General features: G+C 50.0%; 1 protein-coding gene across 1 annotated transcript; it reads right to left on the bottom strand.

Annotated features, from left to right (window-relative positions):
- Positions 1–320: 320 nt before the first annotated feature.
- On the bottom strand, positions 321–45,032 carry LOC122380405. The gene is made up of 4 exons (XM_043363557.1): positions 44,910–45,032; positions 14,824–15,077; positions 3,174–4,821; positions 321–1,586 (listed from the first exon to the last, which is right to left on the bottom strand). Exons 2-4 carry the CDS (start codon positions 14,952–14,954, stop codon positions 1,392–1,394), a joined length of 1,974 nt encoding a protein of 657 aa, XP_043219492.1. The 5' UTR covers positions 14,955–15,077; positions 44,910–45,032; the 3' UTR covers positions 321–1,391.
- Between the last annotated feature and the right edge of the window lie 27,057 nt (positions 45,033–72,089).

Genomic DNA, 72,089 nt, shown 5'->3' on the forward strand with positions numbered 1-72,089 from the left:
AATGAGCTTTGATACTGGACACACTTGCATGGGGAACTCGCGCCCATTTGCCTGTCTATTATGTTCTGTGTAAACTTTGGGACATTATGGCGGCCCATAGAGTAACAAATTACTGCGATTCTAGTATAGACTCAGCTATGATGCCACTGTATCTGTGTTGCCACGCCATTGGCGCAAAGGTCTCTCCACTCTCTCCTGTTTGCCATGTGTGATTGTGGCTCTATTTTGTCGCCTTAGGTATCCCGAAACCACTATGGGATGGATGTTCCACTCTCATTTCAAACACCAAAACTAATCCAGATACCAGTAGACAGAGTGCATCAGCTTTCGTTGTTTATTATCAACATATGCAATACAAATAAATATCATACAAAACTACGCTCACATGGGCGTAGCATGAGACGGCACGATGGTCCCGGCAGACCGTACAGAGACATCTGTCGGTCATTACACGAACCAACTGGGCCGCACCTCGCGCGGCCGGGCCTCGGCACACACCGGCTCAAAACAGCTAAGCTACCGCTAAGCTAGCGACGTCCGCGACCGGTTTTGGGGGAAGAGAAGCGAGAAATACGATATATGCAGTACCAAACGTATTGTTGGCAGCTGTGGAAGACTACAATACAGACGCAAGACGGAGAAGCATCCTTCTTAAAATAAAAAAAAAATCGTGAGGCGTTTATGTTCTCTAGCGTTCTAGCAAGTCCGGCTGCTTCTAGACTGTCTGTGATATCGTCAAGAGTTTAAAAAGCTTTTCTTTAGCAAAACGGTGTTATCTAATGCGAGATTTAGCACACGTACAAACACAGAGCAATACACTTTTAAACTCCTCAAGGAAGTCGTGGAGTACACTAGCGATTATGGTTATTATGGACTGAAGTGCGGCGTCACATTCAGGATTCAATGACGTCATGATGAAAGAACAATGTACAAGGCGGATAACAGCGAGTAAAGCATATTTACCAAAGCATTCGCTCGCGTGGGAGGAGAAAACAGAATAACTACAGAAAAGTACGAGTGAATGACTGGGGGTTTCCAAATTCGAGATTCCGACCTAACGAAGATGACTGAAGCTTAATCCTTTCAAGTAAGACGAGACGCAATACTTTATACACGATAAAATGCTGAGATGTACACGTTTACGAATACAATTCGTGCCAGGTCGCCTAACCGAGTCTAATACCTTCAGGCATTGGCGCTCGGAAACATCGCATTGGCACACAAGTACAAAAATATGTCGACACTGTGACGAATGCAGCACACTCAGCAGAGCCGCTCAAAAGTCGAGCCGGCTCCTGACGCAGCCGGACTCGCTAAGGCGGCGGCCGACATTGTGCCAGCCACGGAGGCGACTGGCTCGTTCACCACGATCCGTGCGCGGGTCCGGACGGCTAGAGGGCGCCGAACAGGTGCCTGCCCTTGGTGCAGTACCAGCTGATGAGCATGATGCTGCCAACCAGGGCGGCCAGCACGAGTACCACGACGGCAGTCCGCCACAGACGCCGGGTGCGCCGGCTCGCCTCGGCCCGCTCCTTGAGGGCGGAGGCACCTCGCACGTCCAGCGTGAACTCGCTCACCTTGCGGTCCTGCGAGTCGGGGCGGCGCGGGGTTAGTAAGAGAGGCAAGCGCGACAGAGAGGCGAGAGCTGTTAGCAGACACATGGAAGCTGGGTTACAGACACGCACAGTAGCTAGGCGGGTTAAACAGGTTACCTAGGTCGGCAGTGAAAGGAGAGCAGTCGGAAGTTAACACTTAGCAGTTAGCAGTACCTACCTAATTGACAAATTTCACCCAGTAGGTACACATCTGTTTTTTATGACTTGGAAATTGTTGTATAGGCACCGACCGAGTTTTCGGCGAAGAAGTATAGCCAGACACTCCAAGGACATCACCAGGGCCAATATGTTAATTTTCTCTCGTTTCTTTGAATTGGATCAGCATGCAGCTTCGAAGTTTTTTCATAAACTAGACAAGTCATGTTTGGCCCATCGGCGCATTAGAAAATGTTTGTCAGGCACGCAACAAGTCGTCATGCTGATAGTCGTTTACACGTGCGCCGACGTCTAACACTCGCAAACGGATGCATAAAGCCGGTTCAACAGTCGATGAGATGTCACGTCAATGTTGGTCCAATAAGTCGAAAGCAGTCGCTCGTCGAATGAAACCCAGCCAGAGAAAGCATGCACATGGAGTTTTCGTATGTTAAGTTTCAAGAAACGTTCAGTCTCAAAGGTAATGTAATTGGGCGCATGCATGCTGCCAAACTGAGTTGATAGAGCGCGACATGGATGGCTTTTGTACAACTATTGGTGTGGAATGCTGCCCTAAACATTAACTTTCTGTGTCCGTAAAAGATGGGAGTGGCTGCATTCACCCTCCGATATAGGTGGATGAGTTAACGACATGATACGTAGAGTTCAGACCTTGTTTTGCTACAGTTCCAGTACGCTTCGCGTCAGCTAACTGCTAGTAACAACAGCTTTATTTTGATGAATGCTTATTATTATTGGTCATCCACACAAAACATGCTCGAAATATGTAATCACGGCGAATACCGTATAACTGACATAGTATGTCCCATTGGCGAAACTATCCCGCTCTTAAGACGTCTACTCAAGAAAGGTAAAGCTGACAATAAGGAGACGGAAAAAGCACCACTTAACGTTCAACATCAACATTAACAACGTGAGTTTTATGTACAAATGAGCAAGGGTCGAAAGGTAGCAGCATGCTCTTTCCTCGCACTGGACATCACACTATTGTCCTCGTTTGTTTGAAGTCTGTTCGGCGATATGCTATACAAAAGCCCCGAACAGGGTTTACAGCTACATCAAACACTATAAGAAAAAGGCGGGTAAACAATAACCACACAACGGCAGTGACATGTCGGCAGAGCTTGGCATCCGTACCACCTGTCACCCTCCGCATGCAGCCCATCCCAACGGGGCTCCGGATCGGTCGTCACGCGTCATTTATGTCTCACGTCACGTCACCTAAACGGTCACTATGTGACGTCATCAGTTCAGTCGCCCCCATTGGCCCAAAGTGATCCACACAAACAGTCATTTCCGTATTTCCCGAGACATTCCAGCTACACATCGCCACATCAACACACAAACATACAGAGACTGGCAGCTCTAGGCTCGCCGTCGGGCGGCCGGGCGCGCACTCACATGAAGACCAGCGGCTCTCTTCACCTCCTGCAGATGGAGCGGCGCCGGCTGCAGCGCGCCGTAGCCGCTGCCGGAGCCGGCGCCGTAGTAGGTGTTCCACAGGCGCTGCTGCTCGGGGGCGCCCAGAGACGGCGGACCCAGTCGGAAGTCACCGTCGGCGCCAGCAAACTTGACGTGCCGCCCCAAGGGGACACTGGCCGGGCCCGAGGGCGCCGTGGCTACAGCCGGCTCGACCACAACAGCCGTGAGGGCGTTCGGGTCGAGAGGTTCGGCAGCGCGCACGGTGGGCGTCGGCCGCAGGCCGGGCAGCTCGGCCAGCCGCTGGAGCCAGCCGTGGCTGATGGGCAGCCGTGGAGGAACAGGCGGCGACGGCGTGCGACCATCGCTGGGTCGCCTGCTGCCAGCATCCGGCCACGACTCGTCCTCGCCCTCCTCGTTCACCAGCAGCTTGCGGCCGTTGGTGCGCAGCCCGGAGCGCTGCCAGAGGTCGGTGACGAAGGCCACCGGCGCGGCGGCCAGGGCCGGGTCGGGTCGGCCCGAGCCGCGCGACGCCTGCGACGAGGCCACCGAGCCTGTCGACGAGCCCGCCGAAGATCGCGCGTCGCTGCCGGCACGGCGGACCAGCGACACAGAGCGACTGTTGGCAATGACCTGACTGAACTGAGCCAGGACATGGTCAGGGGTTAGCTGGTCACCAAACGAAAGGGCGGGAGTCAGGGGGCGCGGATGCAGCGTGGCCGCCGGGGAAAGTTCGGGAGAAGTCAGTACGAGGAGAGAGTCTGTGACGATGGAATCTGGGCCTGTGTCCAGCGGTGGCGCAGATGAACGGAGGGCAGGAACTTCGTTCCTGGGAGATGAGATGAAGAAGGATGGGGCCTGCGAAGGAGAACCGATGACGAATGATGGCGCAGGAAGACTTTTGGTCCAATCTCGATGAGATGGAGCGTCCTGCAAATGACGACAGTTCGGAGAGATTCTTTTGACGAAGACAGGGTTCAGCTCAACGGTGATGTTGGGACAAGCGTTGCTGGATGATGGCGGCGCAACCGACTTCGTGTGGCGACACCTGACTCCAATGAACACCACATACTCTGAATTTTTCGTGATGGTTGTTTTCGGACACTCTGCCGGTTGCGCGCTAATCGTCGTCACCACGACGCTCTTGACGAACTCGGGGTTTGCCACGAGCGTCGGGCGGGATGGCGGCCTTCGTCTGACTGCCGCCTTCCTTGCCGTCCTCTGCCGTGACGACGTCGTCCTGCGCTCCTCTCCGGGCTTGGGCCTCAGTCTCGCCAGGTTTACAGACATCCCACTCACGAACTCGCTATCCATCTTGAGCACATCCAGGCCGGCCCAGCCATGGCTCTGCCGCAGCTGGAGCGCCCTGCGTGGCGGCGGCGCTGGCGGCGGTGGCGGGGTCCTCGCTGGTCGCCGGGCGGGACCCGCGGAGGTCACGCTCAACCGCTCCGTATCCAGGTCTCCACCCGGGGCGCTATCGCCGGCGGAGATGGGCCGGGCGTACTCCGGCGAGCCGGGTGGCTCGTACGCCGGCGAGTACGGCAGGATGTAGTCGCCACTGAGCTCGGCGTCTCCACGGCCGTCGGGGGCTGTCAGCACTGTCGGTCCCTCTCTGTACAGCGGGTTCACCCTGCCGAGGAAGGAAGGACACCGGTCAATCAAGGCGGCCACAGACGCGCGCAGCGCTGCACGCTGTTCGCCCGTGTGCAGGGAGCGCGGCTGATCGTATATGCGGGGTCACGTTCGTTGTCAGAAAGGATGGCGACTCAGCGGGGGTCGGCGGCTGGGTGCAGGGGAGGCGGTGCCCAGTAGCTGCCAGCACCAGGCGCCGGCCGATTGCGCTGCTAATTGGCCGATAAGGCGGGCCGTTTCACGGGCCATCACCGTCGGACAAAGGCGCAGGGTCAGCCCTGACGGCCTAGTCTGGCGGGCCGCAGCGGAGGGAGGTGCTGGCAGTGGTGCTGCCGCACTCGAGACTTACTCAGCCGTGCAACCCCATGGGCTGTTAAATTAATCTTTTCAGGGTAATAACCAATGACCATCCAGCCTTAACATATCAAGCAGGCCTCCATTAACAACCGAGGAGCCTCAGGCATAGTGTTCCTCTTTCATACAGCAAATCGAACAGTTAATCGTAATGATAAACCTAAGGACAACAGTTTGACGATAAGAACGCCTAATTGCATTCCTCCCAACGTCTCGTACTCACGTTCACAAGTGATTCGTGTCCGCAACTGTCTAGTCCGCAGCACCTAATTTCTCTGCTAATGCGACAGCCGACAGCTATTCACTCACGCACCCTTTGATTCACGCAATAACTGACCACGTCACACTGAGGAACAGGCGAGGCTCGTAAGGCGGGCGAGTGTTCACCCACGCGCGACGCTGCGACTGGGAGGAGCCGTCATGCGGAAGGTCATTTCCGCGAGAAATTTCGCACCGCGTGCGCGTTCAACTGGAACACGACCACGATGCAGTGACTCATGTCGTGGCAGTGACCACGCCCTGTGGTCGGCCCGGCCGTGTCCGGCACAGGGGCTATTGCGGTCTTCAGGAGCGCCCCTGGAGCGGCTGTGCTCCACAGACAGTGCTTGACGTGCGGTTAACGGGTCGAGGGGATCGGCCGAGAAAGGCGTGACGCCGCTCGGCGTCAGAGAGGGCTCCAGGGAGTGTCGTGACGCTCGAGAGCGGTCTCTCGAGGGGTTGGTGGTCAAACGGACCAGACACACAGCTCGTGGGCCTTGAACGATGCTGGTCGCGTGTAGTGTGGGTAATGAAGTATCAACATTCCCAGACGGTAAACCATTTTATCTGGGCTATTATTCGGTATTTGGGCAAAGTTCATAAGAACCGAGATGCTTCCAACGCGAGATAACAGTTCAGCTTTGGCGGGGATTGGTGGTATTTTTAAGTAAGTTCTAATCGCAAGCGTCTTCCATTGCGTTTTGGGATTCCTTCTTTCCAGTGTCAGAGCATCAGCATGTGTAACAGCGAAGTGGCATATGGAAACGTTCACAATTAAAGGATTTTAAGCGATTCTGAAGTTACGCCAGGGCAATGTATTTCATTTTGTGAACCGGCGACAGTAGATCTTCGTTGAGTATCCTGCAGAGCGCAGACAATGTCTATTTAAAGCTGAAAACTGGACGGCTGAGCAGATCGGCGTTCAGATGAAATCCCTCTTCAGAGAATCCACTTTACTGTGAGACTGGATATTGCGCTGACATGGCATGCATGGCTGCCAGGACTACTCCGAGGGTAAAAGAGCAGCACCGAAATCGCAAATCACTGTGCAGTCTTGTCGACCACAGAGTGAGGCCGCACATATTAATACCGGGACTTTCTTCCAAGCTGTCACGATAGACATGATCCGACGCATCATGGCGGCGACTGAGGAGTGGCCGTCTTGGAGAGCTTAGCCAGCAGTTTCAGCGCGGCAGAAGCCGCACGGAGGCAGCAGGTGCAGTGCAAGACGGCTTTGCCTGACATCCGAGACGGTGGGATGGAGTCCGCCGGCTATTGTGTTTGGCGGACAATACCGGGCGCTAGGAAGCCTTTTGATGGTGATGTGTGGGTGGCGGGTGCCGAACCGTGAACGTGTAGCAAGCATGCAAGCCCGTGAATGCGTCAAAGATGACAGGAAGCGCCCAGCGATGGCTAACATTTGCATGAACTAGCGACAGCAAGGAAAAATGCACTCTCGTATTCAAATGTGGGTGACCTCAACACTGTAATATGGGTAAGCAACTGATTTGTTTTTAAGCTTACAAATGAGATGGGAGATATGGCCAGTGGCCACTGCACTCCGGCCTCTGCCTCTCGGCGTGCAGTGTTGACAAGGGCTGAAGTAACTTTGTGGTACACATCACAGACGTCCCCAGGGGCGTAGGCAGGGGGGGGGGGCCACTGGGCCATGGCCCCCCCCCCCTTGGGCGCCGAAGGCGCCCTTTGCGATTGGAGGGCGCCGAAGGCGCCCTCCAATCGCAAATGCAATTGTGATATAATCGAATCGAAAAACAATCGCGACTGGAGGGCGCCCTCCAATCGCGAATGTGTTTACAGGGAAAATACGGATGGAGGGCGCCCTCGGAGGACGCCCATTCCAAATACGCCCTCCAAATACGGTTGGAGGGCTCCCTCGGGCGCCCTCCAACCACATTTGTAGGCTGTAGCTCTCTAAGCGTAACGGTGGTCGCCTATGTAAGCCGCTGTCCTGTAAATAAGCGCCCTCTCACCCGAAGGCGCCCTCCTGTAGGTCGCCACCCTGCTACACATTGCCGCCCTTCTGCTGATCGGCGTCCTCATAATTATTGGCGCTCTCCTACCTATTGAGCCCTCATGTGAAATTTTGAAGGCCGCCTTTCTCCCTTTTGGCACCCTCTTGTTCAGTGCCGCCCTCCTACCTATTGGTTCCCTAGTCCTTCCTGTTGAATGTTAATCGGGGCCCTTCTCCTATTGGCGCCCTCGTGTAGATCGCCGCCCTCCTAACCACTGGCACCCTCCTGTTGATCACCGCCCTCCTATCCACTGGCACCTTCCTGTTGACCAGCGCCCTCCGCACAGACGCCCTCCTGTTCGTGTCATCCTCTTGAGCAAAGGCGCCCTCCTCACCATTGCCACCCCCATTTTAATCGTCACCCTTCCGCTCATTGGCGACTTCCAGTTGATGACCGCCCTCCCACCTATTGGCGACCTCTTGTTGATCGCCACCCTCCTATTGGTGCTGTCCTGTTCCTCGCCACCCTCTTACCTGGTGGCGCCCTCCTGTTGATTGTTGATCGGCGCCCTCCTACCTATTGGTGCCCTCCTGTTGATCGCTGCCCTTCTACCTATTGGCAACATCCGTTGATCGCTGCCCTCCTATCATTTATTTACTCCTTTGGCATGTTTTTCAACTTAGTCGTTCTATTGCACATAGTTGATGTCTTGCCTGTGAAAACTGCCACAAATGAACGTGCATTCAGCACAAGGAATGAAGTATCTATACCTACCAAAACTATCTACGCTCTACGATGCATAAAACACGTCTTTGGTCTTAACGGATTGATCCTACTTTACGTGCATCATGGCATCTATATGGATTACGATTAAGTATTGTCAACAGGTTCGGGCGCAACAGCAGGCATCTGAAGTTTCGGTGATTGAAACTGGTTATGTGGGTACACTGTATGAATCTGTGAGAAGGCTATGAAGGCTGGTCTGAGGTAATTTGGATGATGTTTACGCATCTCGCGCTCCGGTATCAATCCGATACGGTGATCTGGTGCGTAGATATGCCACCGCCAATAAACTTTTATACATCGACACCCATGAGCCAAGCTTTCTGTACAGTTTGTGTGGCAGCGGCCCGACCAAACCTTAGGTATTTTTTACACCTTCAAATTTGGTAAAAGAGCGAGAGGAGCTTTGAACAGTGATCGTATAAAAGGCGTGCCTAAAAAGCGGAGGAAAAGGTTGTTTTCAAAAATTTCGCGCGCCTTCGGCGCAGCATTTCAAGAACACTTGACCTTTTGTGACCTGGAGTATAATGAATACACACGATGCAAAATCAATGCAGCACGACCTATACGAGGTTACGCAAAAAAAAAACTGGTGGCATGGTAAAAAACGCCTCCCAACCCCCCAACCCCCACTGAGCGATTTTTTATCTCGCGACCGTATGGCGCCCTCCTTGGGTGAGGTGGCGCCCTCCAAACCCTTGGCCCCCCCCTTCGCGATTTTCTAAATACGCCGCTGGACGTCCCTTTCTTCAAGAGGAGTGGTTGGGGCGTCACCCCAGCACTCAACGTTGCATGCCATTGTCCTGCTAAAGGGCAGAAGGCTACATCTGGAAGTTATCGTCGACATCTCACGAACCACCTGGGTCCATAAATAAACAAAAAGCGTCGGAACGTGTCTCTGAACAGCGTCAGATCACCAGTGTCGCAGCTACACAGCAGGGTGCAGCCTCGTAATCCATGGAAATGACGTCAGACTGCACGACCATATGAAGAAAGCGTGGCACTGTCCTCGCCGCCAGCCATAAAGTCGTATCTTAACATTCAGGAAGCGCGCCTTAAAGGTAGTGTGCCAGCTTTCCTGGACCGTATGGAGTTAATGGCCCAGATAAGGAGAACCGGATTTTTAGAACTTATCCATACCTTCAAAACTCATGGAAACGTCTTAAATTCTTCAAATTTTGAGTACCCCAGTGCGAAATTCGCCCCGACGGGTTGTCGGTCGTACCCCAACCACATTTCACACCACTATGAACAATAAATGCACACACTGAAATCGCTATTACCGATATGCTCATCCAATCAAGTTTCGATAAACCCGTTCATCATCAGCTCCTGCGGTTTCGAACACGCCTGTTAGGTGGTGCGGTAGACCGCGCCCAAAGCCAGGGCCCCGGTAACGTGAGTTAGCCGAGTCAGGGCAGCGTGCGCTGATCCAAGCCGGAGCCGCGCGTCCTCCCGGTGTCATGTGATAGCCCGGGGCCGCCCGCGGGGATGCGGTAGACCGCGCCCAAAGCTGCGGCCCCGGCTTGGGTCAGCGCACGCTGCCCCGACTCGGCTACCTCACGTTACCGGGGCCCTGGCTTTGGGCGCGGCTTCTGCTCATACTTTGTGGTGCGGTGGTGGTGCGTCGGGCTGCGCGCTCTGACTTCGGCCAAGAAAAATGTGTCAGCTGATCATTGTCATTTCTGCCACTTGCGTGTGGTGAAATGGGGTCATAACGTAGGGGAGAGTGGGGTAATTTGGCCGGTAGTAGTAGTTTGGCGGCCGCCCCCACCTGTACGATGTCTAATAAAAGTGAGTGAAATAACTCTAGTCTCTATTCATTTGTCATGGGTAGAAATAACTGGAGGACAAATGTCAAAACTTTGCCCCTCGTAATTCTATTCAAAATTAATAAAACGTTAATTTCATTAGAAAATGGTAACTTTTACTTCTGTTTACAAAGTTGTATAACATGTAGTATTTGGGATAAAAACGAATTCAGACATTATAGCGCCATTCTTGGGGGTGTTCAGCGGTTCCAAGAGCAATTTCATTTAATTCCGTATAGCCGTGATGACTTTATACACAAAAATTTTCAGAATGGCAATATGGGGTAATTTGGCCGGGACTAGCGGGGCAACCTGGCCGGTGCGCTCATGGTCACTATGATGGGACGGTTGAGTTTTCATGGTCAATTGTACCATAAATGACATGATTCATGACCAAATTTGACTACTTTGATGCCTTGCTTCCGATTGGTCAACTGTAAGAGCATGTGACGTCATCAAAGGTTACCAAACGTTTTTTTTGCTAATAAATCCTTACATAAAAATGGTACAGCCGCACAAATGGTCTCATTCTGTTCAGCTCGCCAAGGCGCATCGAATGATATGCATGATGACCTTGAACTCACGTAACCTTGAGGTCAAGCGACCTGAGGTAACGTGACCTGAAGCCAAACTTGACCTTGACCTTGACCTTGACCTCTCGAGGTCAACACATACATGTTTCGATGCGGAATGACGAGAGAATTACGATGGTGTTTTTAGTTTTGGCCTAGCTTGATTACTTCAAAAGTTATTCGTTAAAAACTGTCTTTGCATCTAGAGCCGCTAATTTGGCTATTTTGACCCCTGTGACCCCATGAGTCAACCTCCAAAATGTGGTAAATGCGTCATAGGACACACGTCATTGCTGAATCTGAAGCTGACTCGCAATATAACAGAAAATCCCGACCGCAAACTAACACCGGCCAAATTACCCCACATCCCCGGCCAAATAACCCTGCTAGTGGGGCAATTTGGCCGCCTTGCAGACCTTTGTAATACGTCACAATTTCAATATAAGTAATTACTCTATCATTTCAAGTTCACTGTCCAGTAAAGTAAAATGAATGCGACACCTGCCAGCGTTGAGAAAATGCAGAAATGTGTCGTCAATTTTAAGTTACATCGTTTTCTAAAAAAAAACGGCCAAATTACCCCACTCTCCCCTATGAGACGGCTTTTTCATATCAATTATTTTACATAAAATCATATTTCAAACCATACACTGTAAACTCATTTTGACAAGGGGTTGTCGTACAACGACGAGCGTTTGTCAAAAATACTAATAAAGGTTATGTCGAACGACGAATATCTTGTCATAGTTGGTTGAATCAACAGGGCAAATATAAGTATCAGCCCCAGCACCTAGTCGACCATTCATAAAATTGACGAGGATTATGGAGGCTATTGTGGAAACTACCAGGGTCCTATTCGTAATATGGAACATAGATTTGCTTATGATTTGTAATTTATATCCTTGTCGAAAGAACCAGCTACACCATTGCAACAATACTGATACATACTTATGTAATCTATGTCCTTGTCGAAGGTATCAGCTACACCTTTGCAACACGGACTTAGTTACGCTAGTTAGACGTGTGAGTAGTAACATACACAAAGCTGTTACTTGTTATATAGGTGGCGCCAAAAACGTTTCCGGCCGTTTGATTTTGAAAGTTTCAGTTGCGCACCAACCGCCGTGCAGTGATGTGGCCTCCTGCGCACTTCCGTGAAAATGGTAGGTGATAACAGTGTTCGGTCGTTTTTGTCATTTTTTAATGAAATGTATGTCTTTCAACTGATAGTAATGCAGATTGAATCAGAGAAATTTGCTGAATAAGTGCGTGATGTATGAAAGTAAGCACAATGTGTTCTGCTGCAGGCCATATTGTTCTGCATATGCTATAATATAGCGATGCTTTCTTTCAGGCTTTCATCAGGAGCGAAAGCTCCAGCTTGCAAACGAGGGTCGCTACACTGCAAAGACAGCAAACTGCAGAAACTCAAGAAGTCTAAAAATGAAAAAGCACCTGAATTCCAAGGGGCTAATGAATTTGAATGCCCCTTAGATTCGAATGGGTTTGCCCCGTAAAATTTGTGTTCCGCAGACTTAGAAATAACATATTTCCAAATCAAGGCATTCCTCGATGTTGCGAGTCCCAAAACCAGTTATTGCGAGGCCTTTTCGCATGCGTTATTGCCCTTGCCCCTTGGGTCATCAGTGTCATCACCATTGTGTGTAATGTGTATGTACCATTTTAAATACATGACCTACTTTCAGTAATGTTGTTTTGCTGTAATAATAAGACTGCAGAGCGGCGACCTGCGATTTGTGGAAAAAACTGACGAATATAAGGGAGGTCTTTGTAAAACGTTACAAGCCTGAGACTAGTAGATTGCTTATAAGTACAGGTTTGCTGCACGTAGATATTACTATGCTAACTAAGATTTGCATTGATTTGACTTCACAAGTACACGGCTCAGCCCTGTTAAATGCAAACATGCGCAGGTCTTTACCTAGTAGCGGCATGATTATAACTAGGAACACAGTCGTTCACACAACAATGACAAAGCAAACTTTGGTAGCTAGACTAACGAACTACATGTGAGTGGGTTGTAAGAACAGCTACCATGACAAACAATAGGGTCGTTCGATGACATGGTAAAGGGTGCGGGGATTTGCGCTAAATAATTTTCCTTGTAAAAGTAACAAACGTTTGTTGAAATGAGTTTACAGTGTAAATAATGTTCGACAGCCAAATAAAAGAAACAATACCAATACAGGCTAACAGTTTAAGGCTCGACATTGTGTTGTCTACGATTAGACAGCTGATAAGTCATTCCCGTACGTCGTATGGTCGTAACACTATAATGACCTTTGCTTATTGTCACATGTGCGCCGCATTCGCGATTGTTGCCGACGCTTGGCCGACGCCTGTTTGCAGGTGAGCCCACTACAGTTGTTATATATATCGAAAAATCGATAAACTTTTAGGCGAAAAAGGCACTATTCCAGGCCCATTTTTGATTTTTTTTGCGATATTAGGTAAAAACAGAAGCTTCTTATCCTAGGAAAAATAAAATGGGAAATCTTTCAAAGGTGGCACACTACCTTTAAACACATCCAGCGTTGGCATCAAACAGGGATTTCAGCCCTAACTCTTCAAGAGTAGCTGAGAGACGGGATTATATAATCGGCGAGTTACACGGGAGAGTCCTTTCGACATGAGATCAGCCGGGATTAAATTAATTATCAAAGTGGCAGAGACAGCCCTTCAAGGCAGAAGTTCTTCAATAATTACTGAAAACGTATACATAGTGTTAGCCCCGTCTGGCAGCATCACTAGGTTTTCATAGGTTTTTTTTTAGAATTATTATTTGTGATCCTTATTGGCATGCACAGAGCGGAATGTATGAAGATTGAAGGTAGAATATGTTATATGGACAGTCTACATATGCCTCAAATTAAACAAACATCAAACAAAAGTGAGGCAATGCAATCATATCCCTCTTTTCTACGTGAAAAGAACTTTGGGAAAAAATTAGCAGCGGAGGAGGCATGCAGTGACATTATCCTACACTGTGTATACTGTATCCTATATAGGGCGATTTTCGTCGTCAAGTTGTCATTCATTCATCGTGAAAAGACGGGTGTGTGCTGGAGCGTCGGAGACGGAACAAGAAAAAGTGACATGCTTGGATATATTGCTGAAGAGTGCAGGCCGAAGGATAACAGTGAAAGCGCGTGTCCTATTCACCGAGTTGTCGGCATTCATTCATCGATCTGAGTTAAAGCGGGTACTGCCTGTCCATTGACGGCTGATAAGACGCTTCTTTCAGAGCAGCAGTGCCGCAACTAGACGTGGACCTTCTTCGCGAACAGGGTAGTTGCGAACGTGCTTCCTCGGCGTGTAGACATTGCGGTTCCAGACCGCTTCCTAGGAAGGCGCTTCGACAGTTTTGAATGCATTTGCAGTAAAAATGGAGCTGCTTACTTTCATATTGCATGTATGGCTCCGAAATGTGGTTAGTTTTGGTGAGCAGGTTGTGGTTCAAGGACGGTCAAAGGCAGGACTTTTCATGAAATGCCGGGTACTAGGAAATCAGATACAGTTCCTACAATTTACCAGGACTACTTAGCCCAATTATCTATACGTACATGACACCAAAAAGCAGGCTTGTGTAAGTAATAACGCTGTTTTTAGACTCAGAAAATATGCCAGATGTAGCTGATTTCGATGCAACAGAGGGCGCCTCTTCTGGCCAGATCAGATGGTGATGTAACCAGTCTAAATGGTTGTGTATCTAACCAAAACGGTTCAGGAAGCGCCGGCCGTTTGAGGAGGCCCAGGAAGGGGCAGCATCACGCGCATCGTGCCGGCGCTGCTCGTGCATGTGAAGCATGCCAATCTACTGTTCAAACACGGGCCGAAACAGCCACCACTTCGGCGAGATTAGGTAAATGCAGCAAAAATCAGGTCAGTTTCTGGCCCCAGGGTGGCGTCTGGCACACAAACCCGCTTTGGCCGGCGCCGCGGTCAGGTGCCGCCACAAACCCGTCGAGAGTCGGGTTATCACCTGGTAACCCTTGAAGGTGAACAAAAATACCTAACCGACAGGGCGCTATCGCCGGCAGGCAGACTTCCCACGCTACAGACCCAAACCCATATTTCCCACAGTCCAAAGTCAAGAGCGCGCTTAGTGTGCGCTTTATACGAACGAAACGTTTTTAGCTCTTCAAGCGGTACAACGCTTCCGGCGGCCTTCCACCTTCGGCAGCTCGTTCTGACTGCGACCCAGCCCCGAGTCCCGCCCCGTGCTCACCGTGTTACGCTGTAGACAGGCTGGGGACGTCGACGGTGCTGTCCCCGTCCGGCTATGGTCGCCAGCGGGTCGTCGGTGAGCAGCGGCTCGTCTGAGCCGACGCGCCGCTCGCCCTGCAGCCACTTGAGCATGGCGAGACGACGGCGGGTGGCGGGCTGCGCTCAGCGGCCCGGGCCGGGGCGCGGCCGGCCGGGGCGGGTCCAGTACGGCGGACGGACCGGGCGGTAGATCTCAGCCATTCTGTACGGCGGGCACTGCAACAACAAGAGATAACACGTGAGAGCACTGCAGGGTGGCGATGAGAAAGGCAGCCAACATAGGCCTGTTAACATCACTGTGCACAGTTCAGCAGCTTGACTAAAGAAGATACTCATCCTTTCAGTTTGAACCCACCTAAAGCAAACGAGTTAACAGGTTCGACCGTGATGGTATTTTTACAATCACGATTCATACCCACTATCGGAAACTCATAATGTTACCGGCATGGACAGGTGCCCGAAGGCCCGACTAATTTTCCCGGATCTGGCGATGATGGCAATTTAGACACCGTCGGAAGCTGCTGTCATTCGGGCCCGGGAAGTAGTTCCAAACAGGCCCGTTCTGCTTTAATTTGACAGCTCGGGGATCGGCGACAAAAATCGGTCGTCAGTTTGGAGCCGCTGAAGCTCCAGCGCAGGACAAGCTACAACGCCGTAGCAAAAAGCACCGCCGTAGCGCTTCCGCTAGCGATCGGCCCAGCACGCCACCGATGCGATGGTAAATACGCTCGGCATTCCGCACTGTCAGACTCCAAGCCGGAACATGAATCTACCATCGACAACTGTCAGCCCCCGACGGCGCCTGTCAAGGCCCACAGGTCCTGCTAGCCCTCTGCGGGCGCTGCTGCAGCTCCCTGCAATCACCGGGACACCTGGACCGCTCCCTGTCGAGACCGGCACTGAAACCTCGAGCTGCTGAATGCCGCCGAGCGTCCTCGTAATGACGACTTACGTGTGGCGGCCGTGTGCGGACGGGCACTAGTACAAAAACGGCTTGGAGAGCTCGTCACGCCGTGCCTGTGGCCCACCGCAGCCGCGCCGACGCGACGGACTACATGGAAAAAGCGCCTCGGACAGGCACAGGAAGCCGTCCAGCGGCCACCAAGGCCAGCAGCCGCGGCCAGCACGCTGACATGTTTGTCAAGTCGGCCGAACGTGTTGAGGTCGCGTCTCCCGGGGCTTATCCGCGCGGCCATGGCGAGATCATGTCCTCCCCAATGTCGTCGCAGACAGACGCCAAAAACGCAAACAATGTGCAACTAATCAGGAGAGCGGCAATAAAAAGGCAGTTACCAGACCCGTACCGGTTGGTGACATGAACGGGCGCGGATAATTGCATATTTTCGGGTTTGATTTCGGTCAGCCGACATAGAGAAAAGCTGTCCGGTGGCAGAGAACCTGTGTTGTCGGTTGCGAAAGGCCGCGGGAACAGCGACACATCCGGTCGATAAGAATGCCGGTTTCCCGGCACCATTCATACAGAGTGGCAGGACAGGATTAGTCGTAAATGCCGACGGCGAAGACATGACTTCTTAGATGACTTCAAGTGAATGATTGACAGGTAAAGGCATCATCAGAGGAGCTTTTTCGACATCGCGAAACCACATCATCCCAAGAGACACGTGTAACGCGTTAATACAAAACTCTTATCTCAGAAATTGCGCGGATGAAACCAGTTTCAGCTGGATTCCTTGAATGGGCTGGCGACGGGCCACCTGAACGGCTAATTATATCACAGTGCTTGGTGGCACGAAACGACACTTTCAACTACGACGCATTCGACAGTCGCAAAACTGGTTTCACAAAGACTGCAGCAGTGTGTGTGTGACTGAAACACGCATTACACATCTCCGGCAGCAATGTAATTTTGCCGCTATTCTTTGAAATCAGCGGCGCTACACACATTGTGTGGATGTGGGGCGGTGGGGTTGGAAGGTAAGGGGGCGCTAGCGGCGTCACGGTGCCTGACCTCGGTGCCGGAGCTAGTCACGGTGTATCACCTGGGTCACCCCTGCCCCCGCACCGACACGGTGCGTGGGGCGACCTCAGCGCTCACTGGACTGTGCCACCGCGGTCGCGACGAGTGCCGCTGCACGCCTCACGCGCCACAAACACCGCCGAACACCGACAACCAGCAGGTGTCCTGAGGGCCACTCTCTGAACAGCACCGCTTCGGCTGTCCTCCGGGGCGCGCTGCGCTCATGGACGGTGTATTTTCGGCGGACAAGGCCGCCGATAAGCGGCTTTACGGTGTCCCTGGCCGACAGACAGTGACGTGCCTCTCTGCCGATTGATAGGGCCGGCGCGACAGCTGCTCGGGCTCGTCTCCAGTCGCCCCACGTATCGATTTGCATAGCTTAACGCCCAACAAACACAGCAGCGGTATGGCTCGTCAGGTTCGAGACAGTTCGCAGAAGCTCCGCCGCGCCATCCCGAGCGTCAGACTAAATAAACTTCGCGCCCAAATGGCTCGCACCCTTTCCCAGCCATATAACTTTCGAGTCAATCATGCCACGTCCCTGACGGCTGCTGGTTTGGCAAGAAGTGTGGGAATGCTCTCTTTTCGGCCGAGTTAGTGTCCAATTTCGTGTTTATCTCGGCTGTCTCAGCAGTGGCGGTGCGGTCTTATTGTTTTCCCGAAATGAAATGGCGCTGTTTCGGTTGAACCTCGTCGATTCACTGAAGTTATAGCTGTCGGCTCATGTCATTCGGCGCAGCGCAGCGTGGGTATTACACTCGTCAGCGGATTCTGTTAGTCGCTTCTTGGCACGATTCTGCATATTCAGCACGGGCGTGCCAACCAGAGGCCCATTTAATTTAGTTTAACGCCCCCTTCCCACGAGCGAGCGTGCCGTGCCGGGGGGTACCTGCCGCCGGCGCCGGCAGGGCCAAACAGACAACAGAGCAGAGCTCCGCTATTTCCGCAGTTCACTGGAAACTGAGAGACCGGCTGCAGCTGCGAGCACGAGGAGGGTGGCTGCTCGCCCCAGGCCGCGGCCACACAGCTCTAACAGAGCTGTCTCTGCCTGCACGTTCAGCTGCTCCTCTGGCGGCCCGGGCTCTGAGATGTTGCGCCATCGTCAGCGAAGTACTATAAACTCACAGCAGCAGAGCTCCGGGTAGTGACATGGCTAAGAGGCGCCTCGTGCGCTGTGCAATCTGCAGCACATCGGCTACTGTTCAGCGACAGGCCTGTCCGTCGCAACAATAAACGGTCGACAAATTAACTGGCTGCCGAACCGCTAACTGACGCCCTTGCCACCATCAGTCACGCCCTCCTCGGCTAATGTTACACTCGAGTGGAGCGCTCACAGTCACATTTTATCATCACAACGTAAGTTAACTGGACATATCAAACGGGGGCAAGGCCACTTCCCTGGTGTACACCATAACTCCATTGGAAGCAGCCGGGTCACGTGTCACGGGTGACAGTCAGCGAACAAAGCCAGCAACGCCAGACGGCGTCGGTTTCCAGTCACGCGCGCCAGAGCTTGTCACAATTAGTGACAACGATGTGATAAAGCAGCTCCTGCTGTCCACCAGAGGCCCTCTGAGAGTCACTGTAAGAGAAGGATCACTGGAATGCCGCGTCGGGAGCGTTCCTTTCGTGTCCCTCAGCCGGATCAGGTCTTGGAAGGGGCACAGGGTGGGCGAGTGCTATGATGACATTTACTCCCAAGTCGTGATGTTGCACTCGATCAATGGAGGGCGGAGAAGCTTAACATAAGTAAAAAAAACTAATCAGTGCAATAGCTTCAAGTCGTGTCAAGTGTCTTACGCTTAAAGTTCATGGAAATGAAGACATTACGTTCAAACTCCGTCACGATAATGCGCTTATTTTCGTCACGAAGCTACCGATTGCACTCGTTTTGCGCTTTGTTGACGTTTAGTGATGTGCCGTTAGTTACACGCTCAGGCTTATATAGCCCAGCCGCCTCTGGTCACCTCATAGATCCGCCGGGCCGGACACGAGCGCGACATGAGAAGCCAATGCGCGCCGACCGACTTTCCCCATTTGGCAGGTCTTGGCATGTGCCAGATTGCAATCAGTGGCCACAACATGGCCGGGACAGTTGCGGCCCACGCGATCCATCAGGTAACTGGCTCTGTCGTGCAGTCCACTGTCGAATTTTTACTGATCAGGAGGGCGGAGGCAACTTCCGGAATAAATCAACCGGACCGGTTCACCGCTAGACATCCGGTCTCGGCTCTCTGTCATTGGTCGGCCAGCACACGACAAACGATGCGACGGAAACTGGACGCACGCCTGTGAAAACAAGGTAATTCACGCCTGAAATTACGATCGAATCGTTTTGCATTTAACATGATCCTAAGACCATCAGTGGCTTTTCAGGTAAAAAGTATAGATTTTTCATGCAAAAATCAAAGCTTCTTGATGACATTTTTAAAAAGTATTCGTCATTGCTCGGCAGCGCTGGCATCTCCGGCTTCCACTATCGGAAACCAACCAGGAAAAAGAGATCAAAATTCAGATCCAATCAGTTGTACCACGAACATCTATGATATCATCCCTGGGAAGCGCCCTGCCTTGCCCATCGCAGTCAGATTAGCGAGCGCCAATCCCTTCAACACCCTGATAAGGTGCCCGCCTCCGGAGCGAGAAACTGACGGCTGGGCATGTGCGGAGGGCACGCACCAAGAGCCACGGCCTATGGGGTCAGACGACGTGTAGCAGCGCAGGAAAGGTGCCGTGTGGTGCGTAATACGTGTGAGCCACGCATCAATGGTAGTCGAGACTCATTAGACAATGCGAGGGATATTTCTCACTTATTCAAAAGTCCCTCTAAGGTGTCCCTGCAATCATGCCTAGCGGGGGTCAAATCGGGTCACTAAGGGTCACGAGGTGTCGCGCAGAGCCGGCCACTGCGTGTGAGGTCAAGCCCTGGAGGCGAGGTCAGGGGTCGGGACAGGGGTGCCTCGGCACGAGCGGCACAGTTTCCGCCCGAGTGCGGCCCGGTGCGGGACCTTCACGGCACGTGACCGCCAGCCTTGTGGGCAGCCACCGCAGTTGACGATAATGACGCCAATGGTGAGCCGGGATCGACAATCCCCGCATCGGATCATCAATGGCTCGTGCCAACCGTGAATGTAGGCATTAGGCCGGAGAGCTGGGAGAGGAAATGAAAGGCGTGTGGGGGAAGCACTCGACAAGGGCATCAGATTTCGCCGGGATACTGATAAGTTTACAGTCGATCGAATGCTGGACTTTGAATGAAATCAATCAACCATTCCCACAGCAGAAAATTGTCCGGTTCAGCTAAGTATTGCCTCGTCTAGTGAAAACAATGAGGTGACTAAGGTCACGCCGCGCCACAGTGACTTTATAGGTCTGCGAAACGACAAAGCTTTGTAATCACGGCTAGCGCGGCGTGCCGCATTCATGTCGTAAACGCTAGCATAATGATACAATTGTCTATTTGACCAACATCAAATGGCAGCTGTGTTCCACTTATATGCAGCATGTGCACATATGCGTAGGAATCAAATCAGAAGCTGCAACATGCAGAGAGTTCGCATTATGATCGTCATGTTGAACGGCTGTGGATGACAGTAACATCAATGGGTCCGCGGCATCCCAGGCATCCTAAAGTAATTGTAATGAATCCATGACAGATGTAAAAAGACGATAATAACTCAATACAGTACAATATATAAGTAAATATAATAGTACAATCATACTTGAGTTATTATCGTCATTTTACATCCCAGAGTAAAATGTAAGGACTCCTGCAACTTTAATCCACATGGGAGCAACTCCGGATGAGGATGGAGGGATACCACTTATGCCTGACTTGTTTGCCCCGTAACAAAACGGTCAGCTCATGCATGGCATATTAACTATTCATGAGTCAATGTAAATCTACTGCTTCTTTGAAGATAACGGGAAGCAGCTGATAAAAAAATGAATTAAGTGTAACAGTCTGGTGGAGCTGTCCTGGAATCAGGGAGAACCGAGGGAAAATGGATTCAGATTTATGGGCTTTCATTGTCAATGAGAACTAAAGAATGGCCAGCACCACCGCATCGGGTCGATGAGCGAATTGGCTTTAGCGCTCGGACCTCGTTGAGTGAGCATGGTCAACACGGCTTAGTGCTTACTATCTGAAACTTCATTGGCTTAAGTGCTACTGAGAAGGACTGAAGTACATAAACATCCCCATGCTCAGCAGAGCGCCAGCGATATTATCCCAAAGCCGGTTGAGGTTCAGTAAAATGCGCAGTAGACGCCACATGGGCTGGGTGGCGATCCTGTCTGGCCCAAAGCTGGGTACAATGATCGGGTGTGACGCCAACTAACCGTGGATGATCCACGTACCCGTCAATATCTGTGACTCGAGTGACTCGGAAAGAACTGGGAGCCCACAAGCTGGGCGAATCGGCCAAACGCATTTGGTGACCACACAAGACACAGCAAGGTAGCTCGGTAACTTCAACTATCAACAGAAACGTATCACTCGGAACTTGCTGGGCGAAGCTGGCCATACCTACGCATGTTCACGATTTACGACATATCGGGGACGATTGCTTAAAAGTCAGCTCGGCTCAATGTCTGGTGCTTAAATCGCTTTCAAGGACTCCCTAATTAACGCACAAGAGCGGCTCCAGGCTTTGCTCAGTTCGAGTTTTGCTGTTATCGGCATTGCCAAACCGCGTACACCGTACCTACACCCTTCAGACTACGGGCTGCTGAGACAAGGCGTATCGCAAAAATCTCATACTCTGCAAGCTTGTTAAAACAATGCGCGTTGCGTAAGTAGATTGTTGACCACAAATGCAAAAACGGGACTGCCTGTGGATATGTCGCTTTGCTTACTTGTCACGAACACAACCGACTAATTGGAATGTCACACGAATAGAGTACGGTTTAGTACTTTTGTACATACTTTTGTATGTTGAAATACCGCGGCCAAGGAGATATGTGGTTGAAGTTCTCTTGAATTTTGCACAGTTTAGTTAAGTCTTCTGTGAAAACAGTTGTATGGCATGCCAAAATATAATTTACTATGTCTGGCAGACAGCTCGGAGCCTGCGCCGCTCGAAATGCGCATTTCACAGCCAGGTGATGCCTTGAATTTGACCCTCAGAGCTATGAAAAAGAGGGCGTGAGGTGACTGACCCGCCCCTTGGTTCTGCGACCACGGCAAAAAGCTCCCTGCTCTCCGTTCACTCTCCACGAGACTGGGGAGGCCCAATGCACCGTTAATTTGCACTTGGACTCTCACCTGGCCACCCAGCGGCGCATCAGCTAATCAGAATACGGGACGCTCTCCCTCCGACCACAAGGACAAATCGCGCCAGCGTTCTGCACGTCAGGCTCACCCGCCGCGGGCTGAGTCTCCAGCCGAGCCGCGGTTCAGGGCCGGGAGCCCGTTAGACCGTGGACGGACAGTTGGACCGCCCCGCCCCGCCCGGCCTGCTCGGCGGCGGGGCCTGGAGGCCGGTTGGCTTGTTAGGCGACCGGGCCCCGTCGCGGCCGGCGAGGGCATGCCAGGCACGCGCGCTGCGACCCGACTCAGTCAGCCCGTCAGTACCTGGGAATTCCAGATCCGGGCTTTGTGGTCGTTTTTTTTTTTTTGAAGCGCCGCCGGGGACGATCGAGTCGTCTTAAAAACCAGTAGTCGTTTGAAATGAATGGGCGCGTGAGTGCGGCGAGTCAAGCTCGTGTCATAGTTGACTGCCGACCGGATGCACTTCATCACCGATAAAACTTGAAGCCCTCCTACGACTTCCTATCACAAGATGCCAGGAGATCATCAACATGCAGATAGCTCCCCTCCCCATTGCATAAAAGCTTAATTGAATCGTCCACTCCCCATTTTGATATTTAACGATAGAAGATATTATCAGGGTGTCAGTTAGGATGTGTCATTAGCCTTAATTATTCCCAAAATCATTAGTCAGCGGTGGTTCACACTCAAGGTAGCTCATTGAGGTAAATGGAAAGCGAGATATATGAGGAAATCTGCATCCCTGGAATCGAGGCCGAGTTCCAAGCCGCTTGTTATTGCACTCCCATCCCACCGATGACTTGTCCTTCCTCAGCAGTCGACCACGTCCGATTCTGACTAAGTCCGGTGAACGCCAAGTACCGTACCGCTGCTGCCCTTGACCTCTGCCAGACCTCTGGCAGCTCGCGCATTTCACCGAGCGAGCGCCACCACACAATGACCAGCATCAAAGCCTGAAGCCCGGGCGCAGTGGCACCCCTTTTTCTGCTATCCTCTTGCTATTGACGCCGAGTGCTGAGTGTTGACCTTCGCTGGCTCTGGAGGTGACTCGTCTCTCCCCGAGTGTAGCCAATGCCAGCCGTGCGGCCATCGGGTCTGTCGGCGGTCCGGCATCCCCGCGAGGCTCGCCGTCCGAGCGCCGTCAGCCACCGGGCGCGGCGGCGTCCTCTCGGAACGTTGACCAGCTCTGCATGATTGTTGGGTAATTGGCGGCGGCGCCGGCCGACCGCTTAGCGCTCCCGGTAGCTACCGCGCAGGAATTCAATCCCAGCCGGACACGGCCGCTCGCGGTGTGAGCCCACTGCCGGCAGACGCCTTCGCCGAATCGCGGCCGCGCAGAAACGGACGGTGATGAAGTGGGGCTTCCAGGTCATTTCACTTCTGGCGATACCGCCAGGTAGTCATGCCCTTCATTATCTCGGCTGGCGCGCTGCACCGGTGCCTCCGGCAGTCTCTGGCCATCCTCCTCTGCGTGCGTGAAACGCTTCAGAGGAGCCGAGTCAAGGTCGCGGCGGAGATGAGCCGGGCGGCGGCGGCATGCCGTGCCCAGGCGGCCGCAGACACCGCGGGATTGGCACAGGCACCGCCTCGGCACGAAAGCCGCCAGTGACGAGATAATGAGCCGAGGAGGCCCCGGTCCGCCACCGATTGAGAGCCTCCACATCACTCAGTGTCAACGCTGCGGTTGGGGGATGGCCGGAGACGGGTAATGACTGGAGAGGACATCTCGCGCATTAGTGCCGCATTGGCAACAGAAGACTCGGTGCCATTGGTAACGTAATGAGTTTCCTCGCTGAGAAGAACACAGCTGTGGTCGTTATCAATACGGCAGTAACTACTTTGAAAAACAAAAAGCTGTCCAACGTATCAATAACAAAAAAACAGGTACACATGAAGATGTTTTCCAAACATTTGAAGTACCGCTTCTCTGCAGGTTTAGCATTGACCTGATGCGGACAGAAGAAATCGCACCGATCAGCCGGTGGATGGAACTCAATTTACATATGCATACATGAAAGCATCCCGTTGTATCAGCACATGTTGGGACCACGGTGACGTTCTACTGAGGACCAGCCAGCCGGCCAACGGTACACATCCTGGAAAGGGATTCGAACACGATACGTCTTTTGCATTGTCGGCGAGGACACCAGCCTTCGTCGAAGACCTGAGATTGGAGTCCATGCGGTGGCAGCTCAGCCAGACAACGAGGACGAGGCTCGAATACTGATGCAGTCGCTATGTTCGGCCACCGCCCGTCACCGCTCAGTACCAGCACCTGCCACCAGTTACCAAGGAATGTGTTCAGCGGGAGTGGACGTCCCTAGAGTAGGTGTCACGGATGGGACAGCAAGGGGCTGGCCAGAGCTTGCCACTTGAAAATAGGATACAAAACTGGTGGCTGGTAGCAAGACGGGGAGCTGTACGAATCTGGACCTGAGGGAAGTCCCCAGAGCTTTGTCAACAATAAGACCGTAGCACAAACATTATATTCCATCCAAGTCATGTACTTTTACAGGAAATCGGTGCGGCCTGGGATGCAGATCGAATGTAACTAATGACGAATTAAGGGCCACACTGGCAACTCCGAAACTACGGTTATACGTACAACGAACGGAGGAACGGTGCAATGCGTAGCGAAACTCTGATTTCTGATGCAAACCCTGATGAGTGCCGATCAAGAGACTGGACACACTTACTCCATTTGGAGTTGCAGGCTCAGGCTGTGATACGTCAAAATCAATCATTTGCAATCTCAAGACAGAAGTAAATATTGAAGCAGTAATTGAATCCGCTGTGCAGTGCAGTGACGGAAAGGAGTAATGGAAAGATATTGATGTCACAAGAACCATCTGGTTTCCTATGACTCATTAGAATAAAGCAACACTTGGGATGGTGCACTCTCTAAAGACCAGTAAGCTATTGCAAGGAAGAAGTCATCGCCAACCGTTAGCCCATTAGCGAATGGTTCCCGACTGCATTCATCGGCCATCTGCATTTGCATACTAGAATCCGATGAGATCATCATCCACCGTAAGTACTCGTGCTTTTTCCCTGCAAGGAATGATTCAGCTGGGTGGTACAAGCCATTTTAGTGCTCAACACATGCCTCACTCAACCGAAAGAAAAGCATGGCCCGGTATAAAACTCTGTAGATGGCATCACTTTGCTTCAGCTACATTGATAGGCAAGAGCCATGCAAATGAAGTTATTAGGTAATTGGTCGTGCTCATTTTGCAATCAAAGTAGTGATACTTACTTCTAGCTCACTACCTTCAGGTGTCGACAAAAGCAAGGCGCACGAAACGCCTCAAAGTCGAGAAACTTTTCGCAGAACGAGGTAAAAAGTACTTCACGTTGGTCACTTCTGTTGCCGCAAAACTGACTTGCAGGCTGTGCCACCTACCGATTAAGAACTTTTTTCAATTTAACGAGGACATCGTTTACGAGCACCCGAAGAGTCACGCGCCAGAAAGGGGCGCCTCGGCACGGTTACCCCACCTGGGACCTAGAGAGTCATGATGAAGGACCGGTTGCGGCACGATCAGAGCCTATCTTCATCACCGAATGGGAGGACATGGGATACGACCGCGGTGACTCTCATACAGTCAACCGCGAACACAAACAACATGCAGTATCAGGGCTGCGGCCCGACGAGAACAGTAGATCGCCGCCGATCTGAGGTTTCGCTTCCCACGCCCACGAGATCCACCATATCACGAGTGGCTACGTCACCAGCTCTCAGCGGCAGGACAGCGACGCTACGCGAAACTAAAGAAGCACGGGTGATGTAGCTAACACATACGTCATACAAACAAACCCACGACTGCAACTAGCCGTACGGCATATAAAAACACAGTGTTAGATTCGGTGGATAAAGAAAGGGGCGCCGGGGTTTATCCAAGGCGTAGTCCGACCGAGGTCGGGGCGTCCTTCACAAAACCACACTAGCCCCGCCAAAAATGGTATTGATTGAAAAGCTGCAATCCCCAGTAGAGTTCATTCAACTCGGCGGGGAGGCCTCGCGTGCTTATCACCGCGGTCAGATGCAGAGGCCCGAGTAAGAACCCCGTCTGATAGCTTACCCACGACGCCTTCCAAGACACAGTGGCGCCTTTTTGCCACAAAGCTGGTAATGATTCCAAGATCGTGAAAAAGTACTCATAATGCGCAATGCGCACAAAGACGTTTAACTAAACAATATTTCATCAAACGTTGCATGAATGGCAAACTCAGTGACCCAGCGAGTGCCAGAATTTAGAGCGCAAGAAGTGCTGATCCAACAGCTTATGCCGTAAAATGGCTGTGATATACAAACGAGGTGTCATCTGTTACTTGCGGACTGCAGTCAATGTAAACAGACATTTACCGTCCAGCCGCGCAGTTAACCCGCGCCCTGCTGGGGGTCCTGGATTTCCACGCCCTGCTGGGGGGGGGGGGTGTTTGAACACCCCCCTTGTAACTCGGCTCCTGGGCCACGTAGCGATACGCGGAAGGCGGCGTTCGAAAGAGCGTAAAAAATAATGACGAAATCACTTCGGTCAATTTTTTGGTCAGGTCAAAGGTCAGGTCACCAGAGGTCATTGAAGGCAAAATTTCGCCGATTTCCAGGTCGAATGTCGAAAATTTCCAAGAAGCCAACGCATAACTCGGGAACCAATAGAGCTACAGCGCCGCAGAAAAGCGCATTCGATAGCCCTATTAACGCCCTTTCTGAGTAATTCTCTCAGATTTGACCTAACGTCAACGGTTTTGCCTGCAGGGGGCAAAAACTGCAAAAATAGCCGATTTTTTGAAAACAGTTTTTCTGCAATAACTTTTGACCCAAGCCTTGTACGAGCTTACTTTTACCGGCATCGTGTTCCTCTCGTCAAGACGCATCGAATGAACTATAACTTGACCTTGAAAGGTCAACTTGAAAATTTGACCTCAGGTCAAGGTCATGACCTGACCGGAAAGGGTCATGTTGCATATCAGTCGATCCGTATCATCGAGCTGAACACACCTAAGGCGTTTTCATCGCTCTAGCATGCCTCTATCAAAAGTTATTTGCGAAAAACTGTTAGATACCATTCGTGACCTAAGATGACCTCAGGGCATAAACAAGGGTCACGGACACCATTTTTAAGTTCAGTGTGTCTAAACCACTTGTAATTCGGTGTTTGGGAGTGTTTATAATGTCTTTCATCCAAAAGAGGCGCATTTCAATTTTCTCCCATTGACTTATAATGGGGAGGTCGCAAAATTGACCTGACCTTAGGTCATCGATATCAAAATTCTGAGATATACATTTTGTACATGCTATTGCTCTTAGCAATCGCTGAAAGTTTCAAAGCGATCGGTCACTCGGTGTAGCTATGACAGACATTGAAACTTTTTATGAGGTGAGGTCACTTCAAGTGACCTGGTGACCTGACCTTGAATGACCTTGGTCTGAAATTTTCACAACATGTGTAGAATTGATGTATGATAAGGTGTACCAAAAACGGCGGCGCTCCGCGCCGCCGTTTTTGAGATATTCGCGAAAAACCACAAGGGGGGGTGTTCAAACACCCCCCCCAGCAGGGCGCGGGCTAAGCCTGTTTGCTAACACCGTGAGATCAAATTTGGCGCAGTTATGTTCCCTATCCCGCGCCCTGGTGGGGGGGGGCTATTTTTTGCCCCCCCTCCAGACTTTTCGATATATCTCCAGAACCACTGCGCCGATCGTCACCAAACTTTCAGTACCCTCCCGGACATCAATTTTACACATTGTGACCAAAAATTTTTCCAAAGGCTATGATAGGTTGGCCGGAAATGACGTCAGAGTGACGTCATGTTCTGCCGTTTTCGACCCAAAAAAGGGTTTCGCGGGAAGAGCTGTCAGGCCTATAGCTTTGCAAATACAGAAAAATGATACAGACATAAAAGCTGTAGAATGGACAGGGCTACAAAACTGCTATCTCGGATTTTTGAAATTTTTATATTTTGACCCCCAAAAATCAAAAAATAGATTTTTTGAATAAAATAGCCAAAAAATCCAAAAAGTTTTTTGAATTTCGAAAAAACCGGAATATATGTGATAGTCCTTACCGCCTTCTATCTACATACCAAATTTGAGATCGATACCTCTTTTTTTGGCCAAGTTATAGCGAAAAAAACTGTTCAAAATCGATGACGTCAAATTTTCAAACTCGATTTTCAGCAATTCTAGACCTCGTAGCGCAAAACAAAGACCACCATTAGACTCCCCTTGACGAGCTGCATCGAATCAATACCCATTTTATGCAAAAATATCAACTTTGAAATTTGACCTTTTTTGACCTGACCTTGACCTGACCTTCACCAGAAAGTGACCTAAACCGTACCTGATGATCTTATAACCAACACCATTGAGTTGGAAATGAAAAACTGGCCATAAAACATGCATCGCATAACCTTAGTAAAGTTGGGTTCATGTGGTGACTCTTGGTGACCTTTGGTGACCTGACCTGTGACCTGACCTGGTATGACCAGTGACCTCTAACAGCAACATATCTACTAGGCAACTGACGCCCTATCGCTGATTCCCGACAAAATGCGTTTTCCTCGGTGTTATAGCGCATTCCCTAGAAGACCCGTGAACGGTGAAACATTTCATCTTTGACCTGACCTGTGACGTCATCGGTGACCCCGAGGTCAATAAAATTTGGTTTCCCTCGACAAATTTGACAGGCCTTTCGAACGCCGTTTGAATTTTTCGGATCCGTCCAGTAGTTTCGGAGATACGAGGGGGGGCAAAAAATAGCCCCCCCCACCAGGTCGCGTTATAAACAGACCCCACCAGGGCGCGGGCTATAACTTGCAGCCCGTCCTACCATCATGCGTTATGAATGCAAACAGCTCTATCTCAAACGACCGGTCGAGCGGCCATCAGAAGCGGTACATGCCATGAACATTGGACACATACAGGTAATAGGAATGCTATGTAGTCTAGCAAATCTTGAAAGAGGTATTGCAGGCATGCACATACGTTTGAAAAGAATGTCTGAGATTTTCATCCGTATCTCTCGACTTTTCTGTTAGGCATCAGCTTGTGAAGACTATGGGCTTCCCCACCATCGTAAGGCTTTATGAAGGTATGAAATCCCATTTTTCACCAGCAAAACGCTGGCGAAATCTTTGACGTCAGTGAATACCCCGCGGCGTTTGCAACTCTCAGCCACACTGCACCTCGTGCCAGCAAATCATCTCAGTGACCCTCTTTCCTTCCACTTTTTGCCCATGGCAGGTTTATGTTCTAGCATTGCCGGTCGCAACTCCGTCGGAACAGGCGGAATAACAGAAACCAGGTTGCTTTCGAATGACAGCGATTTGCATTTGACTATTGCCGCCAGCCCCGGCCACCCATCTGGCTGGTAACAAACCTGGGCGGGCCCCGCCGGGGGCTGTCAGTTCTCTGAGGAAGGGTGCGACCGTTCCGAGAACGGCTCGATCCTCTTTCTCCGGCAATAATTACAGACGGCGTCATTAGCCGGTGCTAAACCGATTCGTCTTGGCCATGATGGCGGGGCTGAGCGGCCCGTCAGAGACAGCCAGCCGGTCAGGTGGACGGACGGAGGGGCGGGCGGACGGACAGACGGACGGACGGACGGGCGGACGGACGGACGGACGGACGGACGGACGGATGGACGGACGGACAGACGGAGAGCGCGTCATAACGAGGGTCTCACGGTGAACAGCCGTGGATGGAAGGGAGGGGGCCACCGGCGACACAGGCCTGTTGTCGGCTGTCAGCGTCCGTGGCGAACGATTGGCGCTCGGAACTCCACCATCGTGTCTCTGGCCTTGTCTCAGGGCCCCATACTGCTGCCATCCGGACCGCCACCCTTGTAACAGCCCTCCTCTCAGGCCATAAAAGGATCGCCGCCGCATACCAGAGTATCTATGACGCCTCTAGACGGCCTCAAAGCCCCCGAGGTGAGATTTATACGCCTGTCCGTGTGTATCCCGTTCCCAGGTGGAACGCTACATTTGGAGAAACATCGATGAAGCCAGTCACGTCTCACACTTGTTCTACCAGGGCGGAACATAATTGGTCGCGCCGCGTTGGGCGCCGACACTGCGGCCACACGTCTGATCTTACCGGTGCGGACAACGGAACACATGTTGGCGACTCGTACGTCTCTCTGCGGCGGGTGTCCGATCTGCCAGTTCGTGTCTCGCTGACTCCGACTCACGTCTAGCACAGTCACCAGAGAACTGCAGGACTGTCACCGGCCGTGCGCCGCGCGCTGCGCCGTGCCGCCCCCTGACCCTGTGACGTCGGCCCAGGGTCAGCAGTCACCCGTGACCCGGCCGGTTCGCCCCTGACGCCCTCGGAGGACCAGCCGCCAGCAGGAAGCGAGTGCTGATCACTGAGGCGGAGAGCGCGGACCACAGTCATCTGATGATTCAGGCCAGAAGCGGATGCTGGACACCGTGACCTTCCTCAGATGGCTGAGCACCGGTGCAAATGAACCCGACCCTCGAGCATCACACGAGTCCTCTTGTAAAAGGTCAAATCGCCATCGCAAGGCATACATTCGGAGATTTTTTCAGCACTTCCCTAAGCTATAAACACAGTTTCAACTTCACTTTCTCATTTTGCAACTGGCCGTATCTAATGACTTGTTTCGAATCGGATCAAGATCTAGGAAGATCTGGGAAGAATCTGAAGAATTTCACAACCGCGTGAATTTTCTCGCGAAGTTAGCAGTGACATCATATATGTCACCTGCACTGCAGATAAGATAGTCGGTTAAGAATAGCACGAGAAATAAATACGGGGAGTGTGTGCCCACTGACCAGTAATGCTAGTAATACCTCAACTCGGGTAATTCAACTGGCATTTGGTGATTAGGCGACTGAATTCCTGTGTAAGTTTGACTGTGGACACTTAAAACAGTTGCATGTGAAAATGTTCGGCTCAATAAAAATAACAGAGTTTTGAGGACGCATGTAATGGCAGACATACACGCCATTCATCACTCATCAATTCATCATTCATCATTTTGTATGTAACAACTGGCTTCAGACGTATTAGCCGTTGCAACATCTGTCCCGTCCCGTTTCTTTTCTCCCTATTACGGGTCGCCGATGGTGTCCTTGGACGGCGGCCCCTACCGCCATGTCTGGCGCTGCTCTCGTGCGCGGGCTCACCACAGGACCGCTGCCGGCGCCGTCTGTGTGTCTGTGTGTCTGTGTATCAGTCGGTCGGCCCGTTGTGTGGGCGGATATCGTGACCGTCGCCGATACCACTCCCCCGATCGGTCCCTCAACATGGCTCCGACCGCAGCCCGGTGCGCCGCGCTGTATCGTATCATCCAGGCCGGCCCCTCAAACGGAGCAGATCTGCGCGGTGTGCTGGGCCGGTCGGAACTATGCCACACGACCGACACGTGCCTCTCGGCGCGATCGGACCGTCCATGTTTAGATGTCACTCGGGACCGTGTTTGGATGACAGTGCACAGCACCGATTAGTTAACGGTATGTGAGCCGCTTGTCAGGCGAGGCGCCCGCTTTGGGAGACGGTGACGGCTATTCGGGAGGCAGGGCACGCTTGGTCGGTGTCTAAGATAGGGCGACGGGTGAGTTGAAAGGCAATTAGTATCAGATTGACGCACAGAACCAGTTCTGGTCAGCCGCCTTGTTCTGTTCGTACTTAATTAGTCATCATTTTTATGTGGCAAAGATTAGACCTTTTAAAAGTCGATTAGTGTCTTGCTCCAGTATGCAAATGAAGACACGTCATTGATGCGCCTTAGCGACTTTTATAAGAATATGCTTCACTTCCTTGCTGGTCGGTGTTTGCATCGGACTAACGGGAAGGTAGGGCAGAACACGGTATTTCTGGTTTGGAAAGAGCCAAGGAAAAAGTTTGAAGGACGAAGTTTATCCTGTGTCTAAGGAAATGTGCTTGCGTGATTTCGTATTAATTCTCGCCAGCTTAATTTCTTATTTGCTGTCATTTTTTGCAACGGTGGTTTTAAATGCTGTTAACCGGTACCTGTTGTTATTCTATTTTTCATTACTCCCATTATCGTCATTCAATGGACTTAGTGTGAATTTAAACATGAGTAATAACCATTCCAAACAAAACAAATTGAGCTCGCTTTATTGTTTATTCGCGCACTGTCTTAACCCTATTCCTGGCGGGCTCCGCCGGGACAAGAAACTGGCGGGGGGGGGGCCGATTCGCCCCCCCCCTGAGATCTCGAGAACGAAGCAAGATAGCGACAAGCGGTAAACGGCATCGGATACGCACGGTCAAGATCTACAATTTTTACTAAGGTCATTTTCAGGTCAGGTCAAAGATGACGTCACAGGGGTCGAAAAAGTCAAAATGGCGGCGCTAGATATGGAGAGAGTTTTTCTCGAATAACTTTCGAATTAGTCAAGATAGGAACAAACTAAGGGCATCATCGTGATCCTCTCGTCAATCCGCATCGAATGATATATATGTTGACCTCGAAAGGTCAAGGTCAAAGGTTGACCTCAGGTCACGTGACCTCGAGGTCATCATGTATATCATTCGATGCGTCTTGACAAGCTGAACACAATGAGACCATCCACGCGTCTGTATCTTGTTCCTGTACGGAGTTATTGGCCAAAAACCTTTGGTGACCTTTGATGACGTCACATGACCTCACAGCTGCCCAACAGCAAAACAGACCTCAAGGTAGTGAAGGTTGATCGTATATGAAGTCATGTATGGTATATGGGGCCATTCCGACCCGTTTTAGTGGTAAAAACAGGGAGTTGATTTTTCCCCCATTGACTTATACCTAATGGGGAGGTCGCGAAACTGACCTGACCTTAGGTCACCGATATCAAAATTCCGAGATATACAAATTGCACATACTGGTACCCTAACTAAAGCCTGAAGAGAAGAAATTGATCGGTCAAAAACTCTAGCTCTGGCGTGATTGCAAACTTTTCTGAGGTAGGGTCACCAAACCGCCTCTGGTGACCTGACCTGAGGTCAGATCAACTCAAAATTTTCAGACATGTTGCGTAGAAGCCTTATAGGAAAAGTCAGAAAATTTGAGCTTCCTAGCTCAACGCGTTTGCGAGAAATAACCAAAAAACCTCAGGGGGGGCTCCTGAGGCCCCCCCCCCCCGCCAGGAATAGGGTTAAATATGTCCATCAGCGAATTAGATTGACAGCGCACTTTAGCAGTCCGTTGGTGATCGCAAGCAGCGGATTATTTCATCCTAAATGTATAACCCTCCGAGCTGCAAAAGAAGACCCGGATTATGAAACCCATCTGGGTGTGCCCCCCCCCCCCCCCCCGAGGGAAAAACTCAACCACAGCTATGCGCGGTGGCGGCATCGACACATCGCCCTTGCCACTGGCTGCAAGGTTTGCCACTTTTGGTGAGAACAGTTTCTGGCTCTCCTCCAGCGAGTCCTTGCCGCCCGGCGGTGGCTGAGATTCCTGTGTCGCCCTGCCATGAAGTGTGTGACACGGGGTCCAGCGGCCCGCCACATTCCTTCGCAATGAGCATCAGCTATTTGGCGGCTGATGTGGACGATATCAAAGTTGCCGTCGGCAAAGATAAACATGTTACTGGCGATGACGGACGTCCAATGTCACTACGCTTTGCCACCACTGATGCAGAATAGTTGAAATGTCAGAATTTCAGGATTTGTCGGCTCGCTGAATTCGTTGAAGCTTAGCGCTGTGTGATATATGGGTTGAGCTATTTTCGGACTGACCAGTCGCGGTGTTTCACGGAGCGGTGGGCAGCCGGTCATGTTTTTGAAGGGTCTTTATGTGATGTCATTACGAAGCGTACCAGGTGCCCGCCTCAATTCGGGTAGCCGTCGGTGTTATGGGGTACGAGAGCTTGTAGCAATTTCGTTCCATTATTCATAGCGGTAGGCACGGGTCATTCTAGCAGAATTTGCATCTCCGCTACACGATGGCATACAGAAGGAGGAACGAGGACATGCCTTGGCCAGTTGGCGGTAGCCCTGAGAAATGTCTACAAGATTGGGTGACAGGATGTGCTTGGCAAAGCGACATGAGACTAAGCCTTTAGTTTTCACAGGCCAAACCAATAACCTCGGCAAACAGTGAATATGTCATCCATTCTGTGATGCACGTGGTTGTCAAAAGCAACGATGAATCTCGCATGCTTTTCATCTGGGTATATGTATTTGGGAGCATTTTTAGAGCTTCGTTGTGGCTAACAGACTCTACACCAAAAAAAAAGAAAAATATATTCAAGTAGCAGTGTGTCTGTGTCTCGTTCTTTTTAAGTTAAGATACAAATCCCACCCATGCAGCTCACAGTTAATTAAGTCGCATCCATATTGTACCGTTATGTCGGGGGGAGGAAGGGGGGCTGTCTGATGCGGCCGGTGAGCGCTCGGCCGTGGGCACTGGGACCGCCCCTGGGCGTCATCGACACACCGTAACAGCTCGGCGGGCGCGGGCCGACAGGAAAAGGAAGCCGCGGCCACCGGCTCCAGGGCAGGTGGTGCCAACTGAACCGTTGCACTTCCCTTCCCACGGCGGCGCCGGCGGCGGCGGCGGCGGCGGGGGCAGATGAGGTCACTGGCAGGACCAGCACCTGCCGTTCTCGGCGCGCCGTCAACAGCCAACGGTCCGCAGAGCTCGCCGCAGAGAGGGGAGCAGCCGCCGGCGCACCGGCCGGCAGCGCGCCGCCAGTGTCAGTGACCTGATGGGATCGGAGCCGCGTGGAGTCGCCCCGGGCTCCCGCGCTCACCGGAGAAGCGTACCGAACTCTGCCGACCAACGGCCGCCAGACAGACAGACAGACAGACAGACGGACGGTCCGGGCGGCCGCCCGCCCGCCACTCTCAGGGTCACCGCCTGCCAGGGCCAAGGGTATTCGGTCACCGGTCCCAAAGAGGTGAACGCGGATGCTGAGGCACGACAGACAACCGCTAGGCGCTAGAAGAAGAAAAAAACGGGGGAAATCACCAAAAGTAGTTGGTGTGAAAAGGTTTGCAACTTTTTGAAAGGGTAAACAACTTGAAGGCAACTTACCAGGCTGCTGCTTTGTAGCGAGAAATAGGTGCATAGCGAATAGATAAGAATGAATTACGAAAGTCCAACCCATTAGACAGAGAATTATCATTAGGAATCAATCCACAAAAGCAGTACCTATAGCTAGCTGTCAACATCACAAGTGCCGCGAATACCGTCTTAAGGAGCTAGTTTGCACATTCGGATCTCATATGTCATTTTTGAAGAATGCATAAACGAAGTGGCATCTTCACGGGTGCAGCTTTGCAAAGTTCTTCATGCTACTTTCGAAACACATAAGTAAATTGCAACAACACATTCTTGCAGTATCCCCAAAGCAGTTACATATACCCACAAATAATACCCACCCGAATATGCGACAGACGCCTACTAACTTATTCCATCTGAGATCTCGTCCTTCGGTATGTCACTCCCATAGGGCCGTAAAAGTGTGCACGGCACGTGTAATGGCATACACGTGCTGCAATCAGTCACCAAATCGACACGTGGTCGTGCGCTGGGGAGGGCGCGTCGCCGTCAGATACGCCGTGTGACGGCTCGCCGCCTGCCCGACGGCAGCGGTTGATGCCGACAGACGCGGCGGCACATCTCAAAGAACGAAAGTGGAGGCGCGAGAGTCCGGCGGCCGGCGCCAGCGGTAAAAAGTGAAACTAGCGGCGCCGCGGGCGGCGGCGGCGGCGCGGCTCGCGCGGGCGCTGACCGTTAGGGCGGCCTTGGCGGCGGCGGCACCGCCCAAGAGCCGCCATCCGAGGGCGTCTGTCCGATCCCAGTCGACCGGACGCCACGCCGGAAACAGGGCAGACCGGGTGCACGCAGCCCGGGACGCACCAGCCGGCGGCACTGTACCGCACCGCGCCTCCGGGCAGGCCAAAGACCGCGTTGCTAGCCGGCTGGGCGACGGCGCGGGGGGAGGGGCTTCATGAGAGCTGTGACGTGTGGTCGCGAGGGCCGCCGCCGGGTGCTGCTGCTCGGTGCAATGACCCCGCTGCTCCCCGGCTACCCCGGCGTGCCGGTCCCCTCGCTGAGCTGCCCCGCCACGGCAGAGGCCTCGCTCTCCGCTGCACTGGTGGGACAGCGGGCGCCGCGGTCGAGTCGAAGGCAGGTGGTTCCAGGAACGTGATGATATTTTGCTGGGAGCGGCAGCGGGAGAATTTCAATTTTTCTTGGTATTAGTTTTGGAGAATAGTTAGATAACGTCAAATCGTTTTGAATGGGTTTTAATGAGTACATTTTTCAACGGAACAATAAATAAGCACATTAAAGATGGATGATGGTGAAATGTCTCCGATAATGGCCCATTTGATGGCTGAAACGAGTGGCGCACCTCGCCAGCATGTCGCCGAGATCCTGACCGCAACCAGTAGATCTACCATAGTTCGTGTGAAGTAGCGATTCTGCGGTAAATGGTAGCTGCATAGGTGTCAAAAAGCAAGACAATGTTCCAGATGAAAATACAAATTTAATATGTGATGATACGCCATTCAACCTCGCGGTTTTCCTAATCGGCTATCATTCTTAAGCGGTGACATCAGAAACAAGGAGCATTAGAGCTTCTTAATTCCACACGGCAAAACGGCTTATGATATTTTGTTTGTTACTATCACTGCCGCGATCAGCCAATGCTTAGTGAGGATAGACCGTGACGTCGGAAAACACTACGTTACTATGGTGACTAGTGATAAGACGCTTATATGGCGAATCCGCTGAATACACTCGGAGAGAGAACCGCACCCCTAAACGTGTCCCACAAACGCCGATTGGGATATTTTATAGCCCGATAAGCAGATAGGTATTCGATGCATAGCGCCATTATTAATGTCCAGAATCGCTAATTGTTTCAAAAACAGCCTCTAAACACATCGGATGTACAGAACTAGTTGCGCTTAGGACACTTGGTTTGGGGTTTAATGGTGCATGCATGTTCTCGACGTACAAGATTGTTGCAGCAGGTTCTCAGCTGCGCAAGGCTGATGCAACAACGCACCTTCGGGAAATGTCGCATTTAGGTACTGATTATATAACGCCATATATATCCACAAAGAACTAAACATGCCATGTTTGTCGTAATTACACGGATTTTTTGTAAGTGCTTCTCTGGCAAGCAGCTAAACAGCTCAGATAAGAAATCTTTAAGACATTAAATTGTCAAACAAATGCCAAAAAGCCAAAACTTGTAATGCCGCTAACAACCATTGGCACACTGATTTCTATATTGTCTGAGCAAAGTATGATCAAATAACGAGAACATTTCGTCTCTAATTTGAACAAAATGAAAGGTTCATTCAGCTCGTCGTTCCATACAGATACACATCCGTTCCATATACGAATGAATCCAACAGGGCTATATCAGCCCCTTTAGTCAGTAACACGGGTAGCCGGAATGGCAGAGCTGATGCAGCCGTTTGCAAAGTGTGCACAAGTGCACGTGGCCTGCAGGCGCCTGTACTCGCGTTCTAGAGCCAGAGCAACAAATGCCAGTGCACCATAGCCGGACAGTTCGCTGTGCGGAGTGGTGTACCGTAGGGTCGCTGCACTGGACCCCTGTTTTTTGTCACGGTGCGCACCAGAGGGGCCCAGAGCCAGGCGCGCAACCATTTCCGTGCCAGTGACAATCAGGAGGCCCCGATGAATGAGCGAATGAATGCAGCCCATTGAGGGCTTGATTATCGTGACGAGCCAGTGCACGCCCTGCAGCTGCAACGGCAGCCAGACGGCGGCTGCAATTCAGTTGAGGCGGCGTCGCCCTCAATTGGGGCCCTTTTTAGATGCCGCTCATGCTAGTGCTGCCAGCCGGGGCGATGGCGTCGTTTCCAAGACATCCACGTCATGGCAACTGTTCGGGATCAACAGTGTTGACCTCTGTGTCAAACTTGTGACCCCTGTGCCGAACTCCTAAAAGGACTGTCGGATTGCACGATTTCTGAGATGCGGGAGTGACCCCAACCAGGCACGCGCCGCTTACCCATCTCCCAATGTATCGCCGTAACGCTAAGCCAGATCAATGCGATAGTTTAGAGGCGCGCAAAGGAGATAAGGCGTCTCCATGTTCAACATACCGCCCCAGAAGATCTGCTCGTATGGTCTGCGACCGCTAATGCCAATGAGATTAGGCGGCCGATTAAATGCATCATATGGCGAAGACAGATCTCTCTGAATTTCTGATCCGCTTGCATAATTAGAACACCGTTGGGATGTAACACGCCAAAACTGAAAAACAATGCAGTAAACATGTGCAATAGCGTTTCTTCCTTGTGTGCGGTAACAATACTTTGAAAACAGTCCATGCACCGGCAGACTTTTAGGTGCCATGGGAAAACACTAAAAGTGGTTTATATCGATCTACTGAAAACACTTCCCTACAAATGGAGTAAACAGCCCATATATGCAATATGCCTATCTAATTCATTCATGCTTCCATTGAAGTCCAAGCATTTCATGCACATTAACTTCTTGAGCCAGCCTGAAGTGCAACTCAAAAGGCTAGCAAAGCCAAACAGCACCTAATCTATATTCTGAGAACATACAACTTCATTTTATTGCCAACAATATTCAAATGCTGTGAATCGGAAAAAGTGCGGGTACTGGTCTCATGACTTCATGTGTCCGCCGAAGCCGGTACAGCGGGGAGCCAATGCACCATTAAAAGTGGCGGACCGTTTCCTTAGTTACACCATGGAGTGGAGTTGGACCCCACCGTATGCACCAGCTGGTTGGAGGGGTGTTGTGCTCACTGGCGCGCGGTTCGCACGAACACCACACAGACAAACGCTGCCCCAGCGGCGCTCGAGTTTCGCGAACGGCGGCCGAGCCAGATCGTCGGGTATACCAGGTAGATTGTGTGATATCAGCTCGGGCCACCTCATTGCGGTCTGCCACTATTGGAAATCGGGCCAGGGAGCACACAATCCGCCGCGGGACGCAGCGTTCGGCGAACGCCGTTGTTTGACATTGCATCAGTAAACCGGAGTTTGCACTGTATAGGCTCGATACCCCTTAACAAACATCAGGATATGTCTAATGAATCACATTTTCCTCGCGGTTTGGTTTACAGTTAATTTATATTGCAGTCGTATTCTGGTTGATCAATAAAACTGCACCGAGCTAACAAGTGATAAGGCGCAATTATAATAGATCTTTACAACCTTAAGGACATGCGTTTCTTGATAAATTTACGAGTCATTAAGCGGCGATTAGTGTCTGTTGAATTCACAATGAGCACTGTGATACAGCGGCTCGGACCTCTGACCAGGAAAGTACCTGACGATGTGACAGTGACACACATAACGCCGATCAACTCACCGACTCGATAGCTCGGCAATCACCCTCTCCGAGAGATGGGGCCACTTTTACGACCGTCGACCAGAAGAGCTCGCCGCTTTTGGCAGATGTCGAAGGCCATTAGCCGTATGAATATTCTCCCGGCGTGCGCATTGCATCAGCACGAAACCGGTCGTTTCGGCGCACCCGGCTACCTTCATTTGTTATTCGTCAGACTTGAGGCCGCGCTCGGCTCTGCTGCGGTAAAATCACGCGGGTCACTGACGGCACAAGGTCATCCGCGACTAACGGCAATTCATGGAGCTGTATACCGCCACTTGGCGACGCGACAAGGTCGATTGGAGCTAACGGCATGGCTTCGATCACAATAGACGATAGGTAGGCAGATGCTACACACATCGTGTGTGCTTGAAGAAGAAACTTGCACGTCTGACTTGCGACTGACTGCTGTCGCGCTCCCAATGGCGGCAACTCAAAATCCGGAGGCGCGTCAAGGCCAACCCGTCCGAGAGATTTGGCAAACGCCTCCTCGTTTGATGAACTTGGAGAGGGAGCCATCCCTTGTCGGTGCATCCAACCGACACGGCTGAAGAAGGTAGCGTTTCGGGTGCATTTTGGCGTCACTGTTCGTTTATTCACCGACACGTTTGCACATTGCAAATCGTGATTGGACATTTGTGTTCTGCCACGGCACCCCAGCATGTAGCTCACGTGTTCGGCAATTTTATTCTCCTGCAGCGGATTGTTTTCATCCAGCTCGGCAACGGTGAAAACAGGGCGAAGCCAGCCATTCAGCGCTGAAGGAAAAGCCTCACGAGCTTCGACTAAGTAGGGACAACTTTGGGGCTAATTGGAAAACCCGTTCAGGCTTCAGACGTTCATAAAATGTTCCATGTCATAAGACAATACGTGCCTTCGTTCTTATCTGGCGAGCTGGAGATGGTTATCTCATATGTGAGATGAGCGAAGTTGTCTGGCAAATTCTTGCCAAAAGTATTTTATATTCGTAAGCCATGGAATTTCCTTGAGATAACACACCCTTTTCATGATCAAAACAGTCCGGGTTTCTTGCTAGCAAATATCCCTGACTGATAAATGCATTAAGAGAGTGGCTTTTAACATTTATTTAAAAGCGCAATGACGAAATCTCATTTGAATTTCGCCGACTTACGAATGTGCTGTTGTCCAGAATTTCTTAACCCACATAAGGAATCATTCGTGCGGGCCGCATTTCGCACGCTGCATAATAACCGGTACTGCATCGGCATTAAATAAAAACTTTGCATCGAAACGAATTTCCCCCACACCAAACCGTTCATGTTATGCGGTCTTCTAATCGCAAAGATTTGGTAAGACCGGTCGGGTAGCGTAGGTGTTTCAAAAATCCATTATCTAACAAACCGTCCACCGATTGGCAGACACGGTAATGATCCCGGATTGACATCGACCAATGTGATTAGGCGCCTAACAGGATTTGGCCATTTTTGCACAGTTGTGACGCACCTGGATCCGTTAAAACGCCGCTGGATCATCAGGCCGGGACAGGTGCAGTGTAATGACGACGCATCAACGCATATCGTCGGCTTCCGAATCGGATTAGCTGGCCAGGGAGCTTCATGGTCTTCATTTTGAAAGTCGTGTACGGTCATTGATCACCGTTTAAACTAATTGGTGCTTTTTATTTTATTAGAAATAACTACCTATATGTCGAGAAATAGGCAGCATTTGGGCCTTTCAGTATCTGTTGTCTACAACTGAAGCTACTTATGCAAGGCCTATTTGGAGTTGCAATTGAACCAAAGTTAAACACTGATTTTAGAAAGCAGGCAGGAGGTCTCACATTACATTCATACTCGAAAACCACTTTATCTTCGCCTTCTAGTTCACAATTGGTTATTTCCCGAGCTACCGGAAATCGAGAAGCAACCAACCGTCGCCTACCACTGTCGGACTCGTTCAAAGCAAACAGTTTGCGCACTCAAACATCCGGATGAGCTGCAGAGGGTAGGATTTCCCGCCCTTCATGACGCGCTCCTGCAATGGAAATTCCTCACCCTCCCATCGCCATGCTGTGGCTCAACGAATGCAAACGTATACAGCGAGAGCTCGGTCCGGCCTGGCCTACCCATCTGAATCGCAATGTTCCCCGGGCTGTATCCGCCTCCTACCGAGTCGCGATCGCGGCGGCTCCTCGTGTTGCTGTCCGTGACGCGGCGATGGCGTCATCAATGATGATCGGATCTCTGGCCCGGGACCGGCGGCGGAACGACGGCCGTCGCTGGCACACGACAGACGAGTGACAGCTGTCGATAGGTGACGACCCGCGGAGGGACCCGACCTGACAGCCAGCCGTCTGGGCGGAGTGAGCGGGCCCGTCTGCAGGATCCTCGAGGGGTGGGAGGTATAGGAGGCCCGGCCGACGGCCACTGCAGACGGAGTGGGATTGGAGAGCAAACCCCGAGGGCCCCCGGCTTATCTTACTACGAGGAACCGTAACGGTGCCGGTTACCCATCGATTGTGCAATAACCAGCCGCTAGTCACGCTCTCCAATTTCGTGACATGTAGCCAATTAATGAAGGCACGAGTGTATACAAATAGGGACATCTTGGAACCATATTGCAGTTTACAAACACACGTTCTATTGCAGCAATCTATCATTTTTCATGACGAGCCTCCCTCAGAGCATTTGCTAAGACAGATTATCTCATAGTTATCAAAGCCGGATACAGCAAGCAATACCGAATGGAAAATGACTTGTATTTATACGGGAAACACTTTACATAAACAACGGTCTGCCCACTAAATCTCGTTATCTAGTCAGTCACTCTTATCGGCTGTCTCGGCCTTCGCCAAATCGTACTCGAACATCGTATATCATGCAAATCTCGGCTTTATCAAGATGTCCCGCAGCCTTCGGAGGTCACAGCGGACAGCTGACCGCTTTTCTTGTTCTCCTGAGACGCGCCCCAACGGCGCATGGTACGGGCCGTCATGTCTGTCTGTCTGTCTGAAGCCTGTCTGTCTGTCTGTCTGTCTGACTCGTCATAGAGACTGGGCTTGCCGCTGTCGGGCCGTCGAGTGTGACATATCGACAGCGAAGGAAGAGTTAGGCTGACGAGACGGCGTGGCTTCCACTTCATGGGATTCACCGATTCACCGGCGCTTTCAACAGTGATGTGGGACAGTCCAACTGAACCGATCGAAGGACCAACTGGCCCAACTGGAGGACCAAGCACACCTACCGAAGGACCAGACAGACCGACTGGTCGCGAGCGGGCAGACCAGAGTTAGTCTGGATTGGGCCGAGCCTCTGCCACTGTTGCACGCCACAAGCCTCTCAGAATGCCGGACAAGCAAATCTCGCAGCCTGGCGCCGCTAATACGGGAGTTCTGACGGTGGCCGCGCGGCGCGTCACGACCGGCTGGTGGCGACTGGTACGCCGCGGCGGCGGTGCTGAGCCGTCTTAGAGTGACGCTGCCTCAGACGGAGGTGTCTGGGTGGTCATCGGGGAGGGCGGGGTGGCGTGGTGACAACAGCCGAGGGTCGCGTCCTTTGGTTACGGACGGCGCCGTGTATGGGCATGGACAGACCGGTCGCACCGGCAGTTCTTAGGGAAGCTTGCGATTTACGGTCAGGAAGGAAGAATGACATGTGTGAAATAACTGCACCGTGATCGGACCGTTGGAAGGACAGTGACGAATGGCACGATAGGCTAGCAGGCGGTGCTCTTTTCAGAGATCCTTTCGACGAATGGCCTTCATATGGATATTTGACTGCCCAAAGAAGTGAATATGGCGACGTTAGGGATGTGAATAGGTGGCTTTTATAATAATGACACGTGATTTTACGGTGCCGATAGCCAGTGGCGGATCCAGGGGGGGGGGGCAAAATGGGCATTTGCCCCCCCCCCCAAACGGCATAATTTTAACATTACGCCTATGGACCAGGCATGGAAAGAATCGATAAATTGTTATGGTTTGCCCCCCCCCCCCCAAACTCTGCGCTGGATCCGCCTCTGCCGATAGCGCCCACTCTAATAAATATTTAGCCACCTCATAGTTACAAGAATATAGGTACTAGGATGGTTACAAAGTAGTGAACACGCTTTATGTCGGGAAAACAGTCTAAAAAAAAAGACTAAGCACAGGATGTAGCTTCTGGCTGGGGACTGCAGGTCGGATAAAGCGACCGTCAGCTCAGGAGCCGCCGTCCGCGGCTGAAATTCCAGTTGCCCAATTCCAGTCTGGCAGATGAGCTGCCAGGATGTAAATTTATTCCTCACCCGGATACACGACCGAGGCCCCGCCGGCGGCGTGCACAGTTAATCTCAGTAACTGACACGCCAATACCCTCAACAACACGATAGCTGGGGCGTGCCCAGAGACGGGCTATCGTCGCCGTCGTTGCCGACGCCATGTCACTGAGAGCTGCGCCGTTAGCTGCTCCACCTCCCAATATCAGGAGACAGTTCGATGATAACACGGGGGGCGTGCTCGTGCACCGTGCTCAGTGTGGGGGGGGGGCGTACCCAGGAGTCCGTACTCCCGAGGTCGTGCGCACGGAATTCGCACTCATCGGGGCCATGCTCGTGATTCGTGAGGTCCTGCGCAAGTGCTCATTGCTATTGGGGCAGTGCTCACGAGGTCCCCATGCTCGAGACCAAGACCTGATGCTGTGCCAACCCACAAGGTCTCTCGGCGCCGCCCCCGGGCTACTCTTCAGACACAGCGGTGGGATCCCCTCAGCAGAAACCAACGTCATCATCAGGTCTCCCCACTCCCGGGGCGTTCCCCGAATCGACATCGTCTGGTGACGTAGTACCGTGCTGCACAGTCGGCAAACTATGACGTGGCCGCGCGTCCAAAGGTCGCAGGGGTAATCAGCGGTGGCCGCAAATGGCATTATCCGGCGACGACTAACGGTTGGTCTTCCCACTGTCGTCCCTTCCCAAATGACACTATTTTTGTTATCGTTTAATCCTCTTCATCAGACAGCGGCTCGTTTTGTTCCCTCCCTGGTTATGTTCGTTAGGTTCGGTCTCCCATAGTTGCTAATAGAGTCCCGCGTAAGTGGCAATTACTGTGCTCAGCACCTGCCGCATCGGATGTGAAAACAAAAGAGCCAATCATGTGAGTCGCCGCGGACCGGGGGCCCAACAGAAATAGTTGAACGAATCTACCGCGAGAGAACGGAGAGCCTGTTGAGGAAGGCCACCGCTTTGAAGGCCGATGTGGTCTGAAGAGTTGTGCACAGACGATTGGGATTCGTGCACTTTGGTGCAAGCCTGCATGCACCGAGATGTGGCGACTTGATCACTTCGAGCTTATCGCGCCACGTGGAGAGCATTGTTCTGCCCATCAGTCCGCAGGAGTCTCACTCCCGCTCCTCCTAACCATCGACGAATTGTGCCGATGATGGAACGGCCCGACCTACTCATCGTCTCATCACACACGCACACACACATACGCCTCCCGCACACCAGGTGCCGGTGGCTGGACTCACCTGAGGGTAAGCCGGTGCTGAGGTGGGGTGTCTGGCGCGGTGCGGCGCGGCGCTGAGCTGGCGGTGCTGTCGGGAGCTGGTGAGGGCACGTCCGACCTCGTACGGCTGTGGCGGCTGACTGGCCTCCGCGGTCGGGCGACGCGTCCTGCCGCCCTCTGCCGCCGCCGGCGCCCCCTCCCTGCCGTCTCCCCTCCCCCTCCCCCCAGCAGCGGTCATGTGACTCCGCCCCTCTCTCACGGAGGGGTGGCAGCGCCAGTCTGTCTGAAGCTCAATGAGGGGGGGGGGGTCAGTGTGTGCAGCAGTTGCAGACGTTTTCTCGGACTTGGTCTGAGGACGACTGCGAGGTCAAACACTGCCGTCGGAAGAGATAAGTTTGGGTGTGTCTGCACCAAAAAGGAAAGGAAAGGTTTATAATACATTCAAAAGCTTCCGGGAACTGAGGTTTGAATTTCGTGTTATGGTGAGCGTCTTCGAACTCGACTATGAATAGTCTAATACACATTTGTCAACGGTAACTATGTAGTATATATTCCAGTAGGTATAGGAATTAGTAGTTATAGTAGTTATTCCCAGGGGCGGATCCAGGAAAACTCCAAGGGGAGGGTCATGAATCGAAGTGGTGCCCCTACCTATACCCAAAATTAAAAACTCAACGGATTTCGTCCACTTAATTTTGGTGGTGCCCCCATTTTCAGTTTTTTTATTTTTTTATTTTTAGTCAGTATCTTAACTCTTACCCACAACCACATTTACCAATTGTAAGCAAGTATATATGAATGTGCTATGTGTATACATATATGTTGTGGACGCTGAGTAGTGAGTACTTACCAGGAACGTTATCAGGTAAGCGAATCGTTGTCAGTCCGACGAACTTGACCCTGGCGTCTAAAGGGTCTGTCCTTGACACTTCAGGCTTGTCAGGGGCACCAAAGTCCTTCCAGGGACACCACAAACCTGTCAGGGGCACCTACGGCCTTGTAGGGGCGCCACAGGCCCGCCAGGAAGCAGGGGCACCACAGGCCTGCCAGGAAGCAGGGGCACCACAGGTCTAGCAAGTATACACGACAGGCCTGTCAGGGGCACAACGGGCCTGTTGGGCCCATGAGCACCCCTAGGGGCAGGGGCACCACAGTCCTTCCAGGGGCACCGCAGGCCTGTGAGGGGCACCAGCGGCCTAGCAGGGGCACCAGTCAACACAGGCCTGCCAGGGGGCACCACAGACCTGCCAGGGGCACCAGAGGCCTGTCAGGAGCATCACCGACCTCGCAGGGGTAACTTGGGCCTGTCAGGGGCACCACGGGCCTGTCGAGAGGCACTTCAGGCTTTTCAGGGGCACCATAGTCCTCTCCGGGCGCAGGGGTAGCAGGGGCACCAGAGGCCTGCCAGGGGCACTACAGGCCTAGCAAGGGCACCACTGTTCTATCAGGGGCACCACGAGCCTGTCATAGCCAGGCATCTCAGGCTTGTCAAGGCCCAGGGGCACCACAGGTCTGTGAGGGGCACCAGCGACCTAGCAGGGGCACCAGTCAACACAGGTCTGCCAGGGGCGCCACAGACCTGCCAGGGGCACCACAGACCTGCCAGGGGCACCAGAGGCCTGCCAGGGGCACCACAGGCCTAACAAGGGCACCACGGGCCTGTCAGGGGCACCTCAGGCTTGTCAGGGCCCAGGGACACCACAGTCCTTCCAAGGGCACCGCAAGCCTGTCAGGGGCACCAGAGGCCTGCCAGGGGCACCACAGTCCTTCCAGGGGCATTACAAGCCTGTCAGGGGCACCAGAGGCCTAGCAAGGGCACCACAGGCCTGCCATGGACACCACAGGCCTGCCAGAGGCACCACCGGCCTTGCAGGGGCGCCTCAGGCCTGTCAGGGGCACCACGTGCCTGCCGGGGACACTTCAGGCTTGTCAGGGGCGTTACAGTCCTGTCAGGGCCCAGGGGCACCAGGCCCGTGGTGTCCCTGCTAGGCCTGTGGTGCCCCTGGCGGTCCTGTGGTGCCCCTGTCAGGACTGTGATACCCCTGATAGGCCGGTGGTGCCCCTGGCAGGTTTTTGGGCCCCCGGGCCTCAAGGGGGGGCCATGACCCATGTGACCCCCCCTTGGATCCGCCCCTGGTTATTCCATCGTCATCCAACATCCTTGCCATGAACATTTCTTAAAGGCTGAGTGTAATTTATTTGTTCTTCTAAATGCAGCACTGAGCGATGATCATTGATATTTGATATCAATAGTAGTTAGATTTAGTCTCAGTATTTCACACAACTATCTATAAGTCGCGTCGAGTAAGCAAGGCACCGATGAACAAGTCAGGCACAGTTGAAGTTGAAGTTGTGCCGCATGCTTATATGAAGCAGTTACCGCGGGACCACGTAAATAATTTTACGTAAGTCTCCAGTTCGTCTCTCAGTTATCCCGCGCCCCACTGGGGGGGGGGCTATTTATAGCCCCCCCTCCCGTTTTTCTGCAATAACTTCCAAACCGCTTGACGTATCGACGCCAAACTTTCAGTACCTTCGGCTGCATCAATTTGACACCTTGTGTCAAAATTTGAACTTCGTAGCTACCATAGGTCGGCCGGAAATGACGTCAGAGTGACGTCATGTTCGTCCGATTTCGACGCAAAACATTGAACCACGGCAATCGCTCCCAAGAGCTCAGTTTTTAAGCTAGATCCAATTTCTTTGCATGAAAGGACTCAGAATTGACCGCGCTATCAAACTGCTATCTCGGATTTTCAAAATTTTGAAAATTTCGAAATTTTTATATAATAATATTCAAAATTTATATTTTTATATTTTTTTCAAAAAGTTTTTGACTTTTCGAAAAAACCGGAATATATGTGACAGAACGCATGATTATGACTAACTCTAGCAAGTTTTAGCTAAATATCTTCAAAAATGGCCAAGTTATACGCATTATTGCAAAAAAATTCACAATTATTAATTTTTCAAATCACTTTTTCAGTACGTATTTGACATCGTACACCAATATAAATGGCACCATCGTGTTCCTGAGCTCAAACTGCATCCAATAGACACCTTTTTTGTTGAAAAATTTTAACTTCAAAATTTGACCTTTTTTGACCTGCAAGTGACCTGACCTAAGCTAAAATCGACTCAAAATGACCTCGAATGACACAGACGACATCAAATTCGAAATGTATGGCCTAAATGGACCATAAAACATGTGTCACGTGACCGACGCATGATATAATATTTTCGTGACCTGTGATGACCTGACCCTGACCTGAAAATCAAAGTACAACTTTGGTACCCTCAAGGTATCTAGAGCATCTGTTCACGAGTGTGGAAACCAAAAATGAGCCTGATCTGACTTGTAAGACGGCGGCCAGAGCCCAAAATGTGAACAAGCCAAAGTGCTAATAATTTTTACTTTGACCTGACCTGTGACGTCATCGGTGACCTCGAGGTCAATGAAATTAGGTTTCGCTCGACAGTTTTTCCGGGGCTATCAGACGCCGTTTGAATTTTGACGATCGGCCCAGTAGTTTCGGAGTTAGGAGGGGGGGCTATGAATAGCCCCCCCCCCCAGTAGGGCGTGTTATACACAGACCCCAGTGGGGCGCGGGTTATGCAGTTATCAAGCCCACGACGGATGGTGTGACGCACGCGGTGACAGGTCACTGCGGGACTTGTGTCGGCAATGCGACAGTATGCTGTACCCATGGTCTCTGTCTATAGGCGACATTACACTGTCAGTGTCACGATGACACAGTTGGTGACACTTCTCTGCAATGCCCGGCCACACCCGAGCTGCGGCGGAAAGCTGGTCACTCCAGCGGAAGTGGACCGCCTCGTCCCATACGCGGCGCCCTTCGATGTGGTGGATGGCTCACATGCAACGCTGGTATGCTCCAAAGCTTTGGAGAAGATAATCCGAAATGAATTGTGAGTTGATCGGGTGAGGTGTTTGCGAGTGAGTCAAGCTGTAAGAAACTGAGCGAGCTACCTTTCGATGAAAAGTGATAATACCTTTGACCGTTTGAAATGCAAGCTATCGCAGATATTTGGAACATTGCCAAAAATGGAGCGAAAGTTTGTTGCACGATTCTCAGAACAAAATTGATGATTATGCAATTCTTAAAAAAACGCATTAGCTTCTGAGTGGTTATACGAATCAAACACGGATACAAATTCTGATTGAAAATGTGATAAAACGTTTATCGTGATTTGCCCAGAATTTAGCTTTAAAGCCATCGATTAAAAAATGCCTATAATTTTACTGCTAAACGATAGTCATAGGCAAAGCCAGTGGACAACTGCCATCTGACAGTTCCATGCGCTATAAAACGTTCTTTTAGAATGTCCAATTTTAGAGCCTCACGATTGAAATACACTGCCGATTGCAGCGAAGAGCCGAATTCCTGTTATATCGCCAAGCCTTCTCTGGAACGCGACAGTGACCGCGCTGTTCTTTGACTTTCGGCATGTTCCGAAGGGCGAACATAATGCGATCAACCGCGTACATCGGTAACGTTTTGGCTACATGACGCCATGCGGACGCGATAGGTGTTCGGACGGACCTTTTGGCCGTGCATGAATAAATGCATTGTGTGCAGAGGCCGAACAATGTGCCAGATACCAGACCGTCCAACGGCGAGCAGATTTTTCAAACCGTTATGAATGCATTGCTGCGCGAACTGGGCACATTTTTCTGAATTCAGGCTGATATGTTTCAAGAACACGTGCTTCTCCGCGGTGTAAAGCCGAGCTGATGTTTCCCGAAGCCATTCACAAAGAGGAGAATCTATTCTGGGGTAGAATTCATTATTTCTCTACCACGTCTTGAACAAACGCAAGATGATAGTGACACATGCATACATTGTATGACCGCGATGCACATTGAGACGTTGACATGTGCAAATCCTTTTCGGCTGGCAGTCAAGGTGGAGTCGGTTACCGCCGTGCCCAGTTGCCGGCTGTCCCTGGCTGTTGCAGGCACCTCGGTGCGACACCAGGTAACGGCACTTGACACGCCGTTAGGCTGACCCGCGCTGACTGTAGGTATATCTGGCAAATGACGTCATAAGAGGACACTGATGACGTCATTAGCGGACACTGATGAGACGGGCCGCCGGGGATGAGGGTGACCGTCTCGGGTGGCTGTCCGCAGCCTGTCCTGTCCGTCCGTGCTGATTACGATACCAACACGCGGTGGTATGGCCTCCACCGCCCCGACGACGTCTGGAAGGAGCGTTCAATACCGAATCACCCTCCCTCCTCAACGTGTGTCCTCTGTGTTGCCATACAGACGACAGAAGGGTGGAGTACCCGTCGTGTCAACCCGGTGTCGGCCATGGCGGTACGATTTGGACACATTCAGGGTGGGCTGCCGGGTAATCGACACGCTCCCGCTTACTAACGGTGACACCCAGTGACATGATTTATTTGGCGGCTTGTTATCCTGCGCCTGGAGTTGCCATTGGCAACAGTCAGACCTGGCCCGTTCAAGTCCCATCCAAGCTGCAGACGGCCAGGGGAGGGGGACGAATGGCTGATATGGCATTAAATAGATATAATTTGTAGGATAAATCAGGTTTCCTGAAGTTGACGTCCGTATGCGATTCGTTGAATCTATGGATTAGTATTTTGGGAGGTTGATTGGTCCGCTTTTACAAATTTGATGCAGAAGAAGTGCAGCAGCCAATAGTGTTCCTTCCGTAGTCGCTGCGCATTCACCGCTTTGAATACTTTGTATCGATGAATGACGTCAGTTACGCAATAAACGTAACAGACACACAATCCTTGCACCTTTAGCATCAAATGGTTTATCACGAAGTTGAGCCCATTGCTCACAAATCATCACAAGCTCCTGGGAATATACCTACTGCAGTGCAACGAAACACGTACCACTCCGTCGTTCACCAAACTAGAGCAAACCCCCGCATCACGGTCGCCGGTTTGGTGGAGCCCTGATCGTGATTTCCTCCTCTACTGTTTTTTCAGTGAGAAAACACGCCGCATCGCACCAAACACTCCGGGTCGGGAGAAGAACCACGACCAAAGGGAAGCCCCGCATCTCCCACTGGCCCAGAGAATCCGGCACAACGGACCGGGCTAAAAAAAAATCTGCCAAAAATGCCGCGGCCGAAAACGTCCCCAGGGGCGCACACGGATATGCTCTTGGCGGATGTGAGACACATGATTTCCGTATGTCACGATTTACGCTCCGATGAGACGACAGTCGGCACTCCTTCATTTCCGTATACAGATAGATGCACGGAACTGTACTGAGTGCCACTGTGCAGCTTGTAACGGTGCTCTAACTTTTTACTGATAAGTAAATCGGGGAACTGAAGAAGGGGATGCCCGTTGCAGCAGCAGCTATAAAAATTAAAATACACCGATGGCTGGTACTTACTACTAAGCAAAACAAACACAAACCCACCCAGCCAAATTCACAAAATCACACTCATTCTCCCTGGGCTGAGAAGCCACTAACGGATTGCAGAAACACCTTTTCTATAGTACAATGGTCCTATTTAGTGATCGTCGCCAGAAATCCCGTTCCGTCGCCTTGCGCCGTTGCTTCAGGTGGATTGGACGGAGGTCACTGGCACAGGCCGGCCTCCAACCCCGCCGATGCACCCGACCCTCCTGCGTACACACATGGGATGGGGGAGCACCGATCCGCCGCCGACCACCACGCCGATGACGTCACTGGTCAGTGCGCGGCATTTCCGGAGCATTGGCACGAGTTCGGCGCATCGGGCCAGCTGCTGGGGCGGGATGGGATCGTAAACAATGCGTCGCCGCCGCCAGTCATGGGAAGTGTTGTAGAGTTTCGGTTAGATGCGTCACTGGGAATGAATTGACCCGAGCGACTAATGAAGGAATCATAGGTCTATCGATTCCAAAAAGGAAATTAATACATCTAAGGCAGACAATGGCGTGCTCTGACATTATATGTTTTTGTATTTATTCTTAGAAATATGTCTGATGAAATGTTAATTGAAAATCGTGAGTTTGTGATATAAGTTAAGAGCCGTCAAGCAGGCTGGGAGATCTGACGGTTGAGATCAGAAAAAAACGAGTGATGACCATACGAAATAGCCTATTAAGTTGTAAAGCATCTAGGTTTAGCAGCAGCCACAATTAATGCCGTACCTCAATCACGTTTGAGACATTCACACGTCATAATGGTCGCCCTGTTTCACGTTTTATTATCAAAGACGACGATCGCGTTGGGAGAGCGTCCGTTCCATTGTTTACCATTGTTTGTTTTGTATTTACACGAACATCATAAGGCCCTCCTCGGTGATGTCATAAAGACTTCCCTTCCCATGCAAGTGGTACAGACCACATGCTTAGCTTAGGTGATAACAGGTGATCAGATGGTGATGATAACAAGAATTATCCCACGGCGGTGTGAAGGTAACATCCGAACACATAAATCGGGTATATATTTTAGATGGTGAATGCCTGGACAGCTTAAACGAGCGAGAAGCTGTTTACAAAACCTTGCGGGTGTGGAAACATGGAGGAGAGGAACTTTAGGACTCTGGAGTTTCCAATAAATGTTGCTGTATGCACTTCATAATTGCTAGGATTTGGGCCAGTTGGTTAGAATTACATTAGTAATGCGCAAAGTGCACTTTGCGACCCCATGCTTCAAGTAGACGTCTCCAGGTATTGACTTTGGCCTTACTAACTAGACATTGTTCTGGCCAATAGATATAAAAACAAAGAGGATGTGTTGAATCGTATGCTCTATGATAGATCGCATCAGGGGCGGATCCAGAAAATCTCCAAGGGAGGGGCCATTAGAAACCAGGAGGCCCCCATAATCCCACCTGTTGGAGGCCCCATCTTCCCACTTGTTGGCCCCCCCCAAAAAAAACTGCGTCTATTGAGCTTATCTAGCTGTTCAGGCAACATCTCAACATGAATAGCCACTTTATTTTCAGGAGGCCCCCTTTTCAGCTTTTTAACTTTTTATTTTATTTTTGAAAAAAATCGGCCAAGGGGGGGGGGCATGGCCCCCATGGCCCCCCCCCCCTTGTATCCGCGCCTGGATCGCATAGATGGTTCTGCATGAGGCCTTTCCGGGGACATTATATCCCTGAACGCTTCCTATGAATATGCGTAAGAAGTTTCGAGCTTCTCATCAATATATTTTCTCTGAAGACCGGAAGCGTCTTATAGGTAGTTCTTATGAATAACCAATAAAACACATTTTCGGCGAAGAGCGAGCGAACGCAGGTGAGAGCTAGGTTGCACAGGTCACTCATCTCATTGGCATCTTACAGCAGTACCTAAATATCTACACTTATAGCACAACCAGTCCAGCGTGCTCGAGATGTAGAAGTGAGCCCTGCACGTGCGCACGTGCGAATTGAGACCCTCACCGACCTGTGCCGGGTAGCATTTTTGCAGTACCCAACGTCATCAAATAGTGAGCCAGAATGGCAGTGGCCAGTCCGGTTACAGAAAGGCAATGACTTCAGATCACCACACTCGAAACATTGCTTCTCTGGCGGTGTGGACTGTTTTGCCGCATGGAAAGGACAGTTTTGTGATTTGAACCTTCTAACGGCTGGAAAGCTTGATTCTGGGTGAAATAACGACTCGCTTATTAGCTTCGCAGTCAAGGAAAAGAGGCTGCCAGAGGGTTTATATCTATAGCAATGACCTTTTTGTGTTGATTTATCATTGTCTGGTTTTACTATGTTGAACACTTGTATTTGTAACTGAATATCCTGTCATATTTAAGAATATGTTCCGCACGAATTCACTAAAGCCTTATAACCCGAGTAAACACCATCTAAAGGACGAAGTGATCTTACATCTGGTCTGGCCCGAATTTTCTCACGCAGGCGACTTGTCTGGACGGACCGTCCGAAGTGTCCAGAAATGTTACTATCCACGTGATTACCTGATGAGTAATTAAACATCCAGAGCGGGCAGGACGATCTCTGCGACCATGTAAGTCGTCGTGTCTGCTCCGATCACCAGACGGGCCATAATGCTGCACCAGAGCCGTCCGGCTGCACCCATATCAGGCGGGCACAGATAACGCTGCAATCCGGACATCTACATCGTAAGGTCGCATGCCACATTCGTCATACGTCTGCGGCTGACCTGGGAACGCCACACGCCGAACGGGCCGACGACGGCCGAGACGAACCCCCCCCCTCCCGTCGCACCCCCTCCCCAAAATCCTTTGCATGCAATACTGCGACCATGTGACCGGTATACGACCTCGAGATGGCGATAGATCTGACATATGTGCTGTCTCAAAATACAGATTATCTGTCAAGGTTACAGCCTTCGGCGCCAGGCCATACCTGAAGGTTGTATATGCACGAACAGTGACCTTCTCTTGCTGGGTAGGACATTTGCAACATGTTGCCCAATATTGTTACCCGCGACATGAATTTGCTCAAGTTCCGTGTAGCCTGTGTTCGGTAATCGGACTTCAGGTACCCACGTGTCTGCTACGTATTTGCAATCGAAAATACATTTGTTTACTTAGTTATCAGTTGTCATCTGTAAGAGACTGTAGAGGGAGACACAACGCATTTTAATGTCCATTCAAAAATAAATAGCATCAAATAAATAAATAGCAAAAATAAAAAACAAACATAAAAACAAACAACTCAAGCAAACAAATAAACAAATAAACAAATAAACAAATGAACAAATAAACAAATAAACAAAAAAGAAACACACAAATAAATCAAAGAAATAAGACTTAAATGGGTAGGAGCTTGCCGACGAGGTTTCTTCTCGTAATGTGCAGATTGGGCGGCTGGGCGGAAAGGGGTTCCCAGGTCGGGCATGACCCCCCTGTCTACGCCACTGAGCGTGTCATTCCAAAATATGATTATCAGTGCTGGCAATCAGCATTCAGCACCATACGCCGGAGCTTGTTCTTGCGAAACTAATGCATCTGGTAGAATCCTGAAGTCGCTATACGGGAGTAGAATATTAGGTTCGCCGGACGTAGGAGGTGATTTGCTCCTGTTAGGCCTTGATTTGCTCCTTAGGGTTGGCAAGGTAACATTTAGGTGCAGCATAATGGCACTTGAGTTTTCCAAAATTAAAGGTAGTGTGCCAGCTTTCCTGGACCGTATGGAGTTAATGGCCCAGATAAGGAGAACCGGATTTTTAGAACTTATCCATACCTTCAAAACTCATGGAAACGTCTTAAATTCTTCAAATTTTGAGTACCCCAGTGCGAAATTCGCCCCGACGGGTTGTCGGTCGTACCCCAACCACATTTCACACCACTATGAACAATAAATGCACACACTGAAATCGCTATTACCGACATGCTCATCCAATCAAGTTTCGATAAACCCGTTTATCATCATCTCCTGCGGTTTCGAACACGCCTGTTATGTGGTGCGGTAGACCGCGCCCAAAGCCAGGGCCCCGGTAACGTGAGGTAGCCGAGTCGGGGCAGCGTGCGCTGACCCAAGCCGGGGCCGCGCGTCCTCCCGGTGTCATGTGATAGCCCGGGGCTGCCCGCGGGGATGCGGTAGACCGCGCCCAAAGCTGCGGCCCCGGCTTGGGTCAGCGCACGCTGCCCCGACTCGGCTACCTCACGTTACCGGGGCCCTGGCTTTGGGCGCGGCTTCTGCTCATACTTTGTGGTGCGGTGGTGGTGCGTCGGGCCGCGCGCTCTGACTTCGGCCAAGGAAAATGCGTCAGCTGATCATTGTCATTTCTGCCACTTGCGTGTGGTGAAATGGGGTCATAACTTAAGAGACGGCTTTTTCATATCAATTATTTTACATAAAATCGTATTTCAAACCATAAATAATGTTCGACAGCCAAATAAAAGAAACAATACCAATACAGGCTTACAGTTTAAGGCTCGACATTGTGTTGTCTACGATTAGACAGCTGATAACTCATTCCCGTACGTCGTAACTCTATAATGACCTTTGCTTATTGTCACATGCGCGCCGCATTCGCGATTGTTGCCGACGCCTGTTTACAGGTCAGCCCACTACAATTGTTATACATATAGAAAAACCGATAAACTTTTAGGCGAAAAAGGCACTATTCCAGGCCCATTTTTGATTTTTTTTGCGATATTAGGTAAAAACAGAAGCTTCTTATCCTAGGAAAAATAAAATGGGAAATCTTTCAAAGGTGGCACACTACCTTTAATTCATTCTTATCACCTCCTCGTGAAGAACAGCAAGGATGGGCTTGGCGCTCAATTATACGTGCATTTTCATTATTAGGTGCTTCTAGGACCCACATGCTTAGATGCTGCTACTAGATTCCAGCAGTTGCTATGGTTGGAAACTAAGAATAAAGGATATGAAGTGGCCATGCTTATTTAATAGTGGGATAGTCCAGTGGCAACGAAGAAATCATTTCCAAATATGCATATGCAATAACCGAATCGCGCAAGTAGCATTCCTTAGTCAAAATTGTTTCTGATTAGATCAACTTACTCACGTACATATTCTGTTTCCTGTTTCAAATCCTGTTTCCAAACTGTTAACCAGACCACAGCTAAATAACCAGCGATCTAGGGGAAAACCGACCGGCGCGGCGCAATGAGTGGTTATGTATGTACTATTCGTGGCAGGCAGGTGTCCTGTTGTCCATTTGCGGAAAGACCAGCTTCCAGAGGCTGGACAAACCATGAACAGAAGCCATATTTCATGTGATCAAGTAGGTGGGTGGAAGCAAAACATAGAAAAAATATTTGACGGAACAGAATACTGATATAGCTCCATTTTTACTCTACCATCACAACTCATATGTCTCAAAATAATGTAACCGAATTGAGACGATGAACACTTAACGGAACTCACGGATGGAATGCAGTAGCGGCGGAATACCTTCAATTACGGGGGGGGGGGGCACTGCCGACTTTTGGTCCCATTCTTTCCATGCAACGCCCATAGGGCTAATATTAAAATGCCAAAATCAAAGGGGGCACGGTACCCCGGTGCCCTCCCCGTTCCGCCGCCTATGATGGAAAGATGCAAAGCTGCGAAAAAAATGAAACTTTTTTGGGGGAGGGCATATTAGTGATGCTCATCATGTATCCAAGGTCAAGTGCGTATAAACAGACCTCGGTGCCATGGCTATGGTCCTCGGCACACAGCTGGCTATTACGTTTTTTTTTCTTTTGCCAAGAAGTGCCTACTTCATGATATTTACTGAATTTGTAATCGGTGACAAGCCAAGTGCCAACTGTAATCAATTATTCCAGTATAGTAAATTTTGTTGGAAATGCAGAACGACATTGGAAAAACATGTTAGCATCTACCGAAAGTATAAGATTGAAAGCATATTTAGGATTAAAGGCCAACGAACGTTGTGTTCAGGAAAGACGTATGTGCTAAAGAAGGACTACAGAGCTGAAACTGACTACTTCGATGAGAAAGGAAATTTTAGGGCCATGCTTTATATATTTCATCTCAGCTTGAGCCAAAATGCTCCTTTACCTTCTAAAATACCAAAGCCATTGAGTTCAGTGTACGATTCTCTGAGTAAGCTTTATCCGGTTGCTAAAATTGATCGGATGACGACATTTTCACAAATGAGTTGTTCAGCTTTATTTTGTCGTCTGTCAAGGATCCTTATGCACTGCGGAAACGCGGCGGTTTTGTGACATCCCTTGTCGGTGCAGCGGCGTTGGGTGGGACATGGTGTAGATACGACAGCCCACCATACCGCCCGGATCCGGCAGTGCCCAATCTGCCCACCCCAATCAGATCACGGGCTGACGCCACTGCGTGACGCGGCGGGACTCCCCTGCCGGGTACCGGGCAGCGTCCGACGAACACCGTGAGAACCTCCGGGTTGACAATCGGGCCGCCCTTATCGTAGGTCGTGAGACAGCTGGCCGGAGCGGCACGGAACGGATGTCCGGGACCGGAACGGCGCCGCGTCCGGATGTCGGCCGATGGTGACCATACGGCTGCTGAGCGCGGTCCGGTGTGTGCCGCGGATTGGTAGGTAGGAAGAGCACTGGTAGGGCACTGGCACCCCGGCCCGACTCGTCTAGAGCGGACACCTGTGGTCCGGCGCCCCCTCGAGCGCCCCTCGAGCTGTCGTGACGCCGAACCGGCCACCACGACGGCGGACGGTTCAGGGATTTGCTATGATGTCATGTGGCATGGTACGTTTGATGTCATGCCGACGACAGGCCATTTTTCGCGGGTGACAAGTAGATAAGCGAGCATAATCTCATTGATCCACTGTCAAGATAGTGGGCCAGCTTTCCAATTTACCACATATGTGTTAAGCGAGATTAGGCACTCAGTATTTTTTTCGATTGTTCGGTCAAAACAGATGCGAGGATAAAGCAGCCTATGTGGTATTGAGAGATTTAAGTCAGTAACTTCATACTTCATAAGATATAACGCAAACCTGGAATGCCATTCCATCCAGCATTCATTGCTGGTACACTCTAGACATTGGTCTGTAGCGGTCATATTGGACAGGGAATCACAACAAAGAGGCATAAAGTCATCAGCGCTATCACAAACAGACATGAACCTATAAGTGATCTTTTTTCGAGAGCAGAAATTTCCTATGCAATGGTGAGTGCTGATAGACCTTTCAATATAAAATTGTAGATCCATAAATATCGGGAGACTCGGGAAGCTACACCACGTCCTGTGGTACCATTGATCATTTGTCCTGGAAGCAAGGCTGGATATTCAGCATCTTCTACATATATAATGTAAATTCTGTTCATAATCAGTGATTTGGTGATCTGATGATGTGTTACTATTATTCTATGATGGTTTTGTTTTTAGCATACCAACATCAACTCAAAAAGCTAGTGCTAGCGAAAAACACAAAACGCCCATGACATAAATATAAAGAGTAGCAATTTGCCGTTATTTTGCGAATTATTACTCACAGCTTCTTTTGATATGAACACCGTTTTCGCTATGGTTTCGTGAGATCTGCTAAGTTCCATGCTGAAGAGAGCATTGTTTGGCTCATTTAAAATTCGGCCTTTCTGAAATGTACCCCAATTACAAAGAACACGTATATTTGCGCCAATCTTTCCTTCCAAATGTAAAAGAGTTGCAGTGTTATGCTAAGGCATGTAACGGATGATACCGGTTCCGCTGCATGACACATTTCAGTGCACGTACTTATATGTATGTGCATGAAAACGGTTGCGGTCTTTTCAACATTATTACGAGCGAGCGAGCGCAGCGAGCGAAGCGAGTCTTTTCAATATAACGGAAAAATCTCAGTATGAGCGGCCCGGCCCGGCCCGGCCCGGCCCGGCCCGGCCCGGCCTGTAACGCTTTTGAGAGGCTTATATCTCAGCAACCGCTGGACCGATTGGCTTGCGGTCTTTTTTGCTGGGTAGCCCCATCCATTCTACCCCGTAATTGACTACTTTTGATACATCTCAGTGACCGTCGTGGCACGTGCCACGTGAAAAGTCAAGGGTGTTCAAGCTGTTTTGCAAAAGTAGTGATTTTGAGAGGCTCATATCTCAGCAGCCGCTTGGGCGATTGACTTGCGGTAATTTTATAGGGTAGCTGCATCCTTTCTACCAAAAATAGGATACTCTCGATGCAGTTGGGTCACCCCCAGTGCACGTGCAAAATACAACAATAAGAGGTGTCAAATTTGTTCCCATTTTAATAACTCGGTAATTACTGGGGCGATTTCGCTGAAACTTGGCATGCAGGTAGGCACCCACCAGGCAATGCATTCCAATGTGTTGCGGTTAGGGTGCTACTGCACGTGCGCACGTGCAAGGGGCGTTTCCAGATCTCGAGAACGGCTGGGCCGATTGCGCTCAAATTTGGTACACGGTTGGGGACCGGTTAGCAGAGTGCCGTGCAAAAGTCATTTTGGACCCCGTTTGCACGTGCGCACTTGCAGAATGCCGCTTCCAGATCTCAGGAACGGCTGGGCCGAGTGCGTTCAAATTTGGCACACCGCTAGCGACCGGTTAGAAGGGTGCCGTGCACAAGCCCGTTGGAAGTACCCTCTCGCCCTTCCGCACGTGCAGGGCTCAGGCTATCTCGCTCGCTCGTTCTTCGCCCAAAAGGCGTTTTACTGGTCACGGCATTTTATTAACACTTGCCACGCAAGTCTTAGAACAAATGGTGGCATTGCATGTGCTGCAGTCAAGGCTTTATCCTTTAGTTGAAACTCGGTTCTTCTCAATTGACCTTCGAATAAACGATTTTTATTTGTTTGTCTGCTGGCAAGATGACCCGATGTTGGATGCAAATTGTTTCAAATTGTATTTGCATTTTAAACACTTTAAAACACATACCACAAATTTTATGTGAATAGCTAAAAAGGCAGCGAACAGCGACCAGCATATCGGTAGCAAGATCGAGAATGGCGCACTGTTTGCACCTTGTGCGACGACTAAGTTCAGTCATGGATGACATAATACTATCTCATTATTCTCTCATCCATGGTTCCTTTTATGTCAGCCCATCTGATCCTCAGGTCGCTAGTTTAATCAAAGTCAATCAAAGGAGCAAATATAGCCCGGACAAGCTCTTCTTTCATAATACTCAATCCTGAACGATGTAAGTACATTAAAGCACGCCGATTCGAACTCTGCACGACCAAGAGCGGATGTGAGCCGCAACTTTGTCTGGCCGCGTTACACAAGACCCCGACACGAGAACTCGCGCAGCCCCCCCCCCCCTGCAATTTGCATGTCACCGACTGCGACGGCCGCGCAGCGGTCCACGCGCCGTCTCGCCCTGTCCTTGTAGGAGCTATCCGAGACATCTGCACCGCCCAGTCACGTCAACTGCCAGCCTCATGGTCGCTCCCCCGGGCCACTTGACCGCCCATCGTGCGAGTCGGCTCGGACCACCAATACCGCCATTAGTTTGCCCTCTGTAGTCGACATTTTTCATGACGTCATTTGTCGTGCGTGGTCGCATCGGCTTATAGGAGCAAAGGAATACCTTTTGGCAAAATTGCAAGCGATTGTGCAATGTCTTTGATTAAAAGGCCATCGATCGTTTTCTGTGGGTAGGAAATAGGAATTCGTGCATCTAGCTGCATTTATTGTGATCAAAACGCAACCAAAGAACAGGTCACATCAGGTCACATTTCTACTGCTTTGATAGGGTCGAGTGACACGTTTTTTTAAAACAAATTTGTCTTGGGAGCTGGTATGCTTAGATTCGTCATTATGGCTGCATAGGGTCTTGAAAAAAAAAAACAGTCCAATGGCATTTTGAGTTAGGGTCATATACATAAGTATAAGGGTAGGTGCAAAGTAATTAACCCAATTATAATGATATTAACATATTGCAGGCCAATTTTTTCGTGAAAGGGAATAATTCACTCTCCCGAACTTTTTTGCAATGGATTTATGATTTTTATGCTGAAAATGATCAGCAAAGAAAATAAAACATATTTATAGAAAATATTATTTTCTATATTTTAATATAGGAAGAACAATATTCTATATAAAATATTGTTTGACACGGTAACTTCTTACGCATGACCAATCATATTGCGTAGTACAAACTCATTGGCTCTAAGCAGCATGCTGATTGGCTGACGATGACGTGGCTGCATTCCTCAGCAAGGCACGCATTCCTCTGCAAAACACAATTTTTGGAACGAGAAATGGAATATCTTCGTCTAGGGTGATCGTTGGGCCGTAAAAGCTTCTGATTTGTGCTAGTCTCAGCTCAAGCTATAAAACTGCCATTCCAGTTCAAAACCCCATGTTAAAAGTGAACTATTTCCTTTACCAACCTATTTAATGATAAAAAACGAGGAAATGAAAGCAATCCGACCCTCTCAGCAACAGTACACTGTAAACTCATTTTGACAAGGGGTTGTCGTACAACGACGAGCGTTTGTCAAAAATACTAATAAAGGTTATCTCGAACGACGAATATCTTGTCATAGTTGGTTGAATCAACAGGGCAAATATTAGTATCAACCCCAGCACCCAGTCGACCATTCATAAAATTGACGAGGATTATGGAGGCTATTGTGAAAACTACCAGGGTCTTATTCGTAATATGGAACATAGATTTGCTTATGATTTGTAATTTATATCCTTGTCGAAAGAACCAGCTACACCATTGCAACAATACTGATACATACTTATGTAATCTATGTCCTTGTCAAAGGTATCGGCTACACCTTTGCAACACGGACTTGAGGCCGCCGTCCACTGTGCGGAACGCGTGCGGTCCGTACGGAATTTAACACAGAACCCTATGGGCGCATCCGGTCCGTACGGAAATCGTGTGCGCTCCGTCCGGACCGCATCCGAACGGCAATCAGCTGTTGATTTTCCGTCAGCTCTCCGCATGCGTTTCGGATGCGGTTGCTACGGAGACGGAAGAGTGATGTCCGACGCGTTGAACTTTTCTGCGGAAAACGCATCCGGAACGTCCGGAACAGACGTGGTTTGGGGCCGTATCGGAGGCAAACATTGTGAATTGTACGAAGAATTGGAACTCCATCATCATGAAGTAAGTAAAAATTATTTCCTTAGAATGGCAAGAGTATTCGCTGCTGGTTACTTGCAATATTTTATTTGGTAATAAGTGATAGGAAACATTTATTAGCTCTCCGCATCCGGACCGCATCCGGACCGGATGCGGCCAGCGTGCGGCGACATTCCGGACGGACTCCGGACGGAATTCCGTCGCAGTGGACGGCGGCCTTTAGTTACGCTAGTTAGACGTGTTAGTAGTAACATATACAAAGCTGTTACTTGTTATATAGGTGGCGCCAAAAACGTTTCCGGCCGTTTCATTTTGAAAGTTTCAGTTGCGCGCCAACCGCCGTGCAGTGATGTGGCCTCCTGCGCACTTCCGTGAAAATGGTAGGTGATAACAGTGTTCGGTCGTTTTTGTCATTTTTTAATGAAATGTATGTCTTTCAACTGATAGTAATGCAGATTGAATCAGAGAAATTTGCTAAATAAGTGCGTGATGTATGGAAGCAAGCACAATGTGTTCTGCTCCAGGCCATATTGTTCTGCATATGCCATAATATAGCGATGCTTTCTTTCAGGCTTTCATGGAGCGAAAGCTCCAGCTTGCAAGCAAGGGTCGCTACACTGAAGACAGCAAACTGCAGAAACTCAAGAATTCTAAAAATGAAAAAGCACCTGAATTCCAAGGGGCTAATGAATTTGAATGCCTCTTAGATTTGAATGGGTACAGTGTACTCGGTAAGTGATGACGCTCATTGCTTTTTCGCATGCGTTATTGCCCTTGCCCCTTGGGTCATGAGTGTTATCACCATTGTTTGTGTAATGTGTATGTACCATTTTAAATACATGACCTACTTTCAGTAATGCTGTTTTGCTGTAATAATGAGACTGCAGAGCGGCGACCTGCGATTTGTGGAGAAAACTGACGAATACAAGGGAGGTCTTTGTAAAACGTTACAAACCTGAGACTAGTAGATTGCTTACAAGTACAGGTTTGCTGCACGTAGACATTACTATGCTAACTAAGATTTGCATTGATTTGACTTAACAAGTACACGGCTCAGCCCTGTTAAATGCAAACATGCGCAGTTCTTTACCTGGTAGCCGCATGATTATAACTAGGAAAACAGTCGTTCACACAACAATGACAAAGCAAACTTTGGTAGCTAGTCTAACGAACTACATGTGAGTGGGTTGTAAGAAAAACTACCATGACAAACAATAGGGTCGTTCGATGACATGGCAAAGGGTGCGGGGATTTGCGCTAAATAATTTTCCTTGTAAAAGTAACAAACGTTTGTTGAAATGAGTTTACAGTGTATGAAATTTAGATAAAACACGACCTTGTTAAGATTCTTTTCCCACCATGGTAACCTATGGGGCGTCTGAAAATGCTTCAATGTTCTACAAAACAAATTTCAACTGCATTTAAGGCACAAAACAGTTACCACTGTCATGAGTCCAAATCAAAAGGACGATAGAAGGACTTCTTACATTGATGATGATATCCCTCTCTGTATTTCCTTTTACACAATAACACACTACACTGTAAACTCATTTCAACAAACGTTTGTTGGTTTTACAAGGAAAATTATTTAGCGCAAATCCCCGCACCCTTTGCCATGTCATCGAACAACCCTATTGCTTGTCATGGTAGTTGTTCTTACAACCCACTCATATGTAGCTCGTTAGACTAGCTACCGAAGTTTGCTTTGTCATTGTTGTGATGAACGACTATATTCCTAGTTATAATCATGCGGCTACTAGGTAAAGACCTGCGCATGTTTGCATTTAACAGGGCTGAGCCGTGTACTTGTTAAGTCAAATCAATGCAAATCTTAGTTACCATAGAATGTCTACGTGCAGCAAACCTGTGCTTGTAAGCAATCTACTAGTCTCAGGCTTGTAACCTTTTACAAAGACCTCCCTTGTATTCGTCAGTTTTCTCCACAAATCGCAGGTCGCCGCTCTGCAGTCTCATTATTACAGCAAAACAGCATTATCTGGAAGTAGGTCATGTATTTAAAATGGTACATACACATTACACACACAATGGTGATGACACTGATGACCCAAGGGCAATGACGCATGCGAAAAGGCAATGAGCGTTAGCACTCACACTGTAGAATCCCACGTTTACATGCATTAGTTTTGAGTTAAGATAGTCAACTTGGGTTCCCTGGCTCGCAATAACCGGTTTGGGGACTCGCAACATCGAGGAATGCCTTGATTCGGAAATATTCTATTTCTAAGTCTGCGGAACACGAATTTTAAGGGACAAACCCATTCGAATATAAGGGGCATTCAAATTCATTACCCCTTGGAATTCAGGTGCTTTTTCATTTTCAGACTTCTTGAGTTTCTGCAGCTTGCTGTCTTCAGTGTAGCGACCCTTGCTTGCAAGCTTGAGCTTTCGCTCCTGATGAAAGCCTAAAAGAAAGCATCGCTAGCATAAGCAGAACAATATGGCCTTGCCGAACAATTGTGCTTACTTCCATACATCACGCACTTATTTAGCAAATTTCTCTGATTCAATCTGCATATACCAGTTGATAGACATACATTTCATTAAAAAATGACAAAAAAGACCGAACACTGTTATTACCTACCGTTTCCACGGAACTGCGCAGGAGGCCACTTCACTGCACGGCGGTTGGTGCGCAACTGAAACTCTTTCAAAATCAAACGGCCGGAAACGTTTTTGGCGCCACCTATATAACAAGTAACAGCTTTGTGTATGTTACTACTAACACGTCTAACTAGCGTAACTAAGTCCGTGTTGCAAAGGTGTAGCTGATACCTTCGACAAGGACATAGATTACATAAGTATGTATCAGTATTGTTGCAAAGGTGTAGCTGGTTCTTTCGACAAGAATATAAATTACAAATCATAAGCAAATCTATGTTCCATATTACGAATAAGCTCCTGGTAGTTTTCACAAAAGCCTCCATAATCCTCGTCAATTGTATGAATGGTTGACTAGGTGTTGGGGCTGATACTTATATTTGCCCCGTTGATTCAACCAACTAAGACAAGCTATTCGTCGTTCGACATAACCTTCATTAGTATTTTTGACAAACGCTCGTCGTTGTACGACAACCCCTTGTCAAAATGAGTTTACAGTGTACTGAAATACCAGCAAACACCACTTGACCGTCAAACAAACTAGCTATATTCGATATGTAATATGCATGTGAAAACATTTTTGTTTTGCTGGTTATTCACCTCGTTTTAAGTTTTCCGCAATTACTTTCTTTATTCATGAGGCCGTGGTTTTTCGTCGACCAGCGAACAGCGTGGCATGCCTCATCAAACGCTCGCATAGCATGCACTAACACGCACTATCCACTACAGTGCAGTTTTCGTGTACTATAGAAATGCCCAAAACACTGGAAGTCTTCCTTCCAGGACATAAACAAGGACCTGTGAATTAGCATAGTTCAAAGGAACGACAATGTCATCATAGTAAATCGCGAGAACGGCTAAGTAAAAGACAGTATCACGCTACAGCATGTAAGTCACATCATCAAATCAAGCCGTAGTTTTAAAAGCCAAACCACTCACTTTGAAACAGGTGGAGTTTATTCCCTGTTGAACAGAACAGCCAGCAGTGCACGAAATTGTTTCTGAGGTTGCAGAAGACTCGCAGAAGGCATTAAATCATGAAATTAAATCTTCCCAAAACGAGCTTAAGCTCTGCTCGCGGGTCGAGGTGCATTTCTGCATCAGTTATGGGCTGCCGCAGCTGGTGCACTATGCTGAGAACGCGAGAACGCGTGATCATCGCTGGCTGCCAAAACCTTCTCTTCAAACTTCAAATGTGCTCATAATTCGAAATCATTAGTTCATTACAACTGAGTTACACTACATGCCTAGTTGTGACTTGTGAGATAGGGGAGAGTGGGGTAAGATGCCCAGGGTGGGAAAGACGCCCCACCCCCTCTAGCGGCGAAACAATGAATCAAACCTGGAAGTTAATGTTCATAACGTAAAGCGGAAGCCTGCCTTGTTAACTGCACAAAAAATTTACAAAGCTCATTTGGGCAGCGGCTGGCTGGTGATTGCATGTTTTTTATTTGCTGCTTTTAAAAAATATTTTGGTGTCAAAACATTGTAAATATCAAAGAAGATAGATAATTTTTGCGTCCCTTGTTATAGTCGTGATACATTAACATGCGTGTACTGTGTCCCAAACAGTTTGTTTCAGGGTGTAGTTTTACGCTAACAAATTGTACTGATTTAATGTTACTTCGGTACCTTGGGGTAAGATGCCCCCTGTCCTGATGGGGAAAGACGCCCCCCCCCCCTAAATCCGTAGGCTGTCCTTCAAGCAGCCCGTCAAATCATTCATTACATACTTGTGATGAGAGACAAAAGCCGATCTGGGACTATTGAGAGTCCAGTACGGTCGGGTGCTCCTCATGCCGGTCTCTCGGCCCACACAGCGACTTTTGGGGCGGCATCCGACTCTGAGCCTTCACGACGGCCTCTGTGGACCCCATTATTGGCTTCAGGGCCCCTCACGACATTCTTTGAGGGCTCCCACGCTGGCTCCACGGGCCGCGCTGGCATCTGGGGTCCTCACGATGGGCTTGAGGGCCCTCAAGCATCATGAAGACCTATAAGGGCCCCACAGTGGTCTCCGAACGCCACCACGGAGGCTTGTTTGGCCGCGCTGGACTATGATGGCCCTAATGATGACCTCTGAAGCCCCTTACGACTATACTTTTGAGGGCCCTTACGATGACGTTTGATGTCTACTGCAGGCTCGAAGGGACTACTGATTCGTTCAGGCAATTCACGTGCCCATTTATGTCACTTATAGTGCAGGGGGCATCTTTCCCAACGCCAGGGGGCGTCTTTCCCACCCTGTGGGGTAAGATGCCCCCTTTCACTTCTTCAGGAAAATGCTTAATAGCAAAAAAAGTTATCATATTTCAGGCGCGAAAGTGTGATATTTTTGGAGAAAAATGATGTCGGCTTCCGTTGAAACTCGAAGTTTTTGCTTTCCGATCGTCATTTTCGAATAATATATGACATAGTAAACCCTGGGTATCTTTCCCCACTCTCCCCTACTAAAAGATACTAAAAGGCCAGTTGAGATCATTAACCTTCCAGGCGGTGGGGGCATTTTTTTGCCCCCCCCTTAGTTTTTTTTCGATATATCTCGAGAACCGCTGCGCCAATCGTCACCAAACTTTCAGTACCCTCCCGAGAGTAGCTAGCGCACATGCTGACCAATTTTTTTCCAAAGGCTATGATAGGTTGGCCGCTATTGACGTCAGAGTGACATCATTTCTGCCATTTTCGACTCAAAAAAAAAAGGTTTCGCGGGAAGAGCTGTCAGGCCTACAGCTTTAGAGATACAGAAAAATGTTTCAGACATAAAAGGTGTGGAATCAAAAGAACTACAAAACTGCTATTTCGGTTTTTCGGATTTTTTTGATTTTGATCCCTTACAATCAAAAAATAGATTTTTTGAATATAATAGCCGAAAAATCCAGAAAGATTTTTGAATTTCGAAAAAAACAGAATATGTGTGATAGTCCCTACCACCTTCTATCTACATCCCAAATTTGAGATCGATACCTCTTTTTTGGCCAAGTTATAGCGAAAAAAACTGTTCAAAATTGATGACGTCAAATTTTCGAGCTCAATTTTTAGCAATTCTAGACCTTGTAGCGCAAAACAAAGACCACCATTAGACTCCCCGGACGAGCTGCATCGAATCAATACCCATTTTATGCAAAAATATCAACTTTGAAATTTGACCTTTTTTGACCTGACCTTTTTTTCTTATAAATTTAGTCCGAATGGCTGAATGGGTGGATTTGAGGAATCAGAGCCCGCACTAAGCATAGCTTGTTGTGCTGACCCTGACCCCACCACCCGATCGCGCAATTCCAGTTGTATGGCAGAATTTTGTCCGAACGTTTAACGTGCCCTAACGACTGGACACGGTCCCCTCCGCTCACTCACGTTACCTGGCTTCTGTGCGGCCCCTGCCACAGACACGCACGCCATTACACGTAGGAGCTAAATGTAGCCGCCCGCACCGGGGCTTGAACCGGGCTCTCACTTCCGGATAAGCGTCGAACTCCGGCGCTTTTATCCACTCTGCCACGGAGAGGACCTTGACCTGACCTCCACCAGAAAGTGACCTAAACTGTACCTGATGGTCTTATAACCAACACCATTGAGTTGGAAATGAAAAACTGGCCATAAAACATGCATCGCACAACCTTAGTAAAGTTGGGCTCATGTGGTGACCCTTGGTGACCTTTGGTGACCTGACTTGTGACCTGACATGGTATGACCATTGACCTCTGATAGCAACATATGTACTAGACAACTGACGCCTTATCGCTGATTTTCGACAAAATGCGTTTTACTCGGTGTTATAGCGCTTTCCCTAGAAGCCCCGTGAACGGTGAAACATTTTATCTTTGACCTGACCTGTGACGTCATCAGTGACCCCGAGTTCAATGAAATTTGGTTTCTTTCGACAAATTTGACAGGGCTATCGAACGCCGTTTGAATTTTCCGGATCCGTCCAGTAGTTTCGGAGATACGGGGGGGGCAAAAAATGCCCCCCCCCCCCCCGCGCGGAAGGTGGCCGGGAGGCCCACCGCCTGCCGGGTTAAAGTTGGGTGACTGCAACAAGGTAACGTGACCTTGAAGTCATATATTATGACCATTGATGCATATGTAGTTGGTGGCATTTATGATGATAATATCCAGAACAGAGGCGCATTACCGAGCAAAGGTATGTTACAGAGCACAAGTGTTTGTCACAGAGCACACAACACATGGTGCATGTTATTGCATAGAGCACAGGGCTAAGTGAAAGTCACAGATCAGGTAGAAAACTGTACCGGAATACAAACAAGTTACAGTGCACATTCATGCCACACGGCTTAGGGCACGACACAGGACACAGACATGTCATAGAGCACAGCATCTGCGCAGATGACACTCAGGCATATCACTCGGTGCCCGTAACATGCCTGTCAACTGACTGACGATTCTTCACCGTATGGCGCCGCGTAAGAGTGCCGAGTGTCTGAACTTCGGGGCGTTTCCCGGAGTCCAACAATAGTGGCCGAATTACCGCGGGCGGTTGAGCGTGGATCGTGACCGAAGCACACGATACGGGGACCGCACGGGTATTTGGAACCGGCGCCGGGAAATATGAAGGTGGTCTGCGGCGGACGAAAATCGCCCCTCACGGATTGCGGGCCAATCCTGGTCGGAACCGTTGGCATACATTCCTCTGAGCTACTGGTGCGGATGTGCCTCTGATGCTAGACGCTGTTCTCCCATGCACTAGTGAAGGCTTAAGCCAAAAGCAGACATTGCATGCACTTATTCGCTATAAATACATTGGTCAGATTTGCATTGGATCCACTTCATTTGCATGAAAGGCACGTAAGTGATTTGGGGAGGAGAACCTAAGCCGACTACCATGTTGGATATTCCAGGACATGGAAATGTCGGGCTCGGCAGTGCTTGAAAGCAGCTGGCTATGTGAAATGCCCGGGCGGGGACACTGTATCTGAGCATGAACCCAGGTCTGCTGACAACTCCAATCCACCCAACTGTGGACCTGTAGAGTGCAGACATATGCCATCCGGCCAAAGTTGTTAGCACCGCTGAGACATTGCCAATACGATTCAACAGATCGAAAATCTCAGCTAACGCTGATGTTTCCTAATCTATCCAGACATGTCAGAATGTTTAAACACAATTTAATAGTGTAGAATATTGGCTACCATGGTGATGCAAAGGCTCTCATAGAATAATTGCTTGCGCCATTCAGAGATACAGTTACCTTCCAGCTGGGTCTACCCATTCACTTTCTATTGTTTTGTTTCTTCCTCATAGCGGCCTGCGTCCTTGATTTTTAACAACGGAACAGCAGAGGCCGTTGCTCTCACAAATGCAGTGTTAACATGCTAAATGGATCAATAATTTTATTGAATACTGTGCTCACATCCTAAACATGACTCAAAAATTAAGATACGGCTTTGTATCAATTACCTAAGTGTTAAAGCGATGTGGATGATTAGCGCATTACATATGCCGTATGTATAGTGTATACCTCTTCCACAGTTTGCTGATCTCAAAGAACGTACCAAGTTTTCCAGCGCTATGGTGGATAGCTTTCCCAGGGAAATGATGAAATGAGTAGTCCGTATTCGTCAAATCCAGCAAATAAACGTTACCTTAGTGACCAGTCCGGTTCAACAAATCGTCTTGCCTTTATTTATCTCAAATTATCGTTCGATACCCGTGGTACGAAGCGCGAATATCCGTCTTGACGGAGTTGCACGAGCAGTCGTCACATGGTGCCGGCGACACCAAAGGACCCTGGGTATTGGGTAATGCCTCACATCACGTCGAGCCGCTTGGGTGTGCTGAAATTACCCAAGCCACTTCCAGTGACTTCTCTGAAATCAGCACAAACCAGTTCACGGGAGCAGCTGGCGGCTGCAGTGGCAGGAGGCGACACAAGTAGCGCCACGCGCCTCGTGCAGGCACGCATGGGTCACATCCCACGGGTGGCCATCTCGCAGAAGCCATGAGGGCTGGGCTACCGAATCGATTGTCGGTCGATGCCCCTGGTTTCTGAGTGATTTCATGACTCGGTTTGCCGGCAGTTCCTGTAAATGGTCCGGGTGGTTCGCCGGTAAACGCTCACGTGCGCGCGCCCACGTGCCCACGAAACCAGCCAGTTGTGTATTGGTAAGGCATGAAAACCAGCCATTTATCATGGCAAGCGCATGCCAGCTCTGTTGACCGGCTGAAACTGAGCTTGCATTGCTGGCCGGAGTCAGTTGACCCCATAGTTCCGATGATATCGCACCCATTTTGCTACCAATAAGGTCCGAAATTGAGTGTGGTGTTCCCGGAAACATGTAACGTGTAGGTGATGATAACCAATGTCAAAAGATCGATATATAGCACAGTCAGCAATGCAGGCATCTGACATATGTAGCCCAGTGGCGAGGTGCAGGTGTTCTAAAGCACAATAACAACAACATTTCAGCGACAGATGATACGGCACTTTGCAGTGCACCATAGTTGAAAGTCACAAGGAAAAATTCACAGAGACATGACAAGTACTTGACTGTTTTCGCTACCATTGCATATTTCAATTCTCTATTTATTGACAGATCCACCCAACAGCTTGTGATTTTATTGGTTAAGTGTCGATGAATGGCTAATCAATTAACGGTGTAATGATATTAATAAAAGACACATACTTCACCGAAGCTCATCACTGCTTTTTCGAGACAGTTTAGAAGTGTTGTCATATGCCTGGGGTATGCTGAATTTGATCTCGCCGCTATTCATACGCTGCTCTCAATAAACCCATAAATAAGCGTGGTTTCATCAACTGAAGAAAGCTCGTTGAAGCTAGTCCCCTGTGTTTGTAACCCCTGTGTTAGTTGATGTATGGCGAAGTGAACCACATATAATCGCACCGGAAATGTAATTCAGGATATGAGATAATACGAGCAATATAAAACTATGTATTTAATTCATTTCTTTTTTGGGCTTTTTAGCGAATGACAAAATAAAATATAGAGACCGGCACTGGCGGATCCAGGGAAAGGCAGTTGGGGTAAATGCCCTCCCCCCCCCCCCGGCAGTGCCCGAAATAAACGAAAATTTGCATTCTTTTGAGGACAAAATGAAAACTTAACAGCTTTCATTAGGTTTTAATTGTTTTAAACGGCACAGCAGTGCGTAAGGAATCA

Source organism: Amphibalanus amphitrite, unplaced genomic scaffold (assembly GCF_019059575.1).
Source record: "Amphibalanus amphitrite isolate SeventyFive unplaced genomic scaffold, NRLGWU_Aamphi_draft 000097F_arrow, whole genome shotgun sequence".
Classification (NCBI taxonomy): Eukaryota; Metazoa; Arthropoda; class Thecostraca; order Balanomorpha; family Balanidae; genus Amphibalanus; species Amphibalanus amphitrite.

Coding starts and splice junctions, on each gene's coding strand:
- LOC122380405 (XM_043363557.1), bottom strand. CDS start 14,954: ATGCTCAAGTGGCTGCAGGGCGAGCGGCGCGTCGGCTCAGACGAGCCG. Junction 4,822..14,823: donor CCTGTCTACAGCGTAACACG/GTGAGCACGGGG, acceptor CTTCCTCGGCAG/GGTGAACCCGCTGTACAGAG. Junction 1,587..3,173: donor AGAGAGCCGCTGGTCTTCAT/GTGAGTGCGCGC, acceptor CCCGACTCGCAG/GACCGCAAGGTGAGCGAGTT.